Raw genomic sequence first — 72089 nt, 5'->3', positions numbered from 1 at the left:
AAGGAAGGGACATAGATCCTTTCACTGCTCCCATTCAAACGGTCCTTGATTTCTTAGCCAAACTATTCCACACAGGTTCGTCTCCTTCTACTCTTAAGGTTCAATTGGCAGCTATTTCTAACTTTCACGTTGGGATCTCAGATTCTGCCATCATGTCTCACAAGCTTTGTAAAGCTTTTTTGAAGGGAGTTTTTCTTCTCAAGCCTCCTATCAGAAATCCTCCTCCTTCTTGGGACCTTAACTTAGTTCTCACATCTTTGATTCTTCCCCTTTGAACCTGCAGCCGTGTTCAATGAAATTGCTATCCTGGAAGACACTCTTTTTGGTAGCCATTACTGCTAGAAGAGTCTCGGAGCTTCATGCACTCTGCAGTCGATCCCTTATCTTTGTTTCATAAGGATAGGGTATCCTTATGAACCAACCCATCCTTCTTACCCAAAGTAGCCTCTCAGGCAAACCTAAATCAAAACATTGACCTTCCTGTGTTTTTTCCTAACTATTCTAACAGGGCTGAACAAAAATTACATTGGCTAGATGTTCATCGACAATTAAGGTATTATTTGGATAGGACCAAACAGACCAGAAAGGCTGACCAACTGTTTGTTTCTTATGCAGAAGGCAGAAAGGGCCTTCCAGTTTCGAAAGTATCACTCTCCAGATGGCTTACATCCTTGATTTCTTTTGTGTATGAGATTAGGCATCAAAAGTTACCAAACAAACCTAAGGCTCATTCAACTAGAGCTTTGGCTACTTCTATAGCTTTCCAAGACAGGCTGCCTATTGATACGATTTGTGCGGCAGCTATATGGGCTACTCCTCACACTTTCATTTCTCATTATAAGTTGGACTTAGCTTCTAGACACAGAGCTAATTTTGGTTCCACTGTACTCAAGAGTCTGTTCCGATAAGCCACCCGGGACAAGGTGCTAGGGACACGGTCCCATCCAGCAAGAATGAAGGCGAGATGGACAACTTAACATATAGAAGTTATGTTCTTACCATAACGTTCCATGTTAGTTGCCTTCTTCTCACCTTCTTTCTTGCGTCCCACCCTCCTTCCCCCTAGCCAGGACAGACCTAGAGGAGTTTGATTGTGACCTTTTTTCCTACCACCTCTATTTGCATATGTATATACTGTGTTATGTATACATTCCCTCGTCAGGTTGTAGGTCACCTTCCTTCTGTCATCTTATAGAGGTGGGTTTCCCCTTTCCAGTGTTTCTGGATTTTTTCCTGGCTGGGCCTAGCTTACAAACGAGATCTGTGGTATTACCGCCTAGCATTGTGGGATATAAGGGGAGCCTCGAGCCGGTGGAACCAACTCTCGAGCTTTTAGAGTGGCCGAGTCGGAGCTGAGGATCGGCTCCGAACCCATCCAGCAAGAAAGAAGGCGAGAAGAAGACAACTAACATGGAACGTTATGGTAAGAACATAACTTCTATTTTTGAATATAGTCCTGTGCTGGCGTCTATCACAGTTAACATGCTGATGTGTGCTTCACCACCTAACCCGAATGAAGCATTTTTTTCCAGAATGAGGATTTGAGAATTGTCTGATATTGGGAAAAGTGAACCACAGAAAATTAAACAGAAAAGAACTGCAGCAATTTGAAATAAAGTGAAATAAACTGATTTAATGGTGGGAACTGGTGGCACATGGGTGTGTGCGTACCCTTGTCTGTATCCGTGTGAGGGTAAGTGTACCATACTACGTGTCAAATGCACAACTTTTACAACTGTCTTAAGAGCTGGAATAAGTAACTGTGAATGATTTTAGATGAATGGGTTAAGAAATGCAGCTGTATGAGCTAGCATTTAATTGACATCAGAATACATGTGGTATTCATTGACACACAATATTTAAGAGTCTTAACAATGACAAATGTCAGTGGTCAACATCTCCATTCAAGTCTCCCTTAGTTACTTAATGCCAGTAGAGTCACTCAGTCCCTGGTGACAGCTCACCTTCTCTTGGTCCCCACTCCTTCAGTCTGTTTCCCTCCCCCCACCCGGGAAAGACTCAGGGGCCGACTGCAGACTCTGTTCTAAAAACTGTTGGGGAATGAGTAGTAGTGTTGATGTGAGCCATTTCAAAGGTTAACTTATTCCCTAGTAGCAGTAACAACATGGTATGTAACCGCCGGCCTTAGGGTTTGAGTTCAAGGGATGTGGGACAACCTAGCTGTGACATTTGGCGCATGCCTACTTTACGTGCTGGATATTAAAATAACTTTGGAAATTAAATAGTATCGATTTGTGCGAATGCATCTGAATCTGTTTTTCTATCACAATCAGAGTGCTATTCATACCCCGCTAAGCTTACTTACCTCTGACTCTTGAAATGGCTACCGTATGAAGGAGATTAGCAGAGCACTTTGAAGGCATTACCTCAACAGAAACATAACTAAGATTCACAAAACGCACAACACAAAAGCTACTATAAGTGAGCTGCATGGTATATCATACATATTTCCAACAAATCTTTAATTATGCTATAAATGAACACATTTGTAAATACAGTTCATAAATATGAACCAGTGCACATTCACTTCTCACTAGTTCACATCCATGCTTTTTTTATGGTTTCCCTCAATCGAGTTAACGAATCAGTTAACATTCCTCACATTACAGAACACATTTTGTAAAAATCTACTTTAAAGAATAACTAATGCAGATTTTTGCTGAGATTGTATGTCCCTCCCCCTTCCAAAGGAAGTAGGGTAATTTCATGTGCATGCTTTTTTGTTTACTATCCACCTCCACTTGAACATAGGTAAGCAACCTTGCATATCATGGAATACCTTTTAGAAAAAAATTAAGTAAAATAAAAGTACAATAATGAAACAAAACATATTGCTTGGAATAATTGCTCCCTCCACCTGCCAGTGGAAGTGTTGTATGAAACAGTCCTGTATATCATAAGATATATTTTGGAAACCAAACAGAAACTAAAGGCTTTTTTTCTCAGTGCTTACTGTCTATTGCAATAGCAGCATGCTGTAGTCATTTTAAGGAGTTCACTATTTACTCTTACATATACCTTCATTTAAAATATTGACAGATGGCTATCGCCTCCAGCCATTGCCTGCTCTGCTGAATATTACCTAAATATCCTGTTAAATCACGCAACTATTCTTGGTCCTCTCATTGTTCAATACAAAAAATGCCACCTAACTTAAAACGTTTTATCCCACCGGGTCACTTCTAATAATATATATGCATGATACTAACACATATATTTTTTAAATTACAGATTGCAATACAAAGTTAAACTTCATTGCTTAGTTTATTAATTGTCTCTTGAAGCACCAGTTATAGATTGGCAATTTCAGCATTAGCTGGAAAGGGCTATGATTTTTCTGACAATGTGCCTATTTCTGTTTTTTTTTTTGTATTTTGACCAGTCAGGATACCTATACCTAACATCGCAACCACAGCAGGCCAGCAGTTTTACACTGTAGACTCCCTTTTGTTGAATTGAAACTTAAGTTCAAGGATATTTCATTCCTATGGCCTTTTTACTTCTCCCCTTCTTTGGCTTGAAAATTGGTGGTGTCAAAAGAATTAGCACATACCTCAAAGTAGATCTCTCCAGTAGCAGTAGTTATAAGTCGTTTCAAACGACAATTTGTCCAGCTATTTTTATTTTAAAATTGAACAAGATTGTTTGTCTTCCGACAACAATTACTGACAGCCCTCACCAACGCGCCTAAATTATAAGAGATGCAGTTGGTTGCATCTGATTGCAACCTCCAATCATCTCCGATCTATGTATTTGGCCCGTTGGTGACAGGATTCTTCGGAAAGATTGATTGTGACTTCCAAAAAAAGTTGGGCTGGCACGATTTCAAAAAAAAAAAAAAAAATTGAAAAAGGGGCCGGCGCGCGCCCCTGCGCCCATGCCTAAATCCGCCACCGGTGAAGCTATTTATACCATCCCATAAGAGGTTATAATCTGCTTTGGAGAAGTTTTGTAGTTTAGTTGGTGCTGGGGGGATCAAGTGTGATCGTAACTTCGAGTGAGACTGATTTATGGTCAGAATTCACCAGGGAAGACCTTACAGTGGGGGGGTGCTACAGTGGTCCCCCATATTGGTAAGCACCAGATCCAGGATATTGGCACCCCATGTGGGGGTGTCAGCTATCTGATTCAGGGCATTGCGGTTGATGAAGTCGAGGAGCCTTTGGGCAAGTGAGTTTGTGCACAAGTAATTTCCCCAGCCAATGGATTGGTAGTTAAAGCTTCCCAGAACCATGGTGTTCAGATGTACTGTATCTTGATAGATTCAAATAGATCCAAATAGGCAGAGTCGGTGTCCTGATTCATGGAGGGGGTCCTGTAACTGGCAATGACTTGAATAGGTGTTCTACCAACAGTTAATTGCACCTGAAGTATCTGCAGGGAATCATGTTGTCTAACCAATCTGGAGGTGTATTTATCTTTAATGAATATTGATACACCTCCTCCTTTAGTTTTCATGCCATAAAATTAAAAACCAGGGAAAGCAGTGAATAAACACCAGGACAGAGATAGAGTGTGTGTGTGTGTGTGTGTGGGGGGGGGGGGGGTGCAGAGAAGGCAGAAGGCTGAGAAGGAAATGGCACTCTCTAAGGGAGGATGAAATACAGGGACCAGGTCAGCTGCTTCCTGGGGTCCTCAGGAATATCAGTAGTGTGGTAGAAATCCCTTGATGGAGGGCTTCAGCAGGTTACTTGCCACTGTGGAAGTGACTGAGGACTAGAAGACAACAGCTATGGTACTTTTGTATAACAAGGGGAGCAAGAAAAATATAAGAATCTAGATTCTTGTTAACCTGACATCAGTATTAGGAAAAGTATAAAAAAAAAATCCTAAAGAAAAAGGCTTGCTGCTTTCCTAGATGGCAACAGTTTACAGGACTTCAGCCAGCTTGTGAGCAAGGTCAGAAGAAGATATTTTTCAGAAGAGGTTTATGACTAGGTGCAGCAGAACTTGAATGGGAAATTTAGTTTGCTGTGGTATATCTGGACTTTTAACATGGTATTTGATACAGTACTACACAGGAGGTTGATAAAAATGGAAGATTTAGCATTAAGGTCAAGACAAAAGAACCAGATTACTCCGTGGTTGTATCATTGGACACAGAGGGTTATGGTGAGAGGAAAATGTCAGGGAATGTGGAAATGACCAGTTGAGCGCTGTGGGAGTCACCCCTGGGTATAATGTTATTCAATGTGTTCATTTCAAAAGTATCTGCAGAAAGAGAGAACTGGATTGGTGTGTCCACTGTTAAGTGCAGCAGTGGAGGATGGAGGGAAGAATCTAAGGAAGGCTTTGGAAAGTTGGACTTCGACCAAGTGGTCTAAAAATTGACAGTTGTTTTGTACTGTAGACAAATGCAAAGTACTGTACTTGGGCAATGGTGTCCGTAATGTCCAAAGTACATTATTGATGGCAGCAGAGCAGGAATGGGATATGGGGTATTGATTACACCCACAATGGACCACCAGAAGTAGAGTGAGAGGGCAGTGGAAGCAGCCAACAGAGTGCTGTGTACAACTTCAGAGGGATTGTTACTCCGGAAGCAAAGAGGGAATGCTCCCACTGTAATAGTCTCTGCAAAGGCCACAACTTGAGTATTGTGTGCAGTGCTGGAGGCCATGAGAAGATGGATGTTAGGCTAATGACACAAGGCCAAAAAAAAGACATCAGAAGGATGCATGGGATGGACTGGACATGGCCTGGGACTAGAGGAGTTAAAACCCTCTCACTAATGACCCACATGAGACAGGGAGCATACTATAAGTACATAAGATCATAGTAGGCATATGTGGATCATCCTGAACAAGAGGAACGTAGGGAGAGGAGTGGGGGACAAGGCAAAGCACTCATTGGATCTGAAAAGGTACTTCTTGGAGAAGGTGATGCAGCCATGGACTACCAAAATGGGTGGTGGAGACAAAATCCATGATGACAATCTTGAGGGCATGAGACAGGTGGAAGAAAAGCTTTCACATTCTAAGTGTTAAAACTCATAGCAATGACCTCTAAAAATCATAGCAGAGGGTGAGAAAGAAGAGCAGTTATTTATATTTTTCATAATAGTTCTTCCTGCACTAGACCCTATATAGTAACTGACAGGGAATATTTGTGTTTATTGAATATGTTATGTCCAAATAACTAGCACTGACTCTGTGTAGGAGTCAGTAATTCTAGGAAGAGAAGGAGAGGAGGGCTAAATCTGAGGTCAGAACCATAGTGCTATGCCTAGATCATGGCACTTGGGAGGTATGGGTAGAAGAGATGGAAAACTGGTGAGGAAACGGGGTTATGGGGAGGTAGACTGTTGAATACAATTAAATAGCAAACTAGAAAGACTTATTTTTCTTCTTGTGCTATCAAATAAATGTACTGTATTGGATCTTTTTGAGAAGATCAATTTACCAGAACATTGAAGTTCATAAAATTGTGACTTGTTGATTAAAGCCTAAAAATCTCAATGGGCTGAGCAGCAACTCAACAGAACAGCAAACTATGACACTAGATGGTTGTGTGAAATCGTACTATAGCGGAGATTAGGGATTTTGCCCATTCTCCACTGTAGTGTGATCTTAGGGTTGACATATTTAATTAGCAGGGGATGTGGGGGATTGCCCCCCTGCAAAACATGCTGTTGTTGCTCTGGGATTATTTTTGTTCATCTGGTCTCAGTCTTATTACAGTTGACATTGTGGAAAGTTGACCTTGTGACATAGATTTAGTATAATATAGTGATGTCTCCATTCTGTCAGAATAGCTCCCTTGGCAAGTTTCAGGTGGTGTCTCCAACTACTCTTGTTTACCAATGCAATCTGAGTCATGCTTAAGGCAAGTGGTAGACACAGATGTGTACTGCAGTTTTCCATCAGTATCTGGGAGCCTTCTACCAGCTCTGTTGGTATACAGGAATAAACCCCCTGAACGCAATCAAGGTGACTTGAGTTCAGTTAGTGACTCAGATGCCTGCTGGATCTCTGGGGGGATAGGGAAGGGGCTCACTGTGCCCACGTACCTCTCTTGGGGGATAGTGGCAGAGTGCAAATCCAAGGCACACAAATTGTACCAATTTTCTCGGTGGAGGCCAATAAAATGTTGACAATATGATTGTTCTGGGAGCCGGTGTTGTCTGCAGGCTTATGTTGCTCACAGAAGTGAGTGACATTCCTGTGTTTTGCCTATTGCACATATTTCTATGAGATCACTCAATAGGCATGCAAAAGGGTGGCTGCATTAGTGATGGCCCCTGTCACTTGACTCTCACCCTGATGAAGGGGAGCAAATGATCCATTTGGCTGAGAGGGTGTGATATTCAATAGGCTGTAGGGAGCAAAAAAAAAAAGTCCCTGCCCTGTGGTGTAGAGGGATGAAGCCCTGACTACAATACAGACACTGTAGGTACAGTTAGAAGCATGGATATCTGAGAGACTGGGCAGGGAAAGATGGGCTTCAGTAGTTAACTCCAGCTCACTCATCCTCAGGGGAGGAACACATTTAGGCCTGTGGCATGCATAACACCTCTCAGTGGCTTGGTGTATTACTTGCCTGCAGTGCATTGGCTCATGCTGTCATGGACAGGGACCTTCATGCTTTGACAGAAAACAAGAGGCATGTGTGGAAGCATACATACCAACTCTCCCAACCAGGCAGCTATAGTGAGTCTGCAGGGAGCCGGGGGGGGGGGCACTCTGAAGGCCTGCAACTTGACTTGCCATGGGGGACTGGATGGACTGATAGGCAAATTAAACTGTAGAGTTCTTTCCTAGGTGAAGGATGCCCATCTCCTCTCCTCGTGAAATGAATGGACTGACTGGATGAAGGTAGTCAAACCATCAGGCAGATTTCTTTGGAGATGGTGTGAAGGAGAAAAGAAAAAATACAGCTATACTACCAGTTGTGAGCCTCTGATACTGACAGTATATGACATCTACTGCTGAAAGTTTTTCCGTCTGTTTTCCTCATTCAGTGCAGAATGTGTCTAATAAGACAGCATTTTAAAGAAACCATAGTTTAATATGGAATTATTGCTTCACAATTAAATAAAAAATGTATTTATTTTTTTCCTTCCTCCCTTAGATTGTGGCTTCAGACCCAAGTTGAAGGATCCAGTAGAGAAAGCTGTACCTGTTATGGCAGGAAGGACTGCATGGTTTGGGGAATGGCCATGGCATATTAGCTTGCAGCGCTATAATGCTAAAACTGGTGCACTGATGCATTTCTGTGGAGGTGCCTTGATAAATGAGCACATTGTGGTAACTGCAGCTCACTGCTTTGATAAGTATGATCTCAGGTGTGTAATTCAATGTTGCACTTCACATAACTATACCTCTTAAGAAGTTTTTAATAGATTTTATAGGATTCAGAGTCTTCATCTCCTAACTATGATATATCTTTTCTTGTATGCGTTAGTTTCTCATTCAGGAAAAATTATGTCTGGCTGCTTCATTTTATATTTAGGAGGAAAGATTTTATTTATATAATTGTTTATTTGCTTTCTGCTCCTCACCTTTTTCACAGATTGAGGCTTTTACCTTTTCTTGTTCACCAGAATTTTTTTAAATGTTTTTTCTTTTTCCACTGTGTCTACCAACCATAAGTTCTCACACAACTGGCTGGCCCACAAGTTCCCTGTTGTATAAGAGTTAATTGTGGAAGGCTGTCATTCAACCAGCTTCAAATGTTTTGTAGTTTAAAAGGTGAGGAGCAGAAAGCAAATAAACAATTATATAAATAAAACCTTTCCTCCTAAATATAAAATTAAGCAGCCAGACATAATTTTTCCTGAATGAGAAACTAACGCATACAAGAAAAGGGGTTGGGAGGGTGGCCTAATGGTTAAGGTGTTTGCCTTACAAACACAAGATGCAGAGTTTGAGTCTCACAAGGGATAATTGGCTAGGCTTAAAATGGCCCACAAGGCAGTTAGCCTAGTACTAATCTATGAACCTATAATCTATGAACCTATGAACTCTTAACTCATTCTCCTGGCAGTTGATTGGCATGTTACCAAACGTGAGGGTTTACAATACTGTGAGGACATGCATATTCCTACACATGTCCCATGAAGTCTACCACACAAATGTGGCTTGTCAGAGTGAAATGATGTACTTCCTTATTCATTTTTTGTATATAGTACACCTTTCTGTACAGTAGCTATTTGTATTGCTATGTCTTGGCTGCTTCTTTCCCCCAGGATAGATGAGATGGTGTCAGCCACTCACTGCCATCCTCATTTAGGATCATGTCATGTCTATGAACATCCTGCATGTCAGGTGATAAAACACTGACATCCAGAATGTCAAATCTGAAAGTGCCACGGCATAGCTGTGATTGGTCAAAAAGCTGTGAGAGAGCATGGGAATTTGCCCTTCCCCACGTGGGGCAATTTTGGAGTTAGTATATGTAATTAGCGGGGGTGTGGAGGCATTTGTGATTTTCAACCCACTTTAGTGCAATCTTAGAGTTAGTATATATAAATAGATCTTCTGGGTGTCAGAATTTTATCACTTGACATTCAGGACATTTGAATAAATTACACAAATCCCTACCATCACCTGGCTTGTTGAGTACCCAAGCTAGTAATTAGTATTGGCCATTCTGGATTTTAGTCAAGGTTTTATCTCTTTGTCCCATGGAGCTAGACTAGCCACCTGAACTAAGCTTATGTGCAGGCAGCTTAGTATCTCCTTCCCTTTCACCCAGTGCACTTTTTCTCCCTAGCGCTGCCATAGTTCTGGTTATTCTCTTTACCTTAGAAAGTCTCTGCTCACCACCTCATGCCTCCAGACTTCTTTATTTATCTTTTTGTCTTTCTATAATTTCTTCTGTAGTGTCCCCAGTCATTTTTTTCATATGTTGTGTATTAAACTATTTGCTAAATCAGTCTTTGTCTCTTTGGCATGAGTTTTCTTCCCCAAGTAAACTAAATACTTTCCTGACATATATTTGTTTTTATACATCCTTCTCTACCTGCTGAGTAATCTCTTGTAACCAATGTACCTCTGATCTCCATTTATAAAGTTTCATCTGACATTGATATTACTTTATCAGACCTTTCTACACTCCACACAGTGGTACATGATCAAATAATTCCTTCTCTAAAATACTTATACCAAGCATCTCATTACAGCTTACAAGATCTTTCAAAATGAGATTTATATGGCTTGCTTGTTTTGAGGAGTCTCAGGAGAATATAAGGATCAGTCTTTTAGACCCTTCCCAAGTCTACAATTACCCCTTCTGTGTGCAGAGACTTTGAATGTCTTTGGCAGTGACTATGTGATTGTTGCACCTTAAAAACCTGCCTAGGTTGTCATTTAATGTAACAATAAGATTGCCACCTCCTTGTATTCTGTCTTAACTTCTTAGAAAGTTTTTCTAGTACTGTTAAGGATTCTTGTCATTCTAAGTCCAGTAACAATAGCCTTGGAGTGAGCTTGACTTATCTATCAGTCTCACTAAGACCTACCTACCCTACCTTGCTGTTTAGTACATGCAGTGATTTCCTCCATAATATGTTCTGATTGAGGTTACCATAATAATCCTTCATCCTCCTTTGCAACAGTCTGATTGTAGTAATCCGTATCCCCTCACAGATAATTTATGACATTCCCTCAAAATGAGTTTGCTTTCCTACAGTTAAAGTTTCCAGTCTACCAAGCCTACACATGATTCTTGCTTTTCTGATCAGGTTGTTGATATTACTAAGAATTTTTAAATTACCCTCTTCCCTTCCCCTCCCTCCCAGGTTGGTACTGTCTTCTCACAGATAGCTGGGATTATCCAACCAGATGAGTGCCAATACTCCCCTCCTTGGGATCTCTGGTATCTAGAATGCTGCTGTTATGCAAAAATTGACAGTATTGAAAAACTTGTGCACTTGAGCAATTAGCCATCTTGTCTTGCATAAGAGGTCCTCCCTTGTGTAACAGTCCTCAATCGGGTGTTTTCAAAGTGGTTTTACTATTGCCTACCTTTCACAAATTTACATTCTCAATGCCCAGACTAGGCTAATAACATAAGTAAGACCAATATCCAAAGTATGTCAACTATGAATTCTCTTCTTACAATTTCACAAGCCCTTGCTTATCCTATATGTGCTCCTTTCCATAGTCTACCTGGGGATATTGTAGCATGAGTTTTTTTTTTGTTTTCCTGAATGTGTTCCTGCCAGTTCCAGACTTATAGGTTCATAGTTTCATAGGTAAGTACTAGGCTAGCTGCTCTTGTGGGCCATTTTAAGCATAGCCAATTTATTTTTATTTATTTATTTTACATTTGTTGACTGGGATAGTCCAACTGGATATATGTCCATTTTCAGCGGAGGCCCGGGGAGAAAAGCTCCATGATAATAATACACATTGAACATTTAGTAAATGCTAGTTTCAAGCAGATTACAGTCATAAGCAATACCAGCATTTAGCACATATTATTATAAAACACTACAAAACATAAAATTATTTTCAAAGTTATATATAGATGACATTATATTCAGGTGTAAGACACATTGAACAGTAGTTATACAGTTGACCCTTCCTGAAATGGTGTGGTAGAAAAAAGTTAGAAGTAGTTGAAGGTAAGGCACCTAAGTAACAGAGAGGTCACTAGTCGGGGTTAGTGCAAGGACATAACCAATGAGGTTTGAAGTATTTCTTAAGTTTTTTAATCGAGTTAGTGAGGGTTCTAGGGGCAGGTCAGCTGGGAGTCTGTTCCATGTTTTTCCAACAGAGTTGGCAAACAGAAAGTCCCCAGCTAAGTAGTTGGATTTGTATGTTTGAACTAGGAGTCTAGTGGATGTTTGCAGTAGCCGGGTGCTGGTGTAGGGGCTGATATTATTTTTTACTGCAGGTGTATTTTCTGGTTAGTAAAGGACTTTATGTGCCACTATTAGCTGGTTGAACTGCAGTAGGCTAGGGAGTTCAAGCCATCCTAGGCGATTTAGGTTGTGACGTTGGTGTGTGTGTACCAGTAGCAAATCTGGCAATGTAGTTATAGCAGGTTGATAGTTTATCAAGATCTGTTTTGTTTAAAGTTGGAGAATAGAGGTGAGGCATAGAGAAGAGTTGATAGTAGAAGGGAACGGGCAATTGCAGTTCTAGCAAGTGGGGTAAGGAAAGATTTTAGTCTGTAAAGAGAGCCAAGTTTTTTGTTAATGGTTTTAATAGTTTGATTGATATGCACATCAAACTTCAGGTTGTTATCAACTATGACATCCAGTAGTTTAGTTTGGGCTTCTGGGGAGATGATAGTGCCATTGTTAGCGGTTATGTTGAAGGATGGCAGGGGAGTCCTGCATGTGAGGGAGAAGAAGAGCAGCTTAGTTTTGTTGGGGTTTAGGATTAGATGTTGATTGGAGAGCCATTTTTCCACTGTATTAAAGGTATTTTGGGTTAATGTGAATAAAGTAGCTGGTGAGGTGTCAGAACAAATCAAGATGGAGTCATCCGCATATTGAATGCAGGTAGCATCTGAAATCTAAAATAAAATACAATTTTTTACCTGTATTTACACTTTTGTAGTCAAAATAACCTATCCCATTTGGTTATAGATTGGCCTTACTAATCTCATGGTCAATAATTATATATTACCCCTAATAAGAATAACTGGGATCATACCATAGATACTTTGAGGGGACCCATAAATGGGATAAAGCATTTAGGAGCTGCATCTGTCTATTAGTAGTACAGGGGGCAGTTCTGGGGTAAATTTTGTGTTTCCCATCCATTGATCTAAGTTGTGCTTGAGAATGGATAGGGATGAACTTTGTTTTATGTGGATGGGTGAGTCTGTTCCATAGCAGCAGTATCATCTGCAAAATATATCTGTCCCTCCAAATTGTTCTATTGATATTGCAAAAGAGGTTTAGATCACTAGACTGAGTATTTCTGATGCCATTTGACTTGCTGATGTACAGTAAATCCATCAGTAATGGGTCAGTGGATGCCTTGTCTTCAAAAACAAATAGTGCAAAGGTCCTGTGGGTACATCTGACCCTTCCCCAGAGTAATATGGCAAACTGGTATCATTAAAATATACACACCCGAAAAGCCAACTGAAGCTGGAAAGCAGTAATAAAGGCAAACGCAGTTCCTCTGTATTACTTTAATAGTTGTACACGACAACAACACGACAGGATATATCACATGTATAAATTAGACACAAAATAAAAAATACACTTATGTTAAGCGCTTTCATCTGCCGATTGCAGACTTCTTCAGAACATAACCTAGTGCAACTGTCTTGAATTTAAACAGTATTTGGCGCCAAACCATGCTAATTATTTTAAAGACACATCCCTATATATATTGCACATCTTCTCCTGCATATTCTATTATTTAATAGTGTATAAATATCATAACATAAATAATAATTTGATACAATTGATATTCTTACTACTATTACTACTACTACATGATTAAAATGCATCTAAATAATAAAATGTTTCAATAAATGTATAATGAGTAGTTGATGAAATATGAATATAAAAATTTCATACTATTGTAAAATCTAAAGAGAACATAAACTGGAATCTTTGTGTAAATGTATGTAATAAAAAATATATAATAAAAATATGTATCTTCTATACAAATATAATATGTTACCATAATAAAATATTATTACCAATAAATAGAGTTCTATAATGATATAAATATATAATAACAATGAATCACATTTTAAGGAAGGAAAGGTTTTATACTAATAAAATCATTGAGTCCTGGGGTTCTGGTGGCATCTACTAACATCTGCCACTTGCTCTCCTACATGCAAGTTTGTTTTTCCAGTCACCCCCTAATGGATTAATAAATTCCTGATCTATTATAGTAAAAGTAAAGATGTGTTGTTCTCCTACATCTTTAATATGTCTATACAAAGCGTTTTTAGGATCTTTAATTTTGATCCTATAGTAGTGTTCATATATCCGCTTCTTCAATTGCCTCTCAGTCTTTCCAATGTAGAAAGCTGGACATAAATTACATTTAGCTAAATACACCACCTGTTTTGTATAACAATAACCTCCCCTACTCCTAATTTTAGTGTGATTCACATCTTCTAACATAATGTGTGATGAAGTATTTATATATTGACATTGTTTACAATTACCACATTTCTTGGTATGTATTTCTTTGTCCTTCTTTATCAGCTCATGACTACCTACCTTCTCCAATAGTTTCTTGATGTTGGGTGCAGTCTTATATACTATGGTTGGGAAATGACCCAACTTTTCTCTACTAACATCTGTGACTGTAATAATGTCCCAATATCTAATCACTATCTCCTTAATGTAATTGACGTATGGGGAATAGGTTAGAACACACTCTACCTTCCTTATATATGTTCTCTGTTCGTGTTTATTGATTTGGTATCATATTTACCCAATAAAGGTATGTATTTTTGATCCCTTTGGGAGCTGGGAGCTAACAAATTTAATAGTGTCGTCCAATAACTCTTTCGGATAGCCTCTGTCCTGAAATAATTTATAAATAAAATTCATTTCATTTTCCATCTCTGTTCTCGTGGAGGACATTCTGGCTCCCCTAATACATTGACCTTTTACAATATTCTTGAAAATATGTCGTGGATGATTGCTAGTAAAGTAAACATAGTCATTTGAAAAAGTTGTCTTTCTATACACCTTGGACGCAAGTCCATCTTCTGTCTTGTAAATGAAAGTGTCCAAATGATGTGTAACACTGAATATATTTTTGTGACGATAGACGTTTGTGACTTGTTTTCTTGTATTCCCAAAGAAGAAGGTTTAGACCATTTTTGTAATAGCCTGAGAAATTATTCTAGTTTAAGTTGGGACAAGATTGTTCTTATATTAGATATGATGTCATTGGTATTGGATCATAACTATATATCATATGAAGGAGAAGTTTTTAGACAGAATAAAGGAGTGGCAATGGGTGCGTCTTGTGCACCCATTTTTGCAAATTTAGTCATGTTAGACTGGGAGACCAAATATGTTTTTAATAGTATATTTAAAGCAAATTTAATTTTTTTTGCAAGATTTTTAGACGATATTTTTGTTTTATGGAAGGGTGATAAGGAAGATATAGTCAAATTTGTAGAGTATATAAATACTACCACTGAGTTTTTAAAGTTTACTTTTAACATTAGTGATAGTGGTATATCTTATTTGGACACTTTCATTTACAAGACAGAAGATGGATTTGCGTCCAAGGTGTATAGAAAGACAACTTTTTCAAATGACTATGTTTACTTTACTAGCAATCATCCACGACATATTTTCAAGAATATTGTAAAAGGTCAATGTATTAGGGGAGCCAGAATGTCCTGCACGAGAACAGAGATGGAAAATGAAATAAATTTTATTTATAAATTATTTCAGGACAGAGGCTATCCGAAAGAGTTATTGGACAACACTATTAAATTTGTTAGCTCCCAGTGGGATCAAAAATACATACCTTTATTGGGTAAATATGATACCAAATCAATAACAGGAACAGAGAACATATATAAGGAAGGTAGTGTGTGTGTTCTAACCTATTCCCCATACATCAATTACATTAAGGAGATAGTGATTAGATATTGGGACATTATTACAGTCACAGATGTTAGTAGAGAAAAGTTGGGACATTTCCCAACCATAGTATATAAGACTGCACCCAACATCAAGAAACTATTGGAGAAGGTAGGTAGTCATGAGCTGATAAAGAAGGACAAAGAAATACATACCAAGAAATGTGGTAATTGTAAACAATGTCAATATATAAATACTTCATCACACATTATGTTAGAAGATGTGAATCACACTAAAATTAGGAGTAGGGGAGGTTATTGTTATACAAAACAGGTGGTGTATTTAGCTAAATGTAATTTATGTCCAGCTTTCTACATTGGAAAGACTGAGAGGCAATTGAAGAAGCGGATATATGAACACTACTATAGGATCAAAATTAAAGATTCTAAAACGCTTTGTATAGACATATTAAAGATGTAGGAGAACGACACATCTTTAGTTTTACTATAATAGATCAGGAATTTATTAATCCATTAGGGGGTGACTGGAAAAACAAACTTGCATGTAGGGAGAGCAAGTGGCAGATGTTAGTAGATGCCACCAGAACCCCAGGACTCAATGATTTTATTAGTATAAAACCTTTCCTTAAAATGTGATTCATTGTTATTATATATTTATATCATTATAGAACTCTATTTATTGGTAATAATATTTTATTATGGTAACATATTATATTTGTATAGAAGATACATATTTTTATTATATTTTTTATTACATACATTTACACAAAGATTCCAGTTTATGTTCTCTTTAGATTTTACAATAGTATGAAATTTTTATATTCATATTTCATCAACTACTCATTATACATTTATTGAAACATTTTATTATTTAAATGTATTTTAATCATGTAGTAGTAGTAATAGTAGTAAGAATATCAATTGTATCAAATTATTATTTATGTTATATTTATACACTATTAAATAATAGAATATGCAGGAGAAGATGTGCAATATATATAGGGATGTGTCTTTAAAATAATTAGCATGGTTTGGCGCCAAATACTGTTTAAATTCAAGAGACAGTTGCACTAGGTTATGTTCTGAAGAAGTCTGCAATCGGCAGATGAAAGCGCTTAACATAAGTGTATTTTTTATTTTGTGTCTAATTTATACATGTGATATATCCTGTCGTGTTGTTGTCGTGTACAACTATTAAAGTAATACAGAGGAACTGTGTTTGCCTTTATTACTGCTTTCCAGCTTCAGTTGGCTTTTCGGGTGTGAGTTTTTGCATTACACTTTGGTTTCCTGGTTGCTGTTGCTGACATGGCTGGTATCGGTGAGGACACGCAGACAAATCCGGATATGGATGAACTGAAACAGTTACGAGCGGAAGTAACTGGTCTTTATGCCGAAATGAAAAAATTAACAAATATGTTTCAAAGCCTTATGGAAGTGAACAAACCGGCATTTGACAAGATCGTGGAGCCGGTAAATTATGTCAACACGAGTACACATTGTTGTTCCAAGAAGGAAATAGTGCTAACTGTCGGTTCGAGTGATGACATTGATATTCCAAATGGTCAGCATAGTCCGAACAATAGCTTATCCAGTACTCGACGTGAGTCTCTTGAAATGATTCAGACAGATGATAAGTTCATATTATCTCCAGAAAAGGATTTTACTTTTGATTTCAGCATACTGCACGATCGTTTGGACTTGGAGAGAAAAGGGGCCAAACCAAAGACTCATGGAGTGCTCAAAACATATGCAACGGCTGGCAGTAAGGATATGGGCACTACAAAAGGTACTTTTAAAAAGAATAGTTCGAGCCCTAATAAGAACGTTTTTTCTAAAGTGACTTCAGATAACAAAAGTTGTAGAAGCAAAGATGTAGTGAATGAAAATGATGTTTTTAATCAATTTATAAATAATGATTATGATTTTAATACTGTTTATCAGACACCTCGCCCCCAAGTGGGAAGCACAAATAATTCTCTTAAAGACATGATATATAATTTTGGTAAAAAGTTAACATATATTAAGAATCTAAAGGTTGACAATGCATATTTAAACAAGTGTATAAGCATTCAAGTTGTTCCAAAGGGAATTAGATTTTTCAAATTGCCTATGGGCTTGGTATATAATGATCAAGTCAAGTATGAATTTAACAACTTGTTTGATGAATTTGGGTTTAAATACAGGAATTTGTTAATACAACACAATGATGAGAAAATGGCAACTCTTATACATGAAGTGGAAATAATTAATCATAGTATATTATTACATAAAGAATTTAATTCATGGAAAGAATTGTACAACAAACAATTTTATCTAGCTGACAAACAAGCACAGAGTGTTTTTAATATAAAATATGGTAAGCTAGATAGGGACGTGGAAGCATATCGTGTAAAGAAAGCCTATATTTGGCCTCAAGAAAGAAAGACCACACAAACCTATAGGAAGTTTAGTGAGAGGGAAACGAGAGAGGAATTTAAGGAAAATTTTCAGGGAGGCCGATTCCACCCCAATTTCAAGAAAAATCCATTTCATTACAACCAATCCAACAGGAAATTTTAGATGATAAGGAAGTAGTAGAGACTGTTACATATGAAAGAGAAACACTCATCAATAATGATATTCTATTTCTAGGAGAAACTACATCAGATTATGAACAGTACACTGTATCCAATAATACGAAGATAATGAGTACTTTTAATGGTTTTAACGTTTTTAACTATTCAGATTTAATTATTAAAGAAGAATTTTATACCTTATTAGCTAAAGGTATGAAGTTTATTCCAAATTAAAGATTCAATTTAGTAGATAGTATTAAAGACGTCAAGCTATTCTGTAGAAAGCTGAACTTAGCCATGCAATTTAATACAGGTGAAAAAGATAGATTTCACACAGATGGTATTTTAAAGAAAAAAAGTAGTTATATACCAATCAGTAACCTTATAATTAGTAATTATGAAAACATGGTTTGTAATGACATTTATATATTTAATAAGCACGTCATAAGAAACAATAAACAGTGCCATTTAGTCAAGGACAATCTAAGTACTGAAGAAAGAGAATGTTTGAATGAATTGATCAAAAATCCTGACATTAGAATAATGAAACCAGACAAAGGGGGAGGGGTGGTTATTTATCCGAATCATGAATATAAAGCTGCTATTCATAAGATTTTATATGAATCAGGTAACTATGAAGTTATATCTATGAACCAAGTACATATAGGATACAGACGCATTGACTTATCCATTGAGGAATATTTATTGGATAACAGGATTACTAAGGATGTCTATGAATTTATACGTACAGAATTTCCCACGTTGGCTCATATAGTGGGAATTCCCAAGATTCATAAATCAATATCTAATCCACCCTTTAGACCCATCATATCAGGGTCTAAATCTAAAACTTTTAATATTGGTTATACTATAGATAGATGGGTCAAACATATTTATTGTAATATTCCACATCTGATGATTGATTCATGGGATTTTTTGGGCAAATTAACACCCATGATGTGTAACACTGAATATATTTTTGTGACGATAGACGTTTGTGACTTGTTTTCTTGTATTCCTAAAGAAGAAGGTTTAGACCATTTTTGTAATAGCCTGAGAAATTATTCTAGTTTAAGTTGGGACAAGATTGTTCTTATATTAGATATGATGTCATTGGTATTGGATCATAACTATATATCATATGAAGGAGAAGTTTTTAGACAGAATAAAGGAGTGGCAATGGGTGCGTCTTGCACACCCATTTTTGCAAATTTAGTCATGTTAGACTGGGAGACCAAATATGTTTTTAATAGTATATTTAAAGCAAATTAAATTTTTTATGCAAGATTTTTAGATGATATTTTTGTTTTATGGAAGGGTGATAAGGAAGATATAGTCAAATTTGTAGAGTATATAAATACTACCACTGAGTTTTTAAAGTTTACTTTTAACATTAGTGATAGTGGTATATCTTATTTGGACACTTTCATTTACAAGACAGAAGATGGATTTGCGTCCAAGGTGTATAGAAAGACAACTTTTTCAAATGACTATGTTTACTTTACTAACAATCATCCATGACATATTTTCAAGAATATTGTAAAAGGTCAATGTATTAGGGGAGCCAGAATGTCCTCCACGAGAACAGAGATGGAAAATGAAATGAATTTTATTTATAAATTATTTCAGGACAGAGGCTATCCGAAAGAGTTATTGGACGACACTATTAAATTTGTTAGCTCCCAGTGGGATCAAAAATACATACCTTTATTGGGTAAATATGATACCAAATCAATAACACGAACAGAGAACATATATAAGGAAGGTAGTGTGTGTGTTCTAACCTATTCCCCATACGTCAATTACATTAAGGAGATAGTGATTAGATATTGGGACATTATTACAATCACAGATGTTAGTAGAGAAAAGTTGGGTCATTTCCCAACCATAGTATATAAGACTGCACCCAACATCAAGAAACTATTGGAGAAGGTAGGTAGTCATGAGCTGATAAAGAAGGACAAAGAAATACATACCAAGAAATGTGGTAATTGTAAACAATGTCAATATATAAATACTTCATCACACATTATGTTAGAAGATGTGAATCACACTAAAATTAGGAGTAGGGAGGTTATTGTTATACAAAACAGGTGGTGTATTTAGCTAAATGTAATTTATGTCCAGCTTTCTACATTGGAAAGACTGAGAGGCAATTGAAGAAGCGGATATATGAACACTACTATAGGATCAAAATTAAAGATCCTAAAAGCTTTGTATAGACATATTAAAGATGTAGGAGAACAACACATCTTTACTTTTACTATAATAGATCAGGAATTTATTAATCCATTAGGGGGTGACTGGAAAAACAAACTTGCATGTAGGGAGAGCAAGTGGCAGATGTTAGTAGATGCCACCAGAACCCCAGGACTCAATGATTTTATTAGTATAAAACCTTTCCTTAAAATGTGATTCATTGTTATTATATATTTATATCATTATAGAACTCTATTTATTGGTAATAATATTTTATTATGGTAACATATTATATTTGTATAGAAGATACATATTTTTATTATATATTTTTTATTACATACATTTACACAAAGATTCCAGTTTATGTTCTCTTTAGATTTTACAATAGTATGAAATTTTTATATTCATATTTCATCAACTACTCATTATACATTTATTGAAACATTTTATTATTTAGATGTATTTTAATCATGTAGTAGTAGTAATAGTAGTAAGAATATCAATTGTATCAAATTATTATTTATGTTATGATATTTATACACTATTAAATAATAGAATATGCAGGAGAAGATGTGCAATATATATAGGGATGTGTCTTTAAAATAATTAGCATGGTTTGGCGCCAAATACTGTTTAAATTCAAGAGACAGTTGCACTAGGTTATGTTCTGAAGAAGTCTGCAATCGGCAGATGAAAGCGCTTAACATAAGTGTATTTTTTATTTTGTGTCTAATTTATACATGTGATATATCCTGTCGTGTTGTTGTCGTGTACAACTATTAAAGTAATACAGAGGAACTGCGTTTGCCTTTATTACTGCTTTCCAGCTTCAGTTGGCTTTTCGGGTGTGAGTTTTTGCATTACACTTTGGTTTCCTAGTTGCTATCATTAAAATATACCAAATTCATTAAAGAAACTTTAGGTAGCTTTCACATAGCTTGCCTTACGTATGAAAAGTGCTTATTTAACTTGGGGGTTACATAGCTTGGCTGGGTTAACCTTCCCTGAAGTACCATGTGACCAATTTCCATAACCACTATAGTTAATGTCTTATTGATAACAATGTTATACAGTAAAAACAGCAAACACCTGTCATAACACAATAGGAAAGTCAGTTTAATTAGACATTAGTGTTTAAAGTGTGAAAAAATATTATAAGCACACTTGAACATACCACACTAATGTACACAAAAGTGAAAAAAAAGCCAAGTAAGGTTCGTGGCTTCAGAATTGCCTCACTACTGATGTCAATGTTTTTTTTCCAATAAACATCTTTATTAAATTATCACGTATAACACTGGCAATCTTGCATTTATATAAATGAAAAACAAACATCATTGACAGCACTTTAGTTGCAAACATTGTACGTCACAGACACCATTGAAACGTCTGTAGTTACAAGTGTTATACATCACTTATAATCTATCCAGTCATTGTTAGTTAAGCAATATATGGCTAATTCAAATCCTGCCTCTTAAACCTCATTCCTTCTCTGCATATATTGTTCCTACAATTCCCATTTTTTCATTGGTAGTTTGCTCCGTCCCTTTTCTAAAGATCCCACTTCCAGTTGTTTTATCTGTGTTACTGTATTCACTACTTCTAGTAAAGTTGGTCTAGACTTTAATTTCCATTTTTTAGTAATTGCTTTTTTTTTGGCAGTCACCATAATTAGACTCATCAAGGCTTTTCTATGTCTAGGCAATTCAGATTCTGTATCTAGCTCAAAAAAATATCTCCCCCATCAATCTGATCCACTCACCCAACATCTCCAATGGAGTGGTCCGCAGGGAATCTCTAAAGTCCACCAGCTCACAATACTCCCAAAAGATATGTTCCCAGGCACCTCTTTCTTGCCCATCAGACCTCCAACATTTGCTATTTGTTTGAGTAAGAATTCTTTGGAGTCTACTTGGGGTATAAAAATGCCTTTGTAAACACTTCCAGGCAAAGATCCTAAATATTCTAGACTTTGTTGCATATTTGGGAGATATACATATTTCCCCTATTGTCTCTTTGTGAATTGCTTATCCAGTCTCTCTTTCCAGTCCTTTCTAAGCTCATGTGATTGAGTCTTATAATTATCATGCACTGTTTATGTGCTCTACTAATTATTTCTTTTTTAATGGCAGCTTCTGTTCTAGATTCTGTTAAAACTCTACCAGTGCTTGTCTTTCATTTAGGACCCCCCTATTTCTTTCTCTTTGCCTATACTCTGATATCAATCCTTGACAGGGAAAGCAAATTCTAACCTGCAGTCCAAATACATTATTGGCCTCTTTCCATTCTATTACCTTTCCCTTTCTAGTTATTTGCTCCCAATACCTTGGTTTCTTTGCCATTTTTCTCCAATAAGTTTTAGTCCCCTCTTGCCTATTACCTGTATCCCTAACCACAGTTATCCCTATCGGCAGAATCTCTTTTCTCCATTCTTGTGCTGGTTTAGTTCTTAGAATACTCCCTGCTATTTTATGAATATAATACTCTGTATGATTTTTGTTGTTCTCCTTAAGACTCTGCATCCAAAATCCCAGTCTCTCCTTATTTCTTGAGCTCCCCCATATCATCATCATTCCTTTCCACTTTGAATTATAGTTTTCTGCTTGTGTATTGTATAAGAGCCTTACCTGTGTTACTCTAAAATACCCCCTCAAATTGGGTAATCCTAGTCCACCTTGTTCTGTTGAAAGAATCATCTTATCCCACTTGACCCCTTGCTGTCTTCCCTTACCAGAAAATTATTCAACTGTTTTTTAATTGCTATTCGCAGCTTCTCCTTTGGTGGATAAAAATATGCCTGACCTGTGTATTAGACTAAAAGGACTAAACATATTTTAATTGCTTGTATGTTAGTATCCATATCCATATAACAAAGTTCAAATTTTCTCAGTTTTTGTATTATCTTCTGTTTAGTCTCTTTCCACATATCCTTAGCTGACACAACAGTCATTTCTAATCCATACTCTCAAATACTTCATTTGATCATGTCCCCATAAATATGGATATTGTTGGACCAATTAGTGTGTGGGTACATAATGTACCGCTATTGCCTTTGTTTTAGCTTCATTAATTTTGCATCCCGAGAATATATGAAACTGTCTTAAAATGTTCCACAACATTGTAATGTTCCTTTCTGGTTCTGTCATGTATAAAATAATATCATCTGCAAATAGAGCCAGCTTTTCCTGACTACCCTACCAATTATATCCTTGAATTTCTGAGTCCCTTATTTTCTTTGCCAGTGGTTCTAAATATAATTCAGATACAAAGGGGAAAGCAGACAACCCTGCCTGGTTCCTCTACTCAAGCAGAAGTTATCAGAGAGGACACCACCCACTTTAATTTTCACCTCTGATCCCTTATACATACTCCTAATCAACTTTATAATTGTAGCTGGGAAAGCAAATGCTTCCATTGCCCTGGTCATGAAGTCCCAGTCAACTCTGTCAAATGCTTTCTCTGCATCAAGACTCACTAATAACAGGGGTATTTTCTTACATTCTGCTTCCCTCTGGATCATCAGTGTTCTGTTAATATTGTCAGATGTTTGTATCCCCTCCACAAAACCACACTGATCCATATCTATTAATTTTGGTATCACTATTGCTATTCTTTTAGCCATTATAGACATACACGGTTTATAATCATGGTTTAGTATTGAAATGGGCTGTATGAAACTGGATCTGATGGATCTTTACCCTCTTTAGGTATTAGCTTTATTATCACCTTCTTCCAGGATACTGGTACTTCTCCTCCTCTTAAAATACTGTTAAACAAAACCTTCCAGACCTTTATCAAAATATTTCCTCCTAGCTTTCAAACTTCCACAGGAATACCATCTATTCCTGGGGACTTTCCTGTAGATTGGTTATACATAGCCATTTTATGTCATCTCTTCCTATCCTAAATGTTAGTAATTGAGCCTCATCTAACTCTAACCTTGGCATATTTAATTCTTCCATAAACATTTCCATTTGTACCTTTTCTTGATTTCCATATTTCTCTGATTTATACAAACTTTCATAAAATGTTTGAAATATTTCTAATACTTCTACAGGGTCTGTTGTTATCTTCCTTGTTATAGGCTCCCTATGTTTGGTGACGACCCTTTCCACTTTCTGTTGGCTGAGTTTTTGTGCTCTAGAATTATTATCAAAAAACTTAACAGCAGTCTTTCTAAACTCATGCATTCTGTTTAACATTCTGCAGTTGCTCCTTTTCTTGTTCTGAGAGATTTCCCCTATTTGGAATACTTAACATTTGTCAGTCACTGTAAATAATTCTTGATGTTATGTGATCCTATCTCGCCTACATTCTGACTGATGGGTTCGGAGCCGATCCCTCGGCTCCGACTCGGCACGCTTATGCTATAGAGCGAGGCCTCTAATTGGCTGAGCTATCTTTATCCCAGGATGCACCACCACTAATCCCCCAGATCTCGTTTGCCGCTTACAGAGCTTGGACGTGGTCTCAACATTGGCTGGGCTAAGTACTATTATTAGGCTTTTTTCCTGTCAGTATTTGCTTCATTTAAAACCAAAAGCTGTTTTAATGGCTATTCTTTGTGTACGAGTGTTTTTGTGGAATTTGGTTGAAATTTTCGTGTTTTTTTCCTGTCAGGGAAGGTTCCCGTTTAAGTTAGAGGGGCCTTCCCCTGTGGTTACTACTACCTTAGTGGTTGTGTGTGGGTCAAGTACCCGTTTAAGTTAGAGGGTCTTGACCCTCTTTTTCTCCCTTTCTCTTTCTCTTTCAACAATCTTGTGTGTAAAAAAAAAAAAAAAAAAAAAGAGTTCTTTAGTTTAAATATTTAACACTAATCCAGTGGCATATATATTTTGGTTCTTGTGTGTCAAACCCTTTGTTGTTTAGTTGTGGTTATCTATTTTTAGCCTGATTATGTCTAAAGAGCATAAACCCTCCGGGTTTAAAAAGTGCACGAGGTGTGGCTTCAAAATGTCCATTACGGACGACCACTCCTCGTGCGTCTATTGTCTAGGTGCAAAACATCTGCAAGAATCGTGCAGTGTATGCCATGCGTTTTCTTCCAGAGTCCTCCAGGAGAGGAAAAACAAATTAATCCTCAAAGGATTAATCAAGCCTTCCTTCGAGGAGGCTTTATCTTCCTCTCCGTCTCCTTCTAAAGAGGAAAGCGTCGGCTCCGACCAGTCAGTCGGAACCGACCGCTAAGAAGACTAAGCAGACTTCTCCATCGGCTCCACGGACTTCGGAGCCGAGGTTGGAACAGTCTGCCTCGATGCCTCCAGCCTCGACCCCTCTGGTTTTGGAGCCGAGGTCTGGGGCATCGAGAGGCGGGTCACCCTCATCGGCTCCACTGATATTGGAGCCGATAAGGGTCATCGGCTCAGACTCTTCCCCCTCGGAGCTGAAGTCCTTATCGGCACCGAGGGAAATTTCCTTGAAAGTTTCCTCGGAGCCGATAATTGTTGAGTCATTTCGGAGCCGGTCCCCGAGCCCTTCGGAGCCGATGGAGAAATCGGTTCGGGCCCGATCGGTATCCTCGAGATCATCCAAGATGTCTGATTCGGACATCGACAGGGTGCTCCTTCGACTCTTCCAGTCTCCGGTGTTCCAAAAGATGGTTTCGGCTCCAGCCCGTTTGGCTTCGGAGCCGATGGTCCACCCCCCTACTGTATTTCCTCCTCCAACAGCTTTGGCACCGTTGGAGCAGGTGCTGGTGGAACCAGTGGAGGTGTTAGGGTCGGGCCAGACCCTTGCTCCGACTTCGGCTCTTGGGTCGGAGTTCAGTGCACGGACTTCTTCCTTCGGCCCTGGGGGGAGGCTTCGGGATTGATGCTTTCGGTCCCAAGTCTCCCTCTTGGTGCATCGGCGGCGGGAGTACCGTCCACTGTCGTGGCCACGGAGGGGGGACCCTCCCAGGATTCTGGTGGTCCCGCCTTCTGGGCTATGAGGAGTGCTTTAGCCAAATCTTCCTTGGCTACCTCCACAGTTTCCCCAGCTCCTTCCCTACATTTGGAGACTGGGTCATTGGCAGTCCCCCTGTCCGTAGACAGCGGAGCCCCTGGCCCTCAGGTTACCCCCGCTGGGGTTTCTCCCCCTCCTGGAGGTCCTTCTGAAGCCTCTTCGGAAGAACCTCCCAGGAAGAGAACGTGCAAGAGGAAGCACGTTGACTCCTCTGACGAGTCTTTGACATCTGACACTGATCTCGATGATGCAGAGGGGTCCCCCAAGTCGTCCTCAGATGATGTCTCCTTTGCAGACATCCTAGAAGCCCTAAAACAACGAGGCAGCTGGCAGTCCAAACCTCCCTCTGCTGATGAGTCGGTGTTCCTGAAGGCCTTCGGGGCACAGCCCTCTGCCTCCTGGGTGTCTCCGCCTTGACGAGCTCTTGGATTTGATCTGTCGGCATGGGAACACCCAGACTCTGTGGAACCGGTGCCCGCCGTCCGAACAAATTTCTCTCGGCCCCGGATAGAGAGTTCCTTACGAAAGGTGTGGCTGTAGATGCTATGGTGGTGGCATCTGCTCCCCAGCAAGATGTAGCAGAGGCTTCTACGTCCGTCCATCCTCCTAATAAGGAGTCTAGGAGCATGGATCGGTACGGTAAGCGCACCCTTAGTTCAGCGGCCTTTACACTGAGATCTTTGAACTACCTGACGCACTTTACGAGATTTCAGAGGGATCTGATTAAGGAGCTATCCGATACCCTCTTGGGTAACCTGCCTGAGGAGCTGGCCCAGATGGTTGGATCTCAGCTGGCTACAATGTCGTCCATTTCGAACTCGTCCATGAGGCTCATTTCGTATGTGGCCAAAGGGGCGAGTAGAGCGGCGGGTACAGGCATTGCTCTACGGAGGCAAGCCTGGCTCCGCCTGTGTAAATTCGCGGAGGCCTTTAAGTCTTCATTTGCCGATGCCCCCTTTGATGGGTCCTCCCTGTTTGGACCCAAGGTAAAAGACACACTTACCCGCTGTGAACAGGAGGGTAAGACTCTGACTGCCGTAGGGGCACGATTTTCCACTCCCTTTTGGCCTTATCCCAAGGCTAAAAGAGGAGGGAAAATGTGGTTCCGTAGATCTCAGAAGTCTTACCCCTCTCAGCAGGAAGGTTCCCCCTCCAGAGGCAGAGGAGGGGGAAATTCATCTGGAAGACGCCGTCCCAGAGGCGGCAGAGGCCCTCGCAACACTGGAGACTGCGAGTCCTTTCGTGGCTCTTCAGCTTTTCATAGTCCCTGAGGGATTGCCCGGCTGTGCTGCTCCGGAGCCAGTCGGGGGTCGTTTTTCGAAGCACCTGAAGGCCTGGGAAGGGATCACTCAGGACCGATGGGTGCTTCGGATTATCGCCGGAGGTTACTCCATCCCATTCTCTCGCCCCCCCCCCTCAGTCCAAAAAAATCCTGGACCCGCCACCCAGTCAACGGGATACCGCAGCCTCAGAAATTTCAAAGCTGCTGCAAAAAGGAGTCATCCAACCGGTCCCCGCAGACCAGATCGGATTAGGGACTTACTCAAGATTCTTTTTGGTGCCAAAAAAGACCAGGACTTGAGGCCCATTTTGGACCTAAGCATCCTAAACCGTTCAGTCAGGAAGTCCAAGTTCCGAATGGTCACTCTACAAACCATTCTCCCATTGTTGGAGAAGGGTGTTTGGATGTGCTCCATAGATCTCAAGGACGCGTATTATCATATCAGAATACATCAAACGTCCAGGAGACATCTGCGCTTCAGCCTAGGAGGCAGTCATTTTCAGTTCCGTGCGCTGCCCTTTGGTCTCACCACAGCCCCCAGGGTGTTCACCAAATGCTTGGCAGTAGTGACTGCTCACCTGAGAAGTCTAGGATTCCAGGTGTTTCCGTACCTAGACGACTGGCTCCTAACTGCCACCTCCAAGCATCTACTTCTGCGGAGCCTACAAGCCACTATATCACTGGGCAATTCCCTTGGAATCACCTTCAATTGGCCAAAGTCTGTGTTGCGGCCATCTCAAAGAATAAGATTCATAGGGGTAGAGATAGATTCAAACCAGATGCGGGTCTATCTACCTACAGACAGAATTCAAACCATTCAAAATTAAGTTCGAGTCTTACTCCCCAGGTCCAAAGCCCCAGCCAGAATGGTCCTGCAGCTATTGGGATCCATGTCTGCCATGGTTCTGCTAGTTCCCTTGGCAAGGTTGCACATGAGAATCCTCCAGTGGCTTCTTTCAACTCAGTGGTCCTTTCAGGAACTCCCTCTCAATCACCTCATATGGATCACGGAATCTTGCAAACGGGACCTTCGCTGGTGGCTAGTGTCCTCCAATTTGGATCAGGGACGACCCTTTTTTCTTCCTCCTCCGGCCACTTTGACCACGGACGCCTCCCAGATGGGGTGGGGGGGGCATTCCCTGGGCAGGTCAGTCCAAGGCAAATGGCACCTGGAAGAGACCTCTCTTCACATCAACATCCTAGAAATGAGGGCAGTACTCCTGTCCCTTCAAGCCCTTCACGATTATCTCCCTCAGGGCGTAATTGCTGTTCACTCAGACAACATGTCAGTTGTCTGGTACCTGAACAAACAGGGAGGGACCAGATCCTATCCTCTTTGCAGAGAAGCCATGAGAGTTTGGGAATGGGCAGTCTCGACCAAACGCTTCCTAGTGGCTACTCACATACCGGGCAAGTCCAATGTCATAGCCGACAGGTTGAGCAGAACCATCCTCTCTCCTCACGAATGGTCTCTGAATATGACAGTTACAAGGCAGATTTTCAGCGAATGGGGAGTTCCGTGTTGCGACCTCTTCGCGACTCCTCTGAATGCGAAGTGCAAAGAATTTTTTTCCCTAACCCTGGCTCCGGGGAAGAGCCCCGTGGATGCATTAGTCCATCCTTGGCCCACCGGCCTGCTTTATGCCTTCCCTCCAGTTCCTCTCCTCCCCAGGGTGATTCAAAAGGCATCTCTCTTAGGGAGCAGGATGATCTTAATTGCTCCTTACTGGCCTCGTCAAGTGTGGTTTCCCTATCTTCGGAAACATGCTCTGGAAGGTCCATGGTTCCTGGACCAGGTCCCAGACCCACTGATTCATCAGTCGGGACTATTACACCAGTCCCTACACACCTTAAAATTGACGGCCTGGCTCCTCCTCTTCCGACGATAGTCAGGAGTCATACACTGGATCCAGATGTTGTGCACATATTATCTTCAGCCCACAAGTCTGCTACAAAGAAACTGTATTCTAGCAAATGGAAAAGGTTTGCTATTTGGGCTCAACTCCAGGGCCTGGACCCCATTTCTACTCCCGTGGCAGAAGTACTAAAATTCCTGACCTCTCTTTTCAATCAAGGCTCTTCAGTTTCTACCATCAAAGTACAATTGGCAGCAATTTCTAATTTTCATGAACCCATAGACCCACCTTTAATGAGCAACAGATTGAGTAAGACCTTCTTGAAAGGTGCTGCTCTATTAAGACCTCCGATTTCTCATCCTGCACCTCCATGGGATCTCGATATAGTGTTGCGTGCCTTGACTTCTTTTCCCTTTGAACCAGCAGCTACCTGTGATCTAAAGTTTCTATCATGGAAGACAGCCTTTCTAGTGGCGATTACTTCAGCCAGAAGAGTTTCAGAACTTCAAGCTTTGTCAGTGAAACCCCCGTACTTGGTTTTTCATACAGACAGGGTATCCCTCAGACCAAATCCTTCTTTTGTTCCTAAAGTTTGTTCTACTTTATGCTTGCAACAATCGTTAGAGCTTCCAGTTTTTTTCCAAAATACTCTAATAAAGCGGAGTTTATATTCCACACACTAGATGTCCACAGACAGTTACGTTTTTATTTAGATAGGACCAAACAATCAAGGAAAACAGATCAGTTGTTTGTATCCTTTGCAGAAAACAAATTGGGCAACGCTGTCACAAAGGTCACTATTGCCAAATGGATCAGGGACTGTATTACTCAAGCTTATATTTATTCTAACAAAGAGCTTACCACCTCTGTCAAGGCTCATTCTACAAGGGCTATGGCTACTTCGGTAGCATTTCATTCTAAGCTTGCTATTGGTGACATTTGTGCGCTACATGGTCTTCCCCGCACACCTTCATTTCCCACTACAAATTAGATGTGGCATCTAGAGGACGAGCTTCATTTGGTTCCACAGTGCTCAGGAGTGTTTTCCAATGAGCCACCCGGGATTTAGGTGCTAGGGACGCTGTCCCATCAGTCAGAATATAGGCGAGATAGGATCACATAACATCTTGTAGTTATGTACTCACCATAACTTCAGATGTTTGGGATCCATCTCGCCTACATTCCTAATAACCCACCCTCCTTCCCCCTTCCTTGGAGATCAGAGGATATCAGAAGGTCCGAATCCTGTTGTTTCATCTTGAAACATCTAACAATGTTATATAAACAAGCTGTGCATGTGTGCATGAATGCGGACAAACAAGATCTGGGGGATTAGTGGTGGTGCATCCTGGGATAAAGATAGCTCAGCCAATTAGAGGCCTCGCTCTATAGCATAAGCGTGCCGAGTCGGAGCAGAGGGATTGGCTCCGAACCCATCAGTCAGAATGTAGGCGAGATGGATCCCAAACATCTGAAGTTATGGTGAGTACATAACTACAAGTTCCTTGTTAGCCATATCTCCCTTTCCTTTATTTCCACCCTAGTTTTAAACTCCACTTTAATTTTATCCCACTCCCTAGCTATATTTTTAGAAGAAAGTTCTATCTTCTCTAGTAGCTCCTGAATTAATTCCAAAACCCATTCCTTAAATTCCTCTCTTTTCAGCTAATAGGTGGGAAATCGCCAGTGTCTCATTTTTATTTAATTACCTTGCATTTGTATTTTAGTTATTATTGGCTTGTGATCTGAAATAGTTATTGGGTGCATTTCAAGATCTTCAATTCAATGCACATGTTTTTGTGAGATATAAATTCTATCTCCTAGCCTAGCCCAGTTTTTGTATCTTGGAGAATAATATGTAAATTCACTCCAAACTCTTAGTACTGAAGTCACATCTTTCATTCCAAACATTTTCAGAACTTTCTTAAAAAATCTACCCTCTTTTGTTATGTTTTTCTTTCTAGGCCCCCAGACACATCTTCACTGTTGCAAACCAAATTCCAGTCTCCACCTGTAAGTAATATTGCTTACTGAAAGCTGATTATTTCTCCCAGAATCGTCTTAAGCTCCAGTATAGCAGTTTTAGCTAGAATGTAAGTGCATGCCTGTGTAATCCTCCTTCCTTGCCAGTAGCACCTTAGTACTATATATCTTCCATTATTATCTTCTTTTCCTGTTCTATCACTACTGGAGCTCCTCTTGCAATTAATATATGTACTCCTCTTTTCCTTTGCCTCAGATATTCTGCTGCATAACCATCCTGAAAACCTTTTTTTATCAAATTCACATGTTCAGTTCTTTCCAGGTGTGTCTCCTGTAGCATAACTATTTGCACTTTTACATTTTTAATATAGTTCACTACTGTTTCTTTTTTATATTTATCTGTAAGACCATTCAGATTGAAATACATTACAGAAAGCATCATTTTCTTATGTAGTTATTATTACCACCTTTCATGTATAACTGCTTTTTTGTTAAATGTCTACTTCCAAGTATTATGTTACATGCATATACTGTTAGGCAGGTTGGTCTTTTATACAGTTGTTTTGTTGTCATATCCATTTGAGCCTATGCCACATCTTGCATAACTTTTTTTTGGAAAGCCGGCAAACAGAACAACCCCTCCAACTCCCCACTAAAACCTATTAACTTAATAATAACACACCTATTGAAGTTTTTGCTTCCTAATAAGAACAAAGGTTTTAAGTTGATAGCCACACAGACAGGCTAGAATTAACCAAAAAGAAAGATTAGTCATGCTAAGATGCATGGTACAGCCTGTGCTATTAGTAAGTGCTATTTGATTTTTGTCTGTCTTTATAGCTCTCCCAGCTGAGAAAACAATTGAATGCTTTCAGTAAACACTTTCTCCAAGCCATTTCTCTTTATCAAATTGTCTTCTAGTGACATGCAAACCAGATATAAAACTGCTAAGTGTACCCTGTTTACCAGAAAACGCCTTATAATATTCAATATTCTTTTTCATTTACATGCTTTGTAATGAACTTTTTACTGGGTAATGTCTAGGGTCTTAACCCAGTCATTTTCCTATGCAAGCATGGGAAGAAGCACACAGATTTTTCTTTTGTCATACTCTCTTAACCAGACCTTTCCTCTTTCCCTCTTTTTTTTTTTTACATTGCAGTGCCTACATGTCTTAAAACTGAACAAAGAAAAAGAAAGAAGAAGGGAGAAAAAAAAACAAAAACAAAAGCACATGTTTATATTAGCATCCCCATTGCATTTAAAAAAAAACTGAGAAAACTTTACTTCAAGTCTAATTGGTTTTGTCTTATCTTTAAATCTCAGCTGGGAAACCCCTGATTGCTTTCAGAGAACATTATGTCCTAGCCAATTTCTCTTTTCTTTTTTCTATCCTCAGCCAATCCCCTTCCACCAGATTTCTCCAGTTTCCCTTTATCAGATTGTCGCCATGGAGACACGAGAACCAGACACTTTCTCTTTATCATATTGTTTCCATGGAAACCTGAAGACCAGCTGCAGAAGTGCTACTAAGTATACAGTGCATGTGTTTGCTAGAAAAAAAGCCTCATAATATTCAATATTCTTTTTCATTTACTTGCTCTCTCTTAAAGCTAATCAATCAAAGGTCCTTAATACAGTCATTTCCCCATGCAAGAATGAAAAAGCACATTTATTTTAACTTTGTCATACATTTTAACCAGGCTTTTTTTTGCATTGCATCACCTATATTTCTCAGAACTGTACAAGAAGAAAGAGGGAAGATGGGAGAAAAAGAAAAACAGCAGTACCTGTTTATGATCCTCATTACACTTACAAATATCATGCAAAGAAAACCATACACCACAAATACAGTACTATTAAGAAAAGGAAATGTTTTATTTACTTACAGTTAGCTTTCTCTCCCCTCTTCCCTTCCCCAAAGCATTTTCAAAATTAATGACATGAAGTAGGGCATATACTTTAAAGTCCTCCACAAATCCAAGACATTTTGAAAAAAAGCCCAATATTACCACATTTTCTTGTTCTGTCATATTTCACAAACATAATTATTGCATTGTAATCCCACACTGAGTCACTGGTTTTATTACCCTTCTTCTCCATCGCCCAAATCCTGTCTCTGCTTCATTTCCAACATACTGTCAATTCTTCTAGTCAACCCTCATGCTCCCTTCCTTCTCTCCAACATTTTCCATTGAAATACTGGAAAAGGTTTCACAGGTGCAGTCTGACTCTCTGTGGTCCTCCTTACCAGCAGAGTAAGAAGCAGAATCTCCCTCTGTCTCACAGCTCAATTTTTGTTGGACAAACTTTACTATTTCATCCTTAGCATGTACCTCATCAAGAAATATTTTTTCCCTCCAGGGAAGAATATCTTAAGGACAGCTGGATGCAGCAGTTTGAATCTCACACCTACATCTCGACATTCCCTGCATAGTGGAATTAATTTACTCCTCTTCTTCCTAGTGTACAGTGAGTAGGCATTCTCTACAAACACTCTGCTGTCTCCCATTTTTAATATTTTGTCCTTCTGCCATACTTTTGTTAGAATCAACTCCTTCTGCTGGTAGGATTGCATATTTACTATTAAAGGTATAGGCTGCTTTCTTATAGCTAGGTTTGGAGCATGCACACAATGCGCCCTTTCAACTAACAACTCCTGGTGTGGAATACCAGTCCAGTTGCTTATTTGTGCTTTCATAAAATTAATGCAGTCTGTTCCTTCCAGCTTCTCTGGTATAGTTGAAAATCTCAGGTTTTCCCTACATGCTCTGTCCTCTAATTCTATTATTTTTTTTAAACATCTCTTCCTGAACAGTCTCATTTTCATCCAGCCTTTTCTTCATTTCGACCTCTGATTTTTGCAGCTTTATCATCTCATCTGAATATCTGTTTAAAGCTTCCTCCATTTTTTCCAGCCTTTTGTTGTTTGTGTTGATATGCTCTATCAGTGTTTTGTTTAGTTTAATTAGGTCTGTATGTAGTTGTCTTATATCTTCCTGTAGGTTATTGGATGTCATGTTTGAAGGTTGCATTGCATTTTGCTGAACAGCTGCAGAACTTTCCCTAGTAAGCGTTTCTTCCTCACTTTATAGCTGATTTTTCCAGGTCTCCTGTCTTTCTTTATTCCTGACATCCAGACAGTGCACTTACTAGCCAGTTACTGAAATTTACCCATAAACACAAGTCTGCTGGTCTTCTCTGCTGAGTGTCTGTTTTCACACTGGGAGAGCTAGAAACAAGTTGTTCCTCAGTGTGCAGCCATCTTGGAAGACTACTGATGTCAGTGTTAAAAACATTTTAATACACATATAACAGCACTGGTGTGGAGTTAACCCAATTAGATAGTAATTGCTGTGTTAATTTGTAGGAAGTTGGAAAGCTCACCTAGGGACACTAGTCCTTATTATCCAGGTTCAAGGTTACCATTACAGCTACAGCTGCTGCTGCGATCAGGTGTACAGTCATTGAGCAATCACTAAATAACCTATGCAGGGTTAATAAAACTCAGATCACGAGGAGAAGGGCTATTATCTGAATGACAAAGAAATGGTATTCATAAATCTAACCTTTCTTTGGATTTCACAATTACAGTTTGAATGCATAAGTAAGTGAGCTTTCACACACATTAAGCAGGGAATATAAAATCACTCTTGCCAAAACATCATATCTGTCTCCAGCTGATAGCTTAAAGTTGGTATACAGTACTTATTATTAGTTTCTTCTTCCCATCTCTTTTCCCTGGTGCTTGTCAGCAGAACCAGAAAGCAAATGGGGAATCAGCCCTAATATGCAAATTCTCAGAGTATTTCTGTCTTGTCCTTACTGCTCCACTTCTCCACCACCCACCCCTTCCATTTGTTGTTATGTAGCTATTATTTTCCTGATCACCATGCAAGCACCCTGAGGGATACTTTAAATAATAACATGTTAACAAACTTTCCAAAGGCAAGAGATGAAGTTTTATAGCTTGGCATAGTAAACAATGGTCCTTTGGTTAAAGCAGATGTCATATTTTATTCCAGGCACTTAGGTAGTCACAGGCAATGAAGTAATCACCTTTCTAGTTTCACCGTCTGCTGCTGAATTTACCAGTATGAATGTCTTACGAAGAAGATGAGACATTGCAAGAAATGCACAAGTGGCTTAAAATAGTACACAACTTAGTCAAAGCATACAAAATTGTGTCTATGGCCCCTGGAATGTTTTACCTCATCTGACCAAATTTGACTAGGCACTAGCAACAGTCCATAGCAGCTGCATTCTGACTAATTTCTTTCCTTTTTTTTTTCTTCTGGCAGTGAACCTGAACTGCTTCTGTTATCTTTGTTGTCTGCATGTTTGCTAATGGGTGTTGATTCATTGTCTAAGAGTTCTAAAGTCCAATCATTGACTTGATGTTCTTCATATTGATCACTGCTGCAGCAGCCTTGGCTGTATGGATTATATCCATAGGATATAACAGCTATCCAGCTTCCAAAGCTTCAGGGCACCTTCCATGCACCCAAACTATTAGTCAGCTCGAGCTGAGCTCTCTAGAAAAATCAGGTTGGTGACCAATTGTGAAAGTATGAGGAATGTTTTGACTTCAGTTTCCTCTTGCAAAGAAAAATCTGCATTGTGTAATTTAGTTTCTTCTATTTATCCATAACTACTCGGTCTATATCAGCATTTCGAAAGACGTAAATGTCAAATACCAGTTGGCTGACATGTAAATGTTGAACTACGACATTGCCAAATAGCCATATCACTGATTACTTCCCAACAGAAAGAAAGTGGTTGGCCGTTTCCTTACACCTGCCCTTTCCCTGAGTTTAGTGCGGTCTTGAAGTTAGAATAATTAGGGGGCTGTGGGGGGTGAAGCCCCCCACTTAAAAATGTTTGTGTTTGGTATTGGTGTTTGGCCAACAGATTTCTTTCCCTTGGAAAGAAATTGGTGATTTGGCATTCGGCAATGTCATAATTCGACATTTACGTGTCGGACAACTGGTATTCACCATTTTCGTCTTTCAAAATGCTGATGTAGACCCCACTACTCACTGTTTGAAACTTGTTTATTACTCTGTAGATACTAATTCCAGGGCTGCTGCCACTGATAATGTTCAAGAAGGTTTGCCTAGCTGCATTCTCAGGACCTCCAAGAAGATGTCAAAGGTGAGATTTTAAGTTCTGCCTTGAGTAGTGATTTAGTTTTTGGACCCTCTGCTGCAGCGGTTATCAAAAATTGTGATTAGAAAAGTTAGCAGATTCAGGGAATCTCTCAGATTTTTCAGCCCTTCATCTCTAAATTCACCAAAAGGATTCTCTTCTCCGTCATCTAATTTTGGCAAGAAACCAAATAAACAGTCTTAGCAGAATGCTGGTAAGCAGACATTTAAAAAGCAATAGCAGGGAGATTAAAAAAAGAAAGCAAGACCCCCTCCTAGGATGAAAGCCCATCAGATAAGTCAGAATGACAATATAAGGGACCCTGAACACCCTCCCACCATGACAGTCTCTTATCCTTTCCAGAAAACCTGAATCTCCATTTTACTCTTTGGCAACAAATTATTTCTGACAAATGGGTAATGATTAAGATTCATCAAGGATAAATATGGCAGTGGGAGGAAATTCCTGCATTCCATTTCCTCTTTTTTTTTCCATCATATGCTGTCTCACGGAGTAATATAAGCTGTTTCTCCTCAGTTAGGGAAATGATTTTACTTAAGAATGTTTTTAGTGACAAACAAAGAGAACTCATGGAGCCCATTACTGGGTCTTTTTTTCTTTCCTGAATCATTTTGTGATAGTGTCCAAGTTCAAAATGCTTTTATTTCACAACATGTTACCTATTCTTCCTCATTTGAATTTTCTAGTAACCTTAGATTTAAATAGTGCTTATCACATTCCTATTCAGCCAGATTTCAGGCATTTCTTAAGGTTTTGTGTGTTAAGATCACATTACCCTTTGGGCTATCCACTGCTCCACGGGTGTTCACAAAGTGTTTAGCTCCTGTCATAGCCCATTGCAAGCTACATGATATCCACATTTTTCTGTATTTAGATGACTTTCTTATCTGTGCAGAGTGTTTTTCAAAGTGTCAGGAATTTCTGTCCTGAGTAAGAGATTCCAAGAGAACATCTCACAGGATTGTGTTTCTGGGGTGCCAGCTAGACATCTCAACACAAAGAGCTTTTGTTCCACAGGAAAATATAAAGCTATATTTAGATCTATTCCAAGGGTTTTCTACTTGGACTTCAGTCACTGTGAGAGGGAATACCTTAGGATTGTGGGTCTCATGGCTTCTATAATTCTCATGATACCTCTTGCAAGACTCCACATGAGAAAAATACAATATGTGCAATCACTTTGGTCCCAGCAACACCATCCATTATCTTTTCAAATTCCAGTTCTGGGATTTGTGAAAAGGGAAATCAGTTGGTGAAAAAAATCTAATTTCTTAGAATCCAGGTCTCCCATTCTTGCCTCTTATTCCAAAGCAGTCATTCAGAACAGACACAGACACCTTAGACTTTGTTTAGGGAACTGTATCAATGTGTATAAAAGTGCAGGTCTTGGTGACAACAAAGACAGACCAAGACACATTAACATAAAAGAGCTACTATCTCTTTTAAATGCTCTAAATTCTTTGAATCATCTGTGGTTCCCAGGACCTCTTCAAGTGTTTATAGACAATAATACCACAGTGATGTGGTGCTTAGACTATTGGGGGAGGGGTGACCTGATCTTACCACCTATGCAGACTAGCCATGTTAACATGGAATGTAGTTTTACAGCACAATCTTACTCTACAGGCATCATGCATTCCATTAGAGCAAAACTGTGTGGCAGACAGGCTGGGTAGGACGAAGGCAGACCCTCATGAATGGAAACTGAATGGGGGGAGGGTCTTCCATGATTTTATCCATTTGTGGAGAATTCCTCAAATAGACCTTTTTGAGTTCTGTCTAAACAATCAGCTGACAAAATTCTGCTCTAGAACTCCATGCAAGAAGGCCTGGATGACTGGTGCCTTTTTTTTCCATAGACAGAAATGTCTCTCTATGTTTTTCCACCATTTCTATTGATATCCATGGTACTTTTGAATATACCGGACTCCCCAAAATCATTGTGATGACTCCCTTCTGGCTCAGGCAACTGGATCTCACTTCTTTTGGAACTGGCCTGTGACAATTACCACATGCTTCTTCACAGGCTGGATTTACTTACACAAGATCAGGGGTGTTTGATATATCTCAACCCAAACAACTACAGCTAACTGTCTGGATGATAGGGTCTTAATATACCTTTTGACAGCTGTTTTCTGAGAATGTGCAGCAGGTATTGATGGAAGCAAGAAAGCCTACTACTAGAAACTCATATAAGGGCAAATGGAAAGTTTTCTAGTTGGTGCCAGCAAAAAAGCTAGCACTCATTCAGGTATAGTGTTTTTCTGGTTTTACAGTATTTCACAACAAAAAATAATAATAATACTATACCAGCGAGTGCTAAAAGCCATCCCAGCAAATAGACTATCAAAGAGAAAACAAACAATGTGGAACCGGCTACCACAGCTAAAAACATAAAACTTTAATTAAACAGACAAGTGCTTTCAGGCAACAGCCCTTCCTCAGGTCTAATCACAATTAAAACACACATCTAAAAACTCTAATAAACCAAAACAAACAATCAAAACTTAATATAAAAATCAATGAGTAAGTCTCTGCCCCTTAAGGGTTAGTTTCAGTGGAACAGAAGAATTCAAACCTGGGGCTTTGTCAGCCTGCATAGCTATCCAGCACATTTCATCTTGAAGTTTTGGAAGCTGGCTGGCTGTTATATCCTTGCAGGATACAACCAATATAGCTTAGGCTACTGTAGTAGTGATCATTCAAACATCTACTGTTATGGTAAGTTTACTTACACAACTGTACTTTCTCTTTCTTCTAGCACTTTTAATTGGGGAACAGATGTTCTTCGTGTTTCACTGTTGCAGTCATCAAATTTGGGTTATCTGCTTGCAGTAGCCCTCAGTCAGCCTGATTATTAAAGTCTTGGGTCCTGCGTCGGTTGCTGTCTCATCTTCCATAACATCAGGGGTATAAAGCATGCAGCCGATGCCATTGCATCAGTCTTTCTTGCTGAGTGGTGCCCGAAGCAGAAGCAGTTTGCAAGTGCCGGTCGGCCAACTCCTGAAATTTTCGTTTTCGAGTTTCAGAACCAAAGTCTTCAACTAAAGCTAAGTACCCCGTTGGGGAAACTTTTTCTTGCTCTAAACCAATGTCAATAAAAGTCAATAATTGTATTTCTTGTGGAAAGCAAATACCTCATAAAGATTTTAATTCGTACTGTATTCCTTGCCTAGGCCCTGACCACTACGTACCTCGCTGTCGGTTTTGTGCCTTATTTAAGCAAAGAGATATTCGTCGTCAGTATATTTAGACTTTTAAATATTTTGGTACTCGGTTCAATTATCCAGATATGTCTTCAGTTAGCCATCCGACTACGGAAATTCCGAAAAAACGCAAAGATAAAGACAGAGACAGGCCTCCTATGTCCAAAGCTGCTGGCGATGCTTCTCCTAAGCCAGTCGCCAGTTCGCCGGTACTCAGTGAGGCGCTTTCGCAGCCCCTGATACCCGCTACTTCAGATTCGCAGGCCTATACTGAGATCCATTCAGAGTCCGGTATGCCGCAATATGCTTGAACTGTGGAACCTGCGGATGTCTCTACCTTGGATGGGTCTGGAGCCGCTGTGCAGGCACCGGCTTCTGAGGGTGTATTCAGGCCTACTGACTTGCATATTAAACCAACGCCATCTTCTTCTTCAAGGCCTAAAACTCAAATGATTCCTAGAAAACTGACGCCTAGACCGCATGGTCAGGCCTCTGTGCCTAAAAAACAAATGATAAGAATGGCTGAAGACCTTATTACTTTAATCAGGGGAAGCAAGCCTTCCCCCTCTAAAAGACCTAGGACTGAATTTGCTTATGATACTTCTGACCAGGATTCTGAAATATCTGTTTCCTCTGATGATCAGGATTTACCCTTATCTACCTATGAGGATTCTGAAGCAGAGGACTCTTTTCCCTCTGCTTCCCCCTTAGAGGATTTCTCTTTTGGTGAAACTATGTATACTCTTAGGGAGCACTTCCTCTGGGAAAGCCAGGATTACTCTGATTCTAAAAAGAGGCTTGGGGATTTCTTACTCCTGCTTCAACGCAGGCCTTTAGCTATCCCTCCTGTACTAGACATTGTTGATGATGCCTTTTCGGAATCTAGCTTGGCCCCTGACTCTTTACCTCCTGCTTCCAGAAAACCTGTTAGATATTATAGGATTCCTGACTCTCATAAGTTCTTTTTTAAAAATCCTACTGTGGATCCTGAGACCATTTCACAGGGACGCAAGGGCATTAAGGCTACTACTGCCAAAAATCTTACCCCCTCTAATAGAGACTCCAGGGTGCTGGATAGATGCGATAAGAAAGTATACACTTCTGCAACTTTGGCCATTAGGGCTTTAAACTGCCAGTTTCATATGTTAAAGTATCAGCAGCATATTATTGGATTGCTTAAACAGAAAATGATGTTGAGGCCTGGCTGTGCTAAAATAAGGATTTACAGGATTTAATGCATTTTGCTGAACAGGTTGGAAATCATACTTTGTAATGTGGTTTGATTCACTAGAAGCATCTTGCAGGGCTGCTGTCGCTGGTTCTGTACTTAGAAGGCATGCTTGGCTTAAGGAGCAGTCTTTGCCAGATCATGTTAAAGCTAAATTGTTGGCTGCTCCCTTAAGTCAGGACTACCTGTTTGGCATCAAAGTAGAAGAAGTTCTTAAAAAGATGGAGGAAAAAGCTAAATCTATACAAACTGTTAAAGATTTCCTACAAGTACAGCCTCCCAGATTTAGTAGGCATTGGCCCTCTAAAAATTGGTCTTTTCCTGCCTCTTCCAGGCCTTCTCAGTCCAAACCCAGAACCAGCAAAACACCCAGGCTTCAGTCCCAGGTTACGCACAGGACTAAGCAGTGGGGGGCTCCCACTTCCAAATCAGGGAGTAGTAAGACTCCCCCCTGTGGTAAACTGTCTCATTGACTTCACTTTAAAACTTCCAAGCACTTCTCAACTGACTGCTCCTTTAGGGGGAAAGATTGCTGTGCAGGCAAAAATTGGGAACTCATTACCCAGGACAAATGGGTTTTAAATATAGTTTCCTAAGGATACAGATTTCACTTCCACACGTTACCAACCCCAAATGGTTGGCCAGATCTACCCCCAAATCAGTGGACAGAGGCTCAAAAGCAAGTGCTCTCTCTCTCTTAAGCATAAAGGCTATTCAAACTGTACCAGAAGAGGAAAAGGGACAAGGTTTTTACTCAAGGCTTTTCCTGGTACCCAGAAAAGACAACTCATGGCATCCTATCCTGGACCTTTCTATCTTAAACACCTTTTTGGTGATTCCAAAATTCAAGATGCTAACTCTTCACCAGTTGCTTCCTGTGCTAGGCAAAGATGCCTGGTTGGTAACACTGGATTTAAAACACGTATACCTGCACATCCCAATCAGGGAATCTTGCAGAAGATACCTATGCTTCAAAGCAGGCTACATGCACTATCAGTTCTCTGCACTGCCCTTTGGCTTATCTACTGTGCCCAGGGTATTCACAAAGTGCCTAGCTCCAGTCATTGCATTTTGCAGGCAAAGAAATATTCAAATATACCCATACCATAAACGAAAAGAAATCACATCTGGTACCCTTTCAACAAATTACATTCCTGGGAGCAAGCTTGAACACAATTTCCCAGATGGCTTACCTCATGCCAGAGAAACAAATTCATTTGACAACTTACTTCAAACTAGTGGCCACAAAAACCCTGCTATCTGCAAGGCAAATACTTCAAGCCTTGGGGTTCATGGCCTCTTGCATTCTACTAATTCCACATGCAAGACTGCATATGAGGAAACTACAGTGGTATCTAAAAAGCCTATGGTGTCAACATTCTCAGGATCTAGAAGCAATGATTCCTATCATATCTTGCCTACGGTTAGAATTCCTTTGGTGGGCAGAGGCCTGCCACCAAAACAAGGGACTACCATTCACTCTACCCCCTGCCGCCCAAACCCTAACAACAGATGCATCAGACTATGCATGGGGGACTCACCTGGCAGGGAAGTGCATTCAGGGCAAATGGAACCCAAGTCAAATGCACCTGCATATCAATCAAAAAGAAATGTTAGCTGTACAGAATGCTCTGACAGCCTTCAAGGACCACATTCTTCCTGGAAAATTAATGGTAAAGACAGACAACACCACTGTTATGTGGTACATAAACAAGCAGGGGACTACCCATTCTTACCCCCCTCTGCAGACTAGCCATGGCTCTGTGGAACACAGCCTTGAGCTACCAAGTGCATCTACAGGCTCAATTCCTGCCAGGAAAACTAAATACACTGGCAGAAGAACTAAGCAGAAATCTCATGGACCCACACGAGTGGAAACTGTAACCAAAGACTTTCAACATGTTGATCACCAAATGGGGGAGCCCAGATATAGACCTATTTACCTCCCCCCAGAACTACCAGTTGGACAAATTATGCACAAGGACTCCCCACAAACAAGCTTGGAAAGTGGATGCTCTGTTTTCTTGGAGTTTTCCTTCCTCCCCTCTGCTCCCCTTTCAAAAGTACTACTACTAAAGATCAAACAGGACAAACCAAGATACTGATTGCACCAGACTGGCAGACTGCCCAACACTAGTACCCTCTCATGCAGTGTCACTGCTAGCCCCATGGCACCTGCCTCAGACCCCTACCCTGCTGTCACAGCAGGACAGACAGATTCTGCACCCCCAGCTTCAAACCCTGAACCTGGCAGCCTGGCTAATCACCTAATCTCTCTGTTACCATCCCTCAGTAAACAAGTGTTGGATGTCATTTTGGAGGCAAGGAGGCCTAGTACTAGAAAATCTTATGCTGAAAAATGGTAAAGATTCTGTGCTTGGAACCAAACTCAAGGGATGGCCACAGCAGCGCCCAATTTACCTCAGATTTTTCAATACTTAACTGAGATGCTTCACAAGGGCCTTTCCTTTTCCTCCATCAAAATTCACGCCTCAGCCATTTCAGCTCATTACAACACAGAACCACCCCTCTTTTCTCACCCACTGCTCAAGCAATTACTCAGAGGGGCCAAAAACCTAAGACCACCCAGAAGAGCCCAACTCCAGCCTGGGACCTTAACTTTGTATTGGAAAAGCTCACTCTACCTCCTTTTGAGCCAGCTGCAAGTGCAGAGTTAAAATTCCTTTCTTGGAAAACAGCCTTGCTTTTAGCTATCACTTCAGCAAGAAGGGTGTCTGAATTACAGGTCCTTATGGTGGTGGAGCCTTTCATCATCTTTCATGTGGACAGGGTATCCCTCAGGACCAATCCCTCCTTCATGCCCAAGGTAGTATCCAGTGTGGCTCTTAATCAGTCCATTCATTTGCCAGCCTTCTTTTCTAATCCACAGAACAAAGGGGAAAGGATACTGCACTCCTTAGATGTGCACAGTCAACTTAGATTTTACTTGGACAGGACTAAACCTCAAAGGAAATCTGAACAACTGCTGGTGGCATTTGCTGTAGGGGCAGAGGGGAAGGCTATTTCAAAGCAAACCATTTCTAAATGGATAGGCCGTTGCATTCATTTCTGCTATAAGCACAATGGAAAACCTTTCCCACAGGGGATTAGACCCTTTCAACCAGGGCTGCATCTACCTCTGCAGCCTTTCTCAGAGGTGTCCCTACCAGAGACATCCTAGAAGCTGCTACCTGGAGTTCTGTACATAGTTTCACCAAGCATTACCATTTGCCAATTTTCTCTTAATCCAGAGCTGGCTTTGCCACTGCAGTCTTGCAGGGCCTTATAGCTGGTCCTAATTATATCTAAAGTCCTCCTCCCATCCTTAGCTTTGGAAATCTACCCAAATGTGATGACTGCAACAGTGAAACACGAAGAACATAGTACAGTTGTGTACACTTACCATAAATGTAGATGTTCAAGTGTATTTACTGTTGCATTCCTGGTTACCCTCTCTCCGGCCCCCTGACTTCTTTTGGCTATACCTCCACCCTTCTTTACTATACTTAAAAGCTTTTTGGTGTATTTGCTTTTTTGTTGGAGGTATAACCTTGTATATATGTGTGTGTGTGTGTGTGTGTGTGTGTATATATATATATATATATATATATATATATATATATATATATATATATATATATTTAATTGCTTCCCTTCAGGGGGGCACCTGACGTCTGGGGCAAGAAAAACTGATGTAATGGCATTGGCTGCATGCTTTATATCCCTGACTACCTGACGTCATGGAAGATGAGACAGCAACCGACGCAGGACCCAGGACTTTGATAATCAGGCCGACTGAGTGCAACTGCAAGCAGATAACCCAAATGTGATGACTGCAACAGTGAATACACTCAAACATCTGCATTTATGGTAAGTGTACACAACTGTACTTTGCTATTCTCATCTGTAAGACTAGCCCCTAATTCTCTGTGTTGTTTCCTGATGATCTGTTATCCACTGCTTTATTGGAAACAGTACTGTCCATTTGCAATCAGCCAGCATGAGCTGAGTTGCAAATTGGAAATGCAGCAGAATTCAACTGAGGCTGAATTAGTTCTGTAATTTCAGTAAAGTCTTGTTAAGAGCTAAGCTGAGATTGTATTGCATTCTAGCATCTGTATTAGGTTTGCCATCCTTGGAAGATGCAAATACCTGACAAAAGCCCCACCCTTTGATCTACACAATTTCCTACCAATTTCAGTAAGGAAATGTACAGTGCTTTTCTTTCAAAGCTAATAATCATGTTAACAGTTTTGAATAAACAGTACATAGTATGTTAAAAGCAAAAGATAATGTATAAACACACTGCACACGTTAAAAGGTAGTTGTATTGTATTAGCACCTGGTATGTGTGTTGAAACTATTTTGTTAGATAAAGTGAAGTTCTAAAAATCATATTGAGGAAATGAGGACTGGAAGATGAGTTTATAATATCTGTATGCTGTTTTCCTGCAATGTGTACTTCACAATTGTCCTGAATCCAGGTTTAATTCATATCTACAATATTATTTATACTGTAGACAAAAAAAGCAAATTTAGTTTTACGATAGAGAATAAAGTTTAACCGGAGAACAGATCTATTCTTCCACATTAAATTTTATATACTTTACGAAGAGAATTCTTTTAATTAGTCTAACCACATTAATGCTCACATTTCACATCACTCAGGATGCCATTTGAAACAAATACAACATTATTCTGATTAAATAAAAAAGAAAGCAAATAGGTGGATAAAGTTAATCCTAATACAACCAAACAATGAAAAGAAATATGAAAGGACTCAACAGCACTGCTGAAAAACAGATAAAAACTTATAAAAACTTTACTTGGTAAGCGCTTTCACGCCTATAAGGCGCTTCATCAGACCATGGGAGTGAATGTGCTTACCAATTAAAATTTTTATAAGTTTTTATCTGTTTTTCAGCAATGCTGTTCAGTTCTTTCATATTTCTTTTCATTATTCTGATTAAGTAATTTAAATGGAGATAGAAATTCCAAGTGACACACTAAAACATCTTGAGAAATACACTTCAGAAATATGTTAGCTCTCAGAATGACTCAAAATACAAGTACAAAATTGGATTTATTGACAGACACACTGATTTCTTGACTGTCAGGAAACATTCTTGACAAGTGGTAACCCTGATCTGTGTTATGCAGACTGGAGTCTATAAGTGTAGGAATACATTGTTGTTGCTACTACTGTTTAATAGTGTCTACTATTCACAAAGCTGATAGTTAATAACATTGTGTGAATGCATTTTTCAGGCAATTTGGGATGGCTTATGTGAGTTATAATTACATTTCCCAACCTGTGAGCCCCAATCGGTAGATATGTAGAGGCTGAGGAAACATTCTGGCATATATTTTATGACTTATAACAATTCTACCCTATCTCAACTTTCAAGATTATGGGGCTGGACAGTTATTTGGAAATTGCCCCTCTAGGCATGACTTTCTCTGTGTCCCCTTGTCGATCTTTCGTGAGTAGCAATTCTTACTTTAGTTCATCTATGACTTGGAGATGTGCATATAAGCATTCATGTCAGGCAGTATTTTGATGATCAAAAAGTTCTTGGTACTTTGAAAGGAGGCTTATCTTCGTTTTCATCTCTCACACATTGTCCTGAAGAAGCTGTTGACAATCTGAGGAGAAAATAATAGATCTGATGTTGTCCTTTCCATTCATTCCTGAAAGGATGGATTTCGGATCTGATCTCGGATCCGGCTATGGCCACTTCCAAACTTTGGATCCAGTGCTCAGGCTCCTACCCCTAACTATAATCCCTGCGAATAGAGTTAGCTACCTCAGGTCTTGTTTACCACTTGAAGAGCTACAGTGCATCTTGATGCATTGGAGAGTTTTGTGGAAAACGTTTGACATTTTTGATTAGATAATTAAACACTGTCCCCTTTTCTGTTTTTCGGTAAAGTTAGATATATACTTTAAATATATGTATATATATATATATATATATATATATATATATATATATATGTATATTAGTTCATCCTTAAATGTCAGCTGACCAGAATGTTGGCTTGCATAACAGCGAGATGACAACAGTGAAACTGTACAACAGCGAACTCCTGGAATGGCAAATTTCACCACCGGGAAACTAACCCTTGGCCACCATTGATGAACACAACCTCTTAAACAAATTAAATGCACTGAAGTGGGGGCTCTTCCCCCCACACCACCGTACCTAAAACTACCAATTCCAAGACTGAACTACAATAAAGAAAAGGGAAAAGTTTGCCATGGTGACCTCTTCTCAAAGGGAAGTAGCATCTTCAGAAATAAAGAAGCTTCTATGAAATTTGAGTCATCCAAGAGGTCTTGCCAGACCAGAAAGGATGTGGACTTTACTCAGGATTCCTTTTAGTGCTAAGGAAGAATGGGATATAAGGCCAATATTGGTCCTAAACTGATCAGACAGATTTGTAAAACAAACAAAATTCTGGATAGTCACGGTTCAGTCCATTCCTCTCTTGCTCAGGAAGGATGATTGGATGTGCTCAGTAGATCTTCTGAATGCATTCAACCACATAAAGTTGGACAGGTGCTCCAGGAAGTATCTTTACTTCTGTCTGGGAGCCTTTTATTTCCAGTTCAGAGCACTGCCATTTGGACTCACCATAGCCCCCCAGATGTTTACCAAGAGCATGGCAGTGGTAACATCTCATCTATGACTGTAGAATTTCCTAGCCTTTCCATGCCTGGATGACTGGTTCATCACTGCCCCCATCACAAATCTACTAATTCAAGCCAGGGACTTCTTGCTTCAACTCTGCATGGACTTTGGAAATGCAGTGAATTTTATAAAGTCCAGGTTACAACCAGTTCTTTCTTTGGAGTTTATTGGAACAATTTTGGACACAAGATCTCAGATAGCGAAGCTTCCCCTTTCAAGGATCTTATCTGTTCAACAACAAGCCCTAAAACGTCTACCCTAACAGAATCACTTGCAAGACTAGTTCTTCATCTTTTAGATTCCATGGCTGTATCAGTCATGGTAGTTCCACTGGCTAGATTCTGTGTGTATATTCTTCAGTGGATCCTGGCAGTTCAGTGGTCAGTCAGAAAACAACCTTTATCCTTTCTAGTGTGTCTTAACAAACATTTGCAAAACACATATCCAGTAGTGGCTAGAGTCTGCACATGTTTTACAGGGATGACCTTTCCACCAAGCAACAGTGACCATGGATGTTTCTCAGCTGGCGAGGGAGGACATTATCTGGGAAAGACAGTCCAAGTCACATGATCTCAGACAAAGTCCAGTCTTCACATCAGTACTTTGGAAATAAGAGTAGTCATTTCAGGACTCTCTCCCCTTAGGTGAGATTTCCATCCATACAGACAACATGGCAGTTGTCTGGTATAGCAGTAGAGAGGAACCAGATCTTATCCTTTGTGTTGAGAGGCCATGAGAGTGTGGCAAAGGGAGATACCTTCTTGCTGCTTTCAAATTACAGTGCATGTCCCAGGGAAATCCAACATACTGCTGGACAGTTTCTGTTCCCTCATGAGTGGTCCCTCAACTCATCAATAATGAAGTGGATTTTCGGCAGTAGGGGGCCACTTTGTTGTGATCTCTTTGCCTCTCCCCACAACACCAAATGCAGCAAATTCTTCACTTTAATTCCCCATGAGGGGGAGTCACCACAGGATGCTCTAATGCATCCTTGGCCCCCAGGCATCCTTTACACCTTTTCCCCGATGCCACTGATCCCAGAGTTTGTACAGAAACTCACACAAACAGACACATGATGCTCTAACTCATTCTTGGCCCCTGGGTCTCATTTACACCTTTCCCCTATTGCCACTTTTCCCAAAGTTCTTAAAGAAAGCATCATCAGTGAAAGTCATGGTAATCCTCATAGTCCCTTATTAGCCTTGACAAGCTTGGTTTCTTTTTCTCTGACCTCATCTAATTCACCCACCATGGGTTCTGAGCTTGGACCTAGATTTACTTTACATCCATCGGTGCTGGCTCACCTGAAAGTTCAATCCCTCAAGCTGGCCACAGTTTCTCCAGTTCCATTGATTGTTTGACAGTCTGGGTTGTCATTCCCAGTTGTCCACATTTTGTCTTCCTTTCAAAAACCTTCCATTAGGAAAGTTTATAGAAGTAAATGGAACAGGTTTTCTAGTGGGCTATGGTGAAAAATATTGATGCTTTTTCATCCCTTCTTCCATCTATTTTAGATTTCTGTGCTCATCTTATTCAAGGTGGTGACAGCTATTCCACTATTAAAGTTCTGTTAGCTGCAATCTCCTCATTTCACATAGGGGAAAAATATACACCCATATCTTCCCTTAAATTGTTCAAGGCCTTTCTTTGAGGTACTTTCTTACTGTGGCCTACTCTTAAGGTCCAGTTTCTCCATGGGATATTACCATTGTTTTGCAGGCCCTGACTGGCCTTCCCTGAAAACCTGTTGCAAAAATTGATCTAAAGTTTTTAGCCAGGAAGACCTTATTCCTGATGTCTCTCACTTCTGCCAGGAGAATTTCTGGGCTACATGCCTTATCCTCACAACTGCTGTACCTAATTTTTCATAAGGACCGAGTATCTCTGAGAACCAATCCCTCTTTTCTCCCCAAGGCAGCTTTGGAATCATCCATTAATCAATCCATAAGTCTTTTGGTTTTCTTCCCAAAGTTTTCAAACAAGGGTGAATATATTCTGCATTTACTGGATGTTCATCACCAGTTACATTTTTACCTACACCAGACAAAGTCCTTTAGAAAACCTGACCAGTTACAGTTCATCTGTATTGTCTGTTTCCATCCTTTCCTCAACTTCCTTCCCACCATCCCCTTACTTATCTTGTTTTTTGTGACTGTATAGTTATGTACAATATAATTTCATTCTGAGGTGGATCTGGCTGACCTGGCTGTGGCTCCTTAAGGTCCCCATCCTTTTCTTTCCTTATGCAGGTTGCCACTGTTTAAGTTATCTGCTCTGTTAGGTTGATATGTTTTGTAATTAACAATGCTGTTTTTTTTGGTGGGCAAACTCAATCTGAGGTAGCTCACTCTGTTCACAGGGATTATGGGTAGGGGAGGAGTCTGAGCATCAGATGCAAAGCTTGGAAGTGGCTGTAGCAGGATCTGAGATCAGATCAGAGACCATTCCATTGAGGAAAAGATGAAAACAGACAACACAGATCTATCTTTATGAAGAGTACATCATTTTCATTTTAGTAGTCAGTACAGCAACTAAATATTTTATCAGACTCTTTCTTAGCAGTGCATTGTTTTTATTAATAACAGTAAACATGCCTTTTATTTGCAAGAGAATTGTAATTCTGTTTAAGATATTGCACATCCCTTACCCTTGATCAGTAAAATAAGATGCATATATTTTGCCCTGGACATTGTTTTCATTTTTAATTCAGTTTAAGATATTGCACTATATATCACCACTGTCTTCACCCTTGGCCATTTGGGTACTTTGTATATGTTGTCTATTAATTTTTTTTTTTTAATTTTTGATTCAGTTTAATATAGTGCAGCAGATATCCCAACATTTTCCATCCTTGGGTATATAGTTTTTCATATTTGTGATTTCCTTTAGGGACATTTCACTGCACAAAAATAGTTCTTTCTCCTAGGAGGAGTCTTGGCTTCCTAAATATCTCAACTTAACAATAAAAATCAGAGTAGATTGTATGTCATGTATGAAATTGTTACAATGGTTATCCATACATATTCCAAAAAGACAATCATATGTATCCAAAGATATTTTTATTTTTTTTTATAAAATTTTTATAAAATTTCATGCAGCTGATAAAATCATATATTCTATATATGAAATCATGTCCAATTTTTTTTTTATCATCTTGTGTTAAAAGCACTTTCTCATTTTTTATCATGACCTCTTGACAGTATTTAAGATTTTCTTTTCCCGACCAATTACAGTCAGTACACTTATTCTCAATCCAAAGAAATCAAACCATATTATTTTCTTACACATGCTTTATACAGTGGACATTGTTTTTTTCCATGTTGTAGTGCAGTCTCCGAGGGCACCCATTTACATGTAGTACATTTGTAGTTTATTAGACATAAACAACAGGTGAAAGTGTTTTAATGTGCACACACACAAAATGCTTTCTTTATTTTTGTTTCTTACATTTCTTTCTTTTGCAACAGACACACAACCTTCAAAAAGCAATTTTGCATTCTGCTGGGTGCATTAATAGTTTGCTGTAATAAATGAAGGCCATTAACAATTAATCAATAATTTGAAATACATTTTAAGTATTATTTGATGAGGAATAAAGACAGAGCAGATGTTGACAGTCAGTATATACAGGACTTAACCATAAATATTGTAGGAAAATATGCCTGTGCAATGACTAGTCTGATGAATCAGTAATCATAAAATCATTCTGCTAACGGCACTTGAGAGAGGCTCATAGATTACTAAAAAATGAATTACAGTCATATTGTATCTGTTTGCTTACAGAAAAAGTAAGTCAATTAAATGTGAAGCAGTTAAATTGAAACAGAAATGGGGACTTTCTTCCCAGCTTGATATTTAGTTGGATCCAAGCTAGTAGTTGGTTCCAAGCTAGGGCTGCCTACTTCATTATATTATAATAACAAATACTTGGCTGCTACATTATTTCTTCTATACATTATTTTAACTAAATTAAAAAGGAGAATAACATGTTGTACTTTCCCAGTTTTAAACCTGCTATCTCATGTGGAAGATTTCTTTGACTCTGTAGCAAAATACGTTTCCATTTTTTCTAAAGGAAGGACAGTCTATTGCAAATATTGCTCAAAATTTAATAATACAGATGTGCAATCCCATCTTACATTTTTTTTCTTGGAGTTAGATCCAAAATAAATGACAGTTTATATACTGGTATAGTATTCATAGGCAATTATGCATATGCACAGCGTTTACTTGTGCAAGTTGCAGACGTGTTAACACAGTGCAGTTCATAGTGCGTTATTGCACTTGTGTGCAAGCCTCCAAAAGTTACAGAAAAAGTTGTATGTGAAAGAGTACATAATGACATTTGAGGAAATGTAGGCAAGAATAATGTGCTGATGATTTGCCAGTGAAGTACCTTTCTCACCTTTTGCGATTCAGAGTTGCAGAATGCTGCACAAATGGGCATTGACTACTATAAAAAGGAAATCTGCCGTTTCCAGTCACTTTGCAGTCTGTGAAGATTCTCAAAATAGCAGCTAAATTTGTGATTACCTGCTTTGAAATGCTTGTTGCTGTGGAAACCCAACTCTGTTCTCTTGATGGCACTCAGTGCCTAGAGTGGAGCTTGGTATGATAGATTGCACCTTTGTTGCTGTTAGGGCCCTGTTTGGTCTGTGGGGGAAAAGCATTGTACCAAAAAGTCCATTCCATTAACTGCCAGGTCATGTGTGATGTGGTTTTATCATGAATGTGACATAAATTTGTAAACACACTCATAGGTAATTGTATAATCAGTGAGAAAGGTATAGTTTATAACCACCCCTTCTTTGTGTGCTCCCTTCCTTATTATGTTTTTTGGATGATGCAGACTACACAATTGAATCTTGACTTATGAAAAAAGCTTGGAACCCATAAGGAGTTATTTATTTATTCATTTTTAAACAAGGAACATCATTATTAAATACTCACTTATGGCATAGGCAATCATACATTTATATAAATGAAAACAAACCAGACTAGCATATTTTTAGTTGCATAAATTATACATGACTTATAATCTATCCAGTCATTGTCAGTCAAATATTACATAGCTCATTCAAATCCTGCCTTCTTTTAAACCTCACTCCTCCTCCAAATGTTATTCTCTATGTATTGTTTCCACAGTTATGATTTTTTTTTCAGTGTAATTTACTCCTACCCTTTTCCAAATATCCCATTTCCAGTTGTTTTATCTCTGTTAATATATTCATTACTTCTAGTACAGCTGGTTTAGACTTTGATTTCCATTTTCTAGTAATTGCTTTTTGGCAGTCACCATAATTACTCGCAGCAAGACCTTATTATATGTAGGCAATTACGATTCTGTATCATAGCTCAAAAAATGATTTCTTTAGTCATGCCAATTTTCACTCAGTATTTCTGACAGAGTAGTCTGCAGGGAATTTTTGAAGTCTGACAGCTCATTACACTCCCAAAAACATGTTCCCAATTACCTCTTTCTTTCCCATCACACCTCCAACATTTGCTATCTACCTGAGGAAGAATTCTTTGGATTCTGCTTGGGGTATAAAAATACCTATGTAAACACTTCCAAGACTTTGCTGCATATTTGGGAGAGATACATATATCCCCCTACATTGTTTCTTTGTGAATTGCTTATCCACTCTGTCTTCCGAATCCTTTCTAATTTCCTCTGATTGATTCTCATAGTTATCAGGTAATATTTTAAATGCTGTACAAATTATCTCTTTTTGATAGCAGCTACTGTTCTAGATTCCACTAAAAATTCTACCAGTGCTGGTCTTTCACTTAGGATGACCCAATTTATTTCTTTTTGCTTATACTCTGATATCAATCCTCGATAGTGAAGGTGTCCTCTGTCTTGCAGTCTTAATAAATCCTTGGCCTTCCCATTCTGTTACCTTTCCCTCTCTAATTATTTGCTGCCAATAGCTTGGTTCCTTTGCCAGTTTTCTCCAATAAATTCCAGCCCCTCTTGCTTATTGTCTGTAACCCTAACTGCAGTCATTCTTATTGGCAGAATCTCCTTTCTCAGTTCCTGTGTTGTCTTAGCTTTTAGAATACTTTCTGCTAGTTTATGAATATGATATTTTGCATGGTTATTGTTATTCTCCTTAAGGATCTCCATCCAAAATCCCAGTCACTCCTTGTTTCTTGAACTTCCTCCCTGTTTCATCATCATCCCTTTCCACTTTGAATTATAGCTTTCTGCTTGTGCTATGTACAGGAGCTTTAACTGTTTAGCTCTGAAGTATCCCTTCAAATTAGTTAATCCCAAACCACCTTGTTTTGTTGGAAGAATCAGCTTATTCCACTTGACTCTTATCCCCTCCCAGATAAAATCTGTCAACTCTTTATTAATTGCTATCCAAAACTTCTCTGGCTGATAAAAATATGACTGACCTGTGTATAAAACCAAAGGATCTAAAATATTTTAACTGCTGGTATTTTGCTATCCATATCCATAAAACAGAGCTTTCGATTTCTAAGTTTTTTTATTATCTTTTGTTTAGTCTCCTCCCACATATTCTTAGCTGCCACACCGGAATAATTTTATCTGTAATCTCAATACTAACGGGAAAAGGTCCGTCACAACTTTTTTCCGTTGTGATTGTCTCGCCAGTCCGGCGCTTTCGGATTTTTCCGTTTAAAAGAAGCACGTTAAAAGAAAAAAGAGATTAAAACTGGTTTAAAAAAAAATCAACTTTTTTATGTTTGTTTTCCTTTAACTTAGCGAACGCCATGTTAAACTCCCTTAAGATCTTGCTTGTTTTAACGGAGATCTATTGTCGGGTTTATCTTTTTAACAGCTTTAACATGAATAATGAATGGGAACATTAAGCATAAGTTTAATTTAAAGCACGGAGAATGTTAAATTTTATTAACATTCCCGTAAAAGAAAAGCAACAGAGATGGCAGGAGTTTCTTTAACAGCTTAGTTTCTTTGCTACCTGTTTGATGTACCGCGCAGAACTCAGGCACACCGCTTATGTACAAGAGAAGAGCAGAGAAGAGGGGCAGGCAGATAATCGGCGAAGGGCAGTAAAGTATTTAATTAAAAATAATATTTAAGAAAAGTAATAATTAATATCTAACTTCTGGGTAATAAGGGCTTTGCATGACGATTGATTTTTTTTGTATCCTCGGCTTTTGGTCTGGGGACCAACAAACCACCAACCCAAGGGTAATCCATTACCCACACACCCAGGGTTATTGCTATAATCCATACTCCAAAATACTTAATTTTTTCATGTCCCCATAATATGGGTATTGCTGAACCTATTGTGTAGTTACATAGTTTACAGCTATTACCTTTGTTTTATCTTCATTAATTTTGTTTCCCAAAAAGACTTGAAACTGTCTCAAAATATTCAAGAACACTGAAATGTCCTTTTTCTGGTTTTATCAGGTGTAAAATATCATCTGCAAATAAAGCCAACTTTTTTGATTACCATACAAATTATATCCTGAATTTCTGAGTCCCTTATTTTCTTTGCTAGTATTTCTAAATATAATGCAAATAACAAAGGGGAAAGAGCATACCCCTGCCTGGTTCCTCTGCTCAAACAGAACTTAGAGGGGAACACACACACACAATTTAATTTTTGCCTCCTATCCCTCCTGCATCCCCCTAATCATCCTTATAATTTTATTAGGAATGCAAATGCCCCCATTGCCCTGCTCATAAAATCCCAGCTTACTCTGTTGAATGCTTTCTCTGCATTAGAGACCCACCAACAACAGAGTTATTTTCTTATATTCTGCATCCCTCTGGATCATCGTTGTTCTATTAATGTTGTCAGATGTTTGCCTCACCTCCACAAAACCACATTGATCAATATCTATCAATTTTGGCCTCACTTTTGCCATTCTTATAGCTGTTATAGACATAAACACTTTATAATCCTGGTTTAGTACTGAAATGGGCCTATATGAAGCTGGATCTGATGGGTCTCTACCATCTGTAGCTATTATAGTCAATACTGCTTTCTTTCAGGATCTTGGTGCTTCTCCTTCTTTTAAAATACTGTTAATCAAAACCTTCCAGATCTTTATCAACTTTTTTTCCTCCTAGCTTCTAAACTTTCATAGGAATACAATCTATTCCTAGGGACTTTCCTGTTCATTGGTTATCCATCACCATTTTTGTCTCATCTTCTCTTATCCTAACTGTTAGTAATTGAGCCTCATGTACCTCTAACATTGGCATATTTAATTCTTCCATAAACATTTCCATTTGTACCTTTTCTTGATTTCCACATTGCTCTGCTTTATAAAAAATGTTCATAAAATTTCCAAATTTTTTTCTAGTACCTCTACAGGATCTCTGGTTATCTTCCTTGTTACAGGCTCCCTAAGCTTAGCAACAACCCTTTCTACTTTCTGTTGCCTGAGTCGTTCTAAAAGTTTCTGTGCTCTGGAGTTATTATCAAAAAACAGTTGGTTAACAACAGTCTGTTTTTAAACTCATGCATATTATCGAGGTAATCCCCTGTTTTCTGTTTAGCGTTCTTTAATTGTTCCTCTTCTTGTTCTGTGTGATTATCCCTATTCAGCAGTGCTTAAACCTTTATCAGTCCATCTAAATAATTCTTGTTACTTCTTAACCATATCTCTCTTTTATTTCTACCCTATTTTGAACTCTATTGTATTATCCTACTCACTAGCTATATTTTCAGAAGTCTCTGTCTTCCCTAATAACCCCCAAATAATTTTCAACTACCCATTCCTTAAGGTCCTCCTTTTTTTAACAGATAGGTGGGAAAACGCCAGTCTCATTTTTATTTTATCTTGCATATTTGTTTTATTTATTATTGGTGCATGATCTGAAATGGTTATTAGATGCGTAACAAAACTTTCAATTAAATGCACATGTTCTTGTGAAATATAATTTCTGTGTAGCCTAGCCCAGTTGTTTTACCTTGGGGAATAATTCACATATTCTCTCTGAACTCCTGCTACTGAAATGCCATCTTCCATGCCAAGTATTTTCATAGATTTCATCAAAAATCTACCCTCTTTTGTTATATTTTCCCTTCTGGGCCCCCCCCAGATACATCCTCACTGCTTCAAATCATTTTTTTTTACATTGCAGTGCCAGTGCCAGCAGTTCTTAAAACTGAACAAGTAGAAGGAAAGAAGAGAGAAAAAACAAGTCACCTGTTTATTTTACCATCCCTATTACACTTGGAAATAACTGAGAAAACTACTTTATAGCATGCATAGTTATGTCACGCATTATAAAAATGCTATTGTTAAGAACAAAATTTTATTTTACTTAGAGTTAACTCTTTTCTTCCTCTTCCCCTTCCTCTCTCCTAAGTGTTTTTTCCAAACATTAATGACATGAAGTAGAGTATATGCTTTGGAGTCCATACAAGTTTAACAAAGCCAAAGAAGTCCATTATTTCCATGTTTTCTTGTTCTGTCATGTTCCACAAATATCATTAATGCTTTGTAACCCCACATTTATTTGTCAATTTCTGTGTTGCTGGTTTTCTTTCTGTTGATCTCCATCACCCAGTTCAGTCTGTGTTTCATTTCAAACATACTCCTGGTTCTTCTAGTCAACTCTTACACATTTTTCTGTCTTGCAAGCATTTTCCTTTAAAACACAGGAAAATGTTTCACTGGCACAGTTTCTTTATGGGCTTTATTGCCAGAAGAACAAGAAGCAGAATCTCCTTCTATTTGATAGCACACTTTTCGTTGTACAAACTTTTATTCCATCCTTTGCATGTTCTGCTTCAAAAATGATTTTGACCCTCCAGGAAAGAAAATTCTGAAAATAGCTGGATACTGCAGCTTGAATCTCATACCTGCTTCTTTAAATTCCCTGATTAGTGCAATACATTTACTTCTCTTCTGCCTGCTGTACAGTGAGTAATAATTTTCCAGAAACACTCTGTCTCCCACTTTTAGTACTTTATTCTTCCGCCATAGTTTTGTCAGCATCAACTCTTTCTACTGGTAGGATTTGCATGTTTCCTATTAAAGGTCTAGGTTGCTTTCTTGTGGTGAGATTTGGAGGGTACACATGTTGTGCCTTTTCAATTAACAACTCCTTCTGTGGAATACCAGTCCAGTTGCTTATTTGTGCTTTCAAAAAATTAACACAATCTGTTATTTCCAGCTTCTCTGTTACAGCAGAAAATCTCAGGTTTTCCCTAAGTGCTCTGTCCTCTAATTCTATTATTTTTTGAAACATCTCTTCTTGAGCAGTCTTATACTCAGCCAGCCTTTTCTTCATTTTGTCTTCTGATTTTTGCAGTTTTATAACTTCATCTGAATATTTATTTAAAGCTTCTTCCATTTTTCCAGCCTTTTGTTATTTGAGTTGATATACTTCTTCAGTGTTTCATTTATTTTAATCAGCTCTGAGTACATTTGACTTAGTTTTTCCTCGAGGTTACTGGAAGTCATGTCTTGCACTATACCTGGAGCTTGCACTGCTTTTTTCTGAACAGATGCAGAATTCTTCCCAGTCAGTGTTTTCTCCTCACCTTTAGTTATTGATTTTCTTTCAGGTTTTCTGAATTTCTTTTTTTGCTGGCATCCAGGCAGTGTACTTAATAGCCAGTTACTGAAATTTACCCAGAAAGACAAGTTTATTGATTTTTTTTTCACACTGGGAGAGCTGAAATTAAAGTGTTACTCGGTGTGCAGCCATCTTGGAAGGAACCCAGAAGGAATTGTAGAGGAATGCTACACACTGCCCTACCACTGACATGCATAGTTGTTGAGCTAGTGTTTGACTTGCTTAATTCATTCACACATAACTTGAGTAGAATTCCGCACCTTATTCCTTCAGATTTCCTGTCTGGACAGCTTTTGCCTTAGCTAAATTCCTAAGAATGCAGTTTTGTAACCTACCTTTAAACAAATGTGTGTGTGTGTGTGTGTGTGTGTTTGTGTGTGTGTGTGTGTGTGTGTGTGTGTGTGTGTGTGTGTGTGTGTATATATATATATATATATATATATATATATATATATATATATATATATATATATATATATAAAACTGTAAAAAAAAAAAGTTAAAATGCAAAACCTCTTCAGCACACAATCCTCTTCACAATGATGATATGTCAGCTACACAAAATGGTGATTTTAATATTAAACAAGAAATTAAATAATACATAAATGTCGTTGTTATAGTTATACAACTATTAGTATCTCTCAACCATACTGGCTAGACCCAGAGAAGTTATCAGTATGACTTTTGTTCATGCCGATGTGATCTTCATTTTGCTGCAAGCATTTTTTGTAGAGGTTACTACATTTTTTTGAGATATTTGCAGAAGTATGATTTGCATGCATACTTGCACATTTAATTGACAGATAAATGTAAATGTCTTCAAAGCAGTGTGTGACTTGTGACTTGGCACAAAATAGCAATGCAAAGGTTTTGCAGTATTGTATATGCTTTCATTTGATAGCATGGAGTACCATATAAACACCTTCTGGTTCAAGTTATTAATATAATTATTAACATATAGCAGATATTTATAATACTTAAGGAAAATACTCACATTTTCTCTGGTAATAATTACCCTGTTTGTCTGAGGAACAATTCCCTAAACTTTATGGTGACTGGGCATGTGAAATCATGATCTGAAGTAGTTAACTTCATTTGATCAGCAACCTGTGGGTATCGGATCCGATTTGGATCCGAGCTGGCAGATTTCCTAGCCAAAGCTCTGAGCTCCAAGCTCCTCCCCTACCCATAATGCCCTGCCACCTCCCTCTAACCCCCAGATCTCGTTTGCTGCAGCTTTGTTAAGCATCTTAGAACGAGCTCCTGGCGTGGGTATTGTGAGTTAAAGGCTAAAGGCCCAAAAGCTATGTTTTCTAAATGCTCCGAGTGTGGCCATAAGCTGTCCCCAGCAGATGGCCACACTCTGTGCGTTATTTGCCTGGGTGTTGACTACCTTTCTTCGGGCTGCACTATTTGTGCAGCCTTCAACCCCAGGGCATTGAGGGATAGGAGGACGAAGTTAATCCTTGCGGGCCTTTTGCCCCCTGATTCCACTTCGTCTTCCTCCTCCTCTGTGGCGCCAGCCATGGCTGCGGCTGCTCCACCCACCACCTCCGATCCCCTGGCCGGGACTCAACCTCCCTCTTTGGTCCAGGAGGAAAGGGACGGCAGAAAGAAGGATAGGAAGGACAAGGAGCGGGAGAAAGATAGGCACCGTAGCCACAAGAGGCAGTCCGAGTCAGCTCTTTCGGCCCCACCGTCTAAGCAGCTTGCATCTCCCCATAAAGTCCCCGGGTCTTCCCCCTCCCGGCTTCGTTCTCCACGTTTTTCCCCGGAGCCGGAGGAGGAGACTCGGTCACCTTCGAGGTGATTTAGGTGGCCTTCCCGGCCGGCCTCGGCCGCCTCATCCAGATCAGCCAGGAGTCTGTCTGACGCAGACATGGACCGGATGATGCATCGATTTCTTCAGGCCCAGCTGCAGATGGGAGTGCTCTTGCCTCCCCCCCTTTCGCCCCCATTGCTCCTTCTCCGACTCGCTGCTGGGTTTCGGAGCAGTTGGATCCGACTAGCTTTGGAGCTGGGGTGGCGTTGGCACCGGCAGTGTTTCCTACTTTGGCGCTGACTGTACCCTCGAGTCTGTTGGATCCGTTTTCATATCCGAGCTCTCGGGGCCGTGAGTTGAGCGTCAGATCCAGAGGTGTCAGTGGGCCTTCGGCTCCGTTGAGGTCGGAGCGCACTACTCTTTCGGATCTGATCGGGTCATCTCCAGCTCAGATCCGCACGCCGGATCCGAGGGGACTGCTTTCGCATCCTCGGGAGAGCAGTTCACCCTCTGCATTTGATGTCGTAGAGAGGGTCCTTTCAAGGGATTCGAGGCCCCAGGCTCTTGCTACTGATCCACCCACCATTCCCTCTCAGATGGGCCTTTCTTCCATCATCCGGCCCCAGGGACAGCCTGCGCCTACGTCCCAGATGGTTCCTGTAGAGGAAAATACGATACAGCAAAGCACTGGTACAAAGCAATAAATCCAAAAACAAGAGCAGTTGAGTTGAAATACCTTTATGACAAAACGACAAAGCTTTCAGGTTCAAAAACCCTTTCTCAATGTTTACAATAGGTATAAGGTAACACCCACTTTTATACATACTGACTAGGTCATATGACCTGCAGCCACCATCACATGACCAAGGATTATACAATATAAAATGCAAAACACTGAGTGCTAAAAAGCATTATAATAGCATCAACTATACATATTTTTCTACAAAAAATAAAAATCATACACATGTCCTAATAGAAAAATGTACATAATTTTAGATATTAATAACTTTCATGATATATTAATAAAATAAAAAATATATATATATATGTAGGTTAAATATACCTATTATTTATTAATAAATTTAAAAATAAGAACTAAAAATTCTATCAGGGCATTTCTAACACAAAATTCTGGTCATACATCCAGACACATAGAAAACATCTGTATGTTATTAGATTTGGTTCTTAAAAATAATATATTCATGTTTGATAATAAGATATTCTTGCAACAAACAGGTGTGGCAATGGGCACACCTGTAGCAACCTTGTTTTATATCAATGGGAAATGGTGAATATATGTGCAGGAGAGAAATACATTAATGAACATGTAATATATTACCAAAGGTTTGTAGATGACTGCTTCCTCCTTTGGAAAGGGAGTCATAATGATTTAATGAAGTATGTCACGTTTCTGAATAATACTACTACTTATTTGAATTTCAAAATGGAAGCATCTCAAACATGTATAAATTTTCTAGATGTGACTGTTAAGAAACTTGATAATGATATTAACACTTCTGTTTTTAAAAAAGAAATAGCATCTGGCAGGTATTTGCATGTATTTAGGGGTATAGTAAAGGCACAAATGGCTAGAATTAGTAGAATAAATTCAGACCATGACATGTTTATGAAACAACTAAATGAGACCCAAGAAGAATTTAGGGCTAGTGGTTACCCTATGTGTTTTCTAGAGGAAACTAAAGAACACATCATATCCAATAGAGAAAGGATGTACGAACCTACTTTTAGGAAAGAACCTGCAAGGACATATGAAACTAACAATTCTTTTATGCCTAATAATAGATTGAGATTTATAACATCTTTTAATTTACTTACGAACAATATTAACAAGATAATATACAGGTATTGGAGGGTATTAATGGCACAAGAGGATATAAAACTAGTAGTTGGAGAAAAACCCTACTTTAGTTATAAAAACATTAAAAATATTCTTGGCTATAAGGATTTTTATGATTGGAAGTTCAGAAAGATAATTTGCTTGCTGCAACTGTAGTGACTTATTAAAAAGTAATGATACTCATAAAGTGGATATATTTAAACACCCCACGACAGGAAAAGAATATAAATTTTTTGGATATGCCACCTGCACAACCAGTAGTGTTGTATATATAGCTACATGCCAAATTTGTCCTTGTTTTTATGTGGGTAAAACCACTACACAAGTCCAACATTAGTAGTTCACATTGTTTTAAATTTCAAGTTATAGATTGTGTCAGATTGTGTCAGTGCATCACCAAGGGGAGGGGATTTGTCTAATTCCTTGGACTTGAAGGAGTATGAATGGATAATTAGATTGTCAGCGGATCTATACCCTGGCATAAATACATCTGTATCATTAAAACCCATACTGCAAAGAATACAGCAGACAAGACTAAAGTAATTTTTAAAAAAATTTTTAGTTCTTATTTTTAAATTTATTAATAAATAATAGGTATATTTAACCTACATATATATATATTTTTATTTTATTAACATATCATGAAAGTTACTAATATCTAAAATTAAGTATATTCTTCTATTAGGACATGTGTATGATTTTTATTTTTTATAAAATATGTATAGTTGATGCTATTATAATGCTTTTAGCACTCAGTGTTTTGCATTTTATATTGTATAATCTTTGGTCATGTGATGATGGCTGCAGGTCATATGACGGTATTTCAACTCAACTGCTCTTGTTTTTTGGTTCCTGTAGAGGAACAGGACATTGTTGGTGAGGCCTCTTCGGACAACCCCCCCCCCCCCGAGGAGGTCCCTCACAAACGAAAGTGCAAGAGGAGGCACTTGGACTCACCCGAGTCCCTCACAGAAGACACGGACTTAGGGGAAGGTTCCCCAAGGTCACCACCCGAAGACGTCTCCTTTGGAGACACTATGGAAATGTTGCGCATTAGAGGGGGGTGGTCTGCCCAAAAAACTTCCTCGGATGAGTCTGTGTTTCTGCAGGCGTTTGACGCAGGCCCATCTACCTCTTGGGTGTCCCCTCCCACCAACCCCCTGGTGGACATCATAACTACCAGGGCATGGAAGGAGCCAGACACTGTCGAGCCAATACCCAAAAGACCGGACAGGATCCTCAGCCCCCCAACGGACAGGACAGTTTGGAGCAAGGGTGCCCCAGTGGATGCCATGGTGGTGGTGGCTGCCACTAAAAAAGAATTAGCACAGGAGAGTTCCTCAGTACATCCTCCAGACAAGGAGTCTCGGATGATTGTAAGGTCACTGAACTATATGGCACATGTAATTCGGCTCCAGTGGGACCTAATCAAAGAGTACGCTGGATCACCCCCAGAGTCCATGTCGGCCGAGGACAAACGGACCTTCTTGGCTCGAATGGCTACTCTTAAGTCGATTACTAACACATCTATGCAGCTTCTTTCCCATGCCACGGAGGGAGCGGCTAGAGCCAGCGGAACAGGCGTCTTACGTCGACAGGCCTGGCTCCGTCTCTGTGACTTTGCTGAACCCTTCAAGGCGTCCTTTGCGAACGCCCCTTTTAATGGTTCTATGCTTTTTGGTAAAACCATCAGCGATACGCTTCTCCAGAGTGAGAAAGATGGGAAGACGCTGTCTGCTGTCGGGATCCGCTTCTCGGCTCCTCAGAGGTCCTTTTCCAGGAACCAAAGAGGACAAAAGAAGATCTGGTTCCGGAAAGCTCAACAATCCCGTTTCGCTCCAGATCCTTCGTCCTTCAGAGGCAGAGGAGGACAAGGTAGACGCCGGCCCAGAGGGGGGCCGAAGAATTTCGGGTCGAGGGAACCTTTTTCCGATTGACCCGCGCAGCAACCCTGAGGGGTTTCCCGACTGCTCCTCTCTGGAGGCAGTCGGGGGGCGCTTCTTGGAGCACCTAGCACAATGGGAGTCCATCACGACAGATCGCTGGGTGCTCCGAATCATATCCAGAGGTTATTCAATTCCATTCCTAACATCTCCTCCCCGGTCGAGGAGCCTCCCCAATGTTCCACCCAATCAGAGGGAGGTAGCAGCCATCAAAATGAGAGAGCTGCTAAGAAAAAGAGCCATCCATCATGTCCCCCTCGGGCAATCCGGATCAGGCTTTTACTCCAGGTTCTTTTTGGTGCCACAAAAGACAGGGGACTTATGGCCGATTCTCGACCTGTCCACACTGAACCTGTCAGTCGCCAAGAAAAAGTTCCGGATGGTCACTATTCAATCCATTCTCCCACTTTTACAGCAGAACGACTGGATGTGCTCAGTAGACCTCAAGGATGCATACTACCACATTCTAATGGACAGGTGATCCAGGAGATTTCTCCGCTTCCGGCTGGGAGCCAGCCATTATCAATTCAGGGTCCTACCCTTCGGTCTCACCACAGCCCCCAGGGTGTTCACCAAAGTCATGGCAGTTGTAGGGGCCCACCTGAGGCTTCAGGGAATACAGGTCTTTCCTTACCTGGACAACTGGCTCCTAACAGCCCCCACCAAGCATCTACTATGTTCAGGCAGGGACTACTTCTTACATCTAGCCCACCATTTAGGGATCACGATCAACCGCAAGAAATCCTTCCTTCAGTCTACTCAGATCTTGGATTTCATAGGGGCCAGGATAGACACTATACATACCAAAGTCTTTCTGACGACGGACAGACTCCGCAATCTAAAACTTCACATTTTGGCCCTTCTATAATCATCAGCCCCTCCAGCGGAATTAGTCCTGAGGGCCCTGGGGTCCATGGCAGTGGCCATCAATCTGTCAGCTATCACACGTCTGAAGATGAGAATCCTTCAATGGACCTTGCAGGTCCAGTGGTCCATCCTACATCACCCCCTGTCTACACCTATTCCCCTCAGCAGGGTTTGCAGGGAATCTCTACTTTGGTGGCTCCATTCCAGGGACCTCCGGGATGGGCGACCCTTCTCCATGTCCCCACCCCAAGTCACAGTGACCACGGAAGCATCTCTCCTCGGGTGGGGGTGGGGGGCATTGCATGGGCAGATCCATCCAAGGCACGTGGACTCACACAGAGACCTCTTTGCATATCAATGTGCTGGAGATGAGGGTGGTGCTTTTAGCGTTGCAGGCTCTCCATTCCCTTATTCCTCCAGGGACTGTTGCAATTCAAGCAGACAACATGTCAGTAGTCTGGTACATCAACAAACAGGGGGGAACCAGATCTTACCCACTTTGCCGAGAGGCCATGAGAGTGTGGGAAAGGGCGATATCCACCAACTGCTTTCTCATTGCAACGCACATACCGGGTCGGTCAAACATTCTAGCTGACAGGTTGAGTCGAACTATCCTCTCACCTTACGAGTGGTCTCTGAACTCAGTAGTAGCAGAACAGATCTTCCTCGGATGGGGTCAACCTTGCTGCGATCTGTTCACGTTGCCTTCGAACACAAAGTGCAGCGAGTTCTTTGCTCTAATTCCCCCACCAGGGGAAGTCCCCAGAGACGCTCTGGTTCATGCTTGGCCATCTGGTCTTCTTTATGCTTATCCTCCTCTTCCATTGATGACAACATTCTTGCAGAAAGCTCATCGGTTGGGGAGCAGAGTTATCCTCATAGCCCCATTCTGGCCTCACCAAACCTGGTTCCCATGCCTACGGTCTCATCTAGTACATCCTCCCTGGATCTTAGATCCCATTCCGGATCTGATTTCTCATCCCTTGGGTTTGAAGACCCCCGACCTGGACAACCTCAAGCTCTCGGCTTGGTTGATCCAGTTCCATTAATGGCCAGGACTCCTGGTATCTCATCCTCAGTTAAGGCCATTCTGGTGGCCGCTCATAAGCCTTCTACCAGGAGAATCTACAAGAGTAAATGGAAGCATTTCTCTATCTGGGCAGAGCATAGGAATTTGGATCTCTTTACGGCTCCTATCCCAGCAGTCCTCGACTTTCTATCCCATATTTTTCATCAAAGGGCTAGTTCTTCTACTGTTAAAGTTCAGTTGGCAGCTATTTCCCACTTCCATGTTGGAAACAGTTTTGGGTCCCTAGCTTCCTCTAAGATTTGCAAGACATTCCTGAACGGAACTTTCCTGTTAAGATCCCCTGTTAAAGATGCAGTTCCTCCATGGGATTTAACCCTGGTTTTCCAGGCACTGACTGGTCCACCCTTTGAGCCTGCAGCTTCAGTCGACTTAAAGTATGTATCTTGGAAAACTGCCTTCCTGATTGCCATTACCTCAGCTAGGAGGATATCGGAGCTTCACGCTCTTTGCAGTAAGCCTCCATACATCATCTTTCATAAAGACAAGGTTTCCCTCAGGACTAATCCCTCCTTTTTGACTAAAGTGGCTTCAGAAGTCAACATCAACCAATCCATCAATCAACTTGTCTTCTTTCCTAGTTATCAGAACAAAGGAGAGTATAGACTTCATTGTCTGGATGTACATAGACAGTTGCGTTTTTACTTAAACAGAACAGCTGAATTTCGAAAATCAGATCAACTTTTTGTTTCATTTGCTAAGTCCTGTCTGGTAAGCCAGTGACTAAGGTAACCTTAGCTAGATGGATTTCCCAATGCATCCTTCTGTTATACAGAAGCTCTGGTCGGCCTGAGCCCCTGAGGGTTCGAGCTCATTGTACCCATTCTGTGGCTACTTCTGCTGCCTTCTGGTCGAGGGTGTCTTTGGACGACATTTGTGGAGCAGCTACTTGGGCTTCATCTCATACTTTTATTACACATTATAAATTGGATTTAATATCCAGAGGACGGGCATCTTTTGGCTCTGCAGTGCTCCGGAATATCCTTCCATGAGGACCTCCCAAGTTGTGGTAGCTGGGGACTCTGTCCCACAGGTTGCTGATCAAATGAAGTTAACTACTTCAGATAAAGAAATTATGTACTCACCATAACGTTCCATCTGAGTAGGTAACTTCATTTGTCTGCAACCAGTCCTCCCTCCATCCCCCGGACCTTTAGTTCGTTCTTGAAGGATCAGGATATGTCACTTTCCAGATGACATCAGGTGGAACGTTCAAATAGTTTCCTTGTGTTATAGTAATGTTCTATGATACTATGGCAAACTCGATCTGAGGGTTAGAGGGAGGTGGCAGGGCATTATGGGTAGGGGGTGGAGCTTGGAGCTCAGATCTTTGGCTAGGAAAGCTGTCGGCTCGGATCCGAATCGGATCCGATACCCACAGGTTGTAGACAAATGAAGTTACCTCCTCAGATGGAACGTTATGGTGAGTACATAACTTCTTTTTTTGCAATGTGTCCAGGTAGGCAATACCTGGAGTTATTTACAAAAATATGGCAGTTATGCATACATATGCATATTTTATTACTAAATAAATATAAATAACTGCAAACTGGTTGTGAACAGCAGCAACAGTGATAACCTTTACAGCATTATGTCAGCTTTCATTTGATACCATGAAATGCCATATTTGTATGCGTGCTCGCATGTGTGTGTGTTGTGTGTGTGTATATGTGTGTATTTGTGGGAATGAAGCACTGCAACTCAGAAATCATGGTAACTCTAGGAACTTTTCTAATATGGATTATGCAGAAAAAGAAGCATTAAAAGAGCTGATGAGTAATGACGGTGTGATTATTAGGCCTGCCGATAAAGAAGGATGCATAGTAATCATGGATAGACCTGTGTATCATGAGAAGATGATCAGTATGTTACAGGATGACAAGACCTATAAGGAGTTACATAAATGGGAAATTAATAACATTACATGTTGGATAAGAGACAGCTTATTTGATCTGCTTATGACATGTGTCATCTCCAAAGAACTCTTATATTTAAGCAACCAAGGACATGATGTGGTATATTGAAGATTTAACCACAGTTTGTGTGGTTTAATCACGAGGGCAAAGCCCGAGTGATTAGAGCCAACCTTGGGTAAATTTCAGTGTACCACAACCATAGGGTCAGTTATTGCTATTATACAATGACATTATTTAAGAAAAAAAATACTTACTTTTCTTAAATAATGACTTTGTGTAATGGCGCCCTACTGTCCTGTGGCTGGTGGTATCCTGCTGCCTGGTTTTGATGTACTGCGTATGCGTATGGGACTTGCGTTCCCACGCATACCCAGTACATCAGGAGAAAAGAAAGTCTTTGTTGCTCCATTTTTGTTTTCTTTTATTAAAAAAAAAAAAAGTTACGGTTACTTTAGGGGTAGGAGAGAGAGACAGAATAGAGGAAATGCAAAGAAAATCAGGTATGTGTCTTTAGTTTTAAATAACATACCTGGTTTTCTTTGTATTTCATCCATGCTGCCTCTCTGGTATGTCCGGAGCCAGACTATAGATTTTTATTTTTCTTTTTGTTAAGAAAAAAAAAAAAAAAAAAAAAAGTTATGGACTATATGAACGGAAGGAAGTCCGGGTGACCGGACCTTTTTCCATTGATATATTCTGAGATTTACAATGGGCACGCTGGTTGAGCTGGCTAATCAGTGTGCTCATTTTCTAATATTAATGGGCAGTCATTGTATAATTAGTAGTATCACATCCTCTTATACGCATAATTAATGGCCCCCCAAAGATTCATAAAGATATCAACTCACCCAGGTAACCCATAGTATATGGAGGAAGATGGGCAACAGAACCTGTGTCCATCTTTGTTGAACAGAAATTGAAAGCTATATTACCCAAAGCCACTACGGTACTGAGAGACTCCTCACAATTTCTTAAGACTCTTTCTCATTATATCTGGTCTGTTGGAAAAATTATGACTCTTCGGATGGTTACTATGGATGTTAAAAGTTTATTCACCGTTATACCTAATGGTTTTGGAATTGAATCAGTCAGACACTTTCTTAGGCAAGAAGTAGCCTTTGACAATAATACAGTCCATCTGATATGCTCCCTGTTAGAGATAATCTTGGAAAACAACATTTTTATGAATGGGAATAAATACTATCTACAGAGATGGGGGGTTGAGATGGGCACTTTATGTGCCAACAGTTATTCTAATATAGTAATGGCCAAATGAGAATGTGACTGTGTTCTGTGGGTTACACTTCAAAATCTCAAATTACTGAAATCTCCAATTTCAGTAATTCAAGACCATGAAGCCGAAAACCAGAATGCCGAAAGTGCACAAGAGCGAATTCAAATATATCCAATTCGCGCTTATGCATCTCCGGTGCATCACATGTAGTGTTATGGTGCCTAAAGTTGCAGGTGAGTGAGTGTTTTTGTGTGTTTTTGTACGTTGTATGTGTGGGTAAGGGTAGGGAGGTGTAAGTGTGTGAGTGTTGGATTTGTTGATGTTTGTGTATGTGTGATGTGTATTTGTGTGCGAGCAAGTGGAGGATGGTGTGGTGTGAGTTTTTTTTTTTTTTTTATGTTATGTGCGACCTTGGAGTTGGTATATATAAGTAGGGGGGGTGTGGGTACAGGGGGGCTTGCCCCCCTGCTTATCTGTAGTGTAGGGTTGTGTGGTTTGTGTGCTATGGGTGGAATGGTGTGTGTGTTATGTGGTGTATGGTGTATGTATGTTCGTGATTGTGTGATTCAGGATTGTGGGTTTTGGTTTTGTGAATGATTCGACTTTATAGTCTCAGGTTACTGAAATTCAGATTTCAGTAAATCAAGATTATGAAGTGAAACCGTTTTGTGAGACCAGTCCTTGGAGAGGATATATATCATACTACAAGAGATTTGTGGATGATGTATTTTTTCTTTGACAAGATAGTGAAGGACAATTGGTGGACTTTATTCATTATTTAAATAAGACTACCTCGTTCATGGAGTTTGAAGTTCACAGCTCTATGGAAGAGATCAGCTTCTTGAATGTGATTTTACATAAAGAGCCAAAGGGAAGCTAGATGCTTACAGCTAGATGATGAAGCTAGAGGATTCCTCCTGTCCACCTGGTGAATCTGGGCATACTGGGGCAATGCAGCAATTGCTTCATGTACACAAACAACCCTCTCCTCCTACCACCCAACACTACAACCTGCGAGAGATGCACTTACATAGCCAAACTGGAAGCAAAGCTCTTTCCACCCAAGATTGTGCTAGACAGTCAAGAGGAGAAGGGTAACACCTGCACTACACCTCAAGCAACACATAGCCCTTCAAAACTCATGCCTCCATCATCCACACATAGGAACACTAAACCCACTTATGCGGAGGCCCTTAACATTAACCTTCCCAAGCAGCAAGGACCTCCAAAGCTGAAACGCAAACAAACACCAGTCACAACCAAGGTGTCGCATAGCTCACAACACCAGTGTGCCACCCAACAACAGCCCCTAAGGCAAGACAATGTGCCCAGTACTTTAGTCATAGGTGACTCTATACTCAGGCACACTGATGTCCCACTCACCAGGCTGAACAAGGAGAAAATTACAGTTAGCTGCCTGTCGGGTGCCAGGTTCAGCCAGATCACGCATGCACTCAAGTCACTCCACAACAAGTACAAATATGACTCTGTCATTGTCCATGTTGGAGTGAATTACTTGAGACGTACCTCCCTGGACTACATGAAAAAAGACATGGAAGAACTCTCAGATCATGTGGCCCAGACAGGTATAACCCTAGCCCTGAGTAGCATCCTGCCTTTGCCCATAATGATACCATAGTATAAGTCAAAATGATTGACTTCAACAATTGGCTATGTTTCTGGTGTCATTCAAAGGGGATCCAGTATCTGTCTGCCTGGGATAACGTGATTGACAGACCACGATGCTTTGCCAGAGATGGTCTGCACCTGTCACCCTTGGGATTCAGGTTACTGGCTAAGGCTCTTGCCACCCCTATAGTGCCTTTTTTAGGCAAGTCTCAAAGGACAAAACCACCACCGTAACAAATATAAGCATGCAAAATCTGACGGTAATGCTACTCAATGCTAGAAGTCTAAACCCCAAAATGCAGTCTCTCGAGGCAATTCTAAAAATGGAGAACATCGATATCTGTGCAGTAACTGAGACCTGGTTCAAGGCTCCAGAGAGCACCCCTGCAATACCAGGCTACAACTCTTACCACACTTTTCGGCCACCAAACCAGGACCGAAACACTAAAGGCGGAGGAGTATCAATATTCACCAAGGATATTCACACCTCCAGGCTAGTTGCCAAACACAATGCATCTGAAATTCTACAGGTACAACTAACTAGGTAAAACTGCAATCCAAATTGTAGCTAGCTACAGATCCCCCACCATGCCCCAAGATTCTCACTACACCTTTCTAAACATTCTGGAAAATATTAAGATACAACCAAACACCCTAGTACTGGGTGATTTCAACTACCCTGCCATTAATTGGGAAAAATATTCGGGCACCAACACCTTCTCCCAACGGTTCTTGGAATTCATAAATTCCAATGCCCTGGATCAACTAATCCATAGTCCCACTAGGGGCTCAAATATCCTAGACCTGGTCATTACCAACATGGGAGATCGATGCAACACGCCAGTGGTCACGTCTGACCATAAGCTAATCACCCTTGACGTCCACATCCCACCTCCAACCCCAGTAGGGAAACCGCCATAAAAAACTTCTCCAAAGCTAACTTCATGCTACTCAAGTCAGAAGTGGAAAACTTCATGACACCCATGCAGACGGGAACTGAAAGTTCGACTGCTGAATCCTACACTAAGGCACTGTATGAGCACATTCGCTCATGCATAAATTGTGCCATTCCAAATAGAACCAAGATGCTCTCCTCCAAAAAAAAAGAAGCCAATCTGGTGGTCCCCTGCCATAAACAAACTATACAACAGGAGGAAGAAACTGTTGCAGAAAAGAGGATTATCCCAGGATGAAAAATACTTCCTTACCAGCCTCAGTAAGAAGCTGAGATCCCTCATAAAATCCTCCAAAGCTAGTTATGAAAATAAAATTGCCAAAGATTCCAAGGACAACCAGAAGGCATTCTATAGTTATGTCAAGAATCTAAATGGCAATGCTGAGATCTGTTCTGAGCTACAGCAGAATGGCATTAAAGATGCTGATCCCAAGGATATTGCCAATATCCTGGCAGATCGATTCAGTGCCAACTTCAACCCCCTCTCATCCCCTAAAGGGCCCATCTCAATACTAAAAGATTGCCAAATTCCGGTAATCACGGCCACAAAGGTAAAAAACGCAGTCTCCAAAGCTAAGAATACAGCATCCATGGGACCAGACGACATCCCGGGCTGTGTACTACATGAACTACAAAATGAACTGACACCTCACCTAAGTG

The sequence above is a fragment of the Protopterus annectens genome, chromosome 11.part0, assembly GCF_019279795.1.
Source record: "Protopterus annectens isolate FY-2018-M chromosome 11.part0, PAN1.0, whole genome shotgun sequence".
Taxonomy (NCBI): domain Eukaryota; kingdom Metazoa; phylum Chordata; order Ceratodontiformes; family Protopteridae; genus Protopterus; species Protopterus annectens.
This window is presented reverse-complemented; position numbering follows the sequence as displayed.